The 72,089-nt window shown below is 37.7% G+C and overlaps 1 protein-coding gene across 2 annotated transcripts; it reads right to left on the bottom strand.

The window, feature by feature from the left end:
• Positions 1-13,747: 13,747 nt before the first annotated feature.
• On the bottom strand, positions 13,748-70,682 carry LTN1 (listerin E3 ubiquitin protein ligase 1; the record flags this gene model as incomplete). 2 transcript variants are annotated; one of them, XM_080696687.1, is made up of 30 exons in its annotated part: positions 13,748-13,810; positions 14,374-14,541; positions 15,849-16,043; positions 16,655-16,875; positions 17,744-17,915; positions 24,095-24,281; positions 27,356-27,430; positions 28,111-28,348; positions 29,654-29,867; positions 31,322-31,466; positions 31,669-31,804; positions 33,342-33,484; positions 34,924-35,028; positions 35,931-36,090; positions 38,671-38,857; positions 39,218-39,362; positions 40,313-40,466; positions 41,739-41,978; positions 42,659-42,848; positions 45,865-45,906; positions 46,478-47,287; positions 48,947-49,082; positions 50,974-51,164; positions 51,706-51,879; positions 56,097-56,277; positions 57,356-57,408; positions 61,938-62,168; positions 62,778-62,876; positions 63,465-63,668; positions 70,561-70,682. In XM_080696687.1, 30 exons carry the CDS (start codon positions 70,600-70,602, stop codon positions 13,748-13,750), a joined length of 5,301 nt encoding a protein of 1,766 aa, XP_080552813.1. The 2 variants fall into 2 exon arrangements, with proteins under 2 accessions (XP_080552813.1, XP_080552812.1); XM_080696686.1 differs by lacking the exon at positions 45,865-45,906 and having other exon boundaries at positions 70,561-70,602.
• Positions 70,683-72,089: the final 1,407 nt, after the last annotated feature.

Raw genomic sequence — 72,089 nt, 5'->3', positions numbered from 1 at the left:
GTGCTCTGTGAATCTTTATTGGGTATTAATGAAGGATTATAGTCAAGCCTCAGCTTCATCTTTAGGCCAGGTTTTCCTGAGCATGCCCTGAGTTTGATTTTTGCTCAATGACTAAGTGAAAGCAAATTAGGCTGTGTTATGTCTTCATTCTCACAGATCTTTAAATCCAACCAGATTAGCCTATTTCATTGATAGAGGCATTTGAATTGGAAAGAATCTCCTTATTGTTTAAGGGAATAATGTGGAGGGAGTAGCTTATGGGTGAGACCCTCTCTGGTGCTCACCAAAGATACTTGTTTCCAACCTATGGCACTTGTGTGGGTCCTGTGAAATTCTTTTTTTTTTTTTCTTTCCTTTTTTTTTTTTTTTTGTAAATGTGCTATACCATTTGAAGAGTTGACAAATGAGTGAAACTCCTTTGGCCTTAGTAAGCCAGCACTTTTTTTTTTTTGAGACTATGAATGGAACTGTTTTTCTGATTTCTTTTTCAGTTGACTCATTATTGGCCTATACAAAATCTATTGGGTTTTGTATGCTGAATTTGTATAAAATAAGTAGGAATAAATCTAAGGAGGTAAGAGACTTCTACAATGAAAATTAGAAGATGCCGAAAAAGAAACTGGAGAAGATATTAGACAGTGGAAAGAACTCCCATGTTCATAGATACATAGAATAAATATTGTCAAAATAACCATATTATCAAAAGAAATATTTATCAAAATGCCAGTGGCACATAACTTTAATGCCTGAGATAGGAGGATTGCAAGTTCAAGGCCAACCTCAACAACTTAGGGAGACCTTGTTACAAAATAAAAAATAAAAAGGGTGAAGAAGTTAGCTCAGCAATAGAGCAGCTCTGGGTTCAGTCCATAGTACCACAAAAAAATCCAATAACGAGCAAACAAGAAAAAGCCAAATGACATTCTTCACAGAAGTAGAAAAAGAGTCCTAAAATTCATATGGAAAAAGAACAACAATGACAAAAACAGAATAGCCAAAGCAATTCTGACTAATAAGTATAACGCTGGAGGCATCACAACATTGGATTTCAAATTATACTACAGAGCTACAGTAACACAAACAGCATGGTACTGGTGTAAAAACAGCCTCATATTCCAATAAGACACACAGACAAATTCACACAGTGATCACAGGTGACAGAAACGTGTCAGAGAAAAATACAGACTTTTCATTAAAAATTGGTTATCCATATATAGAAGAATGAAAGTAGATCTTTATCTCTTATTTTGCACAAAAGTAATCCCAAACTAATGGAAGTTCTACCAGGGAAAACTGAGGAATGCTAAACTGGCAAGAAATGTAAAGGCTTTGAGATTTTACCCTATTTTGCAATCTGTTTAGTTTGCCAGTTTTGCTGTTGGCAGAAGACACAAAACTCCTGAGGTAAAGAACTTGCTTACTCATGGCACGATTACCATGAGCATCAGCCTACTCTCACCAGTTTCTCTTTGTCCCAATTCCTAGGGAGTTGCAGAGATGAGCCTGGATTGATATATGTACACATGCAGTGGGTTGCAACAGTGAAAATAAATTCCTAATTTAGGAAACCTTAATCTTTCACCATGGGAGTTAGCATGTCTTCCTTTGTTGTGCATCATGCTTATTAGACTGAAAAAAAAAAGAACTGCAACTCTTTGCTCTAAAGATGTCTTCTTTTTGGAAAAAGAAACTATCTCTGTCCATCATTTCTCAAAGCCATTCATTATGCAAGCATTCTTTTTATGGGGGTGGCACTGAGGATTAAACCCAGGGGTATTCTACCTACAAGACACACCCCAGCCCTTTTTTAGTTTTTTATCTTGAAACAGGGTCTTGCTAGGTTGCCAAGAGCCTCACTACATTGCTGGGGCTGTCCTCAAAACCTGTGATCCTCCTGTTTCAGCCTCCCAAGTACTAGGATTACAGGTATGTGCCATCACATGCAGTTTACATGTATTCTTGAAAATATAGTCCAGAACAAAGGGCAGTTAGTACCTCAGTTGCAAGACATGAAGAAACAGGAAACCCATAGAAAATGGTCTTCCAACTTGTACCTTCAACCAAATGGGGGAAGAGACCAAGGACTGGTAGTAGTAATTTCATATGTAGAGAGCTTTGGGTGAATATCATAGCTGCATAGCAAGAGTTCCAGAAACAGGATCTCTGGCTTAGAGGTTATTTTCTCCCTTCTGAACCTACCACATTAGGGTAATGGTGAAGATTCTGGTAGAAGGATGGTTCTTATTGATGCAGTTCTATCTTTAAACAGATTATACCAAACCTAATCCTATGTCAGGCAGCTGGTTTTAAGTGAGTGAAGATGCTGGGTGTTGTGGCACACATCTGTAATCCTAGTTCTTAGGAGGCTGAGACAGGAGAATTACAGGTTCAAGGTCAGCCTCATCAACTCAAGAGAATAAAGAGTAAGGAAACTGAACCACTTATCGTTGTCAGAATTCAGGACGTACCATGAGACTCCTGAAGCTTGGCCCTGCCCCAGCCTTCTATGATAGATGCAAGGTATTGTTCATGTTGTATTGATCTAGTTCAGGAATCAACCAACTATAGCCCACAGGCCAAAACCAGACCACAATGTTTTTGTAAGTAATATTTTATTGGGCCACAGCCACACACTCAATTTGACTTTGGTACAATGGCAGAGTTGAGTAGTTGTCCATAAAACTCAATTTATTATCTGGCCCTTTAACAGAAAGTTTGCCAATCTCTGCTCTAGTTAATCAGAAACAGAGCAATGACTCTTAGCCAAAGCTGCACATTATAACTGCCTGGCATATTATGAAACTGATACCAGGGGCTCCATCAGATGCCACTGAATCAGAATGTCAGGGGATGAGAATTGGGAATTGGTTATCTTTCCAAAGCTCCGAGTCTAAAATTTATTCAGGGAATGAGTCACTTTTAGAAGGGGGTTGGCTGCATCCCTCACAGGTACAGTGACATCTGCAGAAATCTGAACTCTCTTGTCTCAGAGTAAGGGAGAAGACAATGCTGGAAAGGGTTGGGCTAGCCATTACATCTGCTTTGATGCTGGCTGAGTGCATCACCACAGTAGTTCAGACAGGAATCAGAGACGTGACAGATGGCACCAGTTTCTACTTCCAGGAGGGAGGGAAAACCTTTGTTAATTGGCTGAGTTCATCCTTGAATACCTACTGAAACTATTCTATTTAAGGTGCAAGTAATCATTAGCAAAGTGTGGTCTAATGGATAGCTTGAGATGCAATGACTGTCATGTGTAACATAGCACTAACACAGAGTGGGGCTGCACACCCTGCAGCAAGGAGGGCTTAGTAATTGAGATCCTAGAGACCCAAAGTGATGATGTAGAGGTCACAAAGGGCATTACTGCCATGATCTTCTCATTTGTTCGGGGAACACCAGATGCCATGGTTAGGAGGACACTCAAGCAGCCCCATAGAATGATCTGTTTGGTGAGAGATCATGACCTCCTGCCCACAGCCACATGAGTGAGACACTTTGGAAATGGATCCTGCAACCCTAGTCAACCCTTCAGATGACTGAAGATATAGCTGAAATCATAACCTCAGTTTCATGGCAGAACCTGATCAGAACCACTCTGATAGGCCATCCTCAAATTCTTGACCCACAGAAACTGTTAGACAATAATTGCTTTAAGCTGCTAGGTTTGGGTGGGGGTGATTGCCACACACTAATAGATAATAAAGGCATCAAATATGGTTCTCTTCGATGTTGAGATTTTATATACTTTTAGTGGTGCACTGTAATTATACACCGTGATGAGGTTCAAGAAAGGTTCATGAACACAGCACTGGATGTTATGAAAGTAAGATGGCTGAAAAGAGGTCAAATATTGTGCATAGGAACCAAGAGACACATGCGGTCAGGGCAATTCAAGCCCAAGTGTAGAATTATGGAAATGAGGACCCAGCAGTGGTGGTGATGATTGAAATGGGCCTAAAGCTTCCAGGATTGACACAGGCCCAGTGGCCCAACAACAGTGACTGAAAAGGGTATGACTACAGGTCAAGCTTGGCCCTCACTTAATGCTGGCTTTGCTAGAAAAAGGGGGTCATGGAGTCTCCCCCTCCCCATCTTCAAAGTAAGGCCTGGGAAACCAGGCAATGTGCAGCAGGTCAGAATCCCTGCAAGCAGGCCCAAATGGGGCGATTTGTGAAGCTGTGAGGGTGAGCCAAGGTTGCAAGGAAAACCCTAGAGATTTAGAAATGCCAGAAACATGGAGCAACCACAGGAAAGGTTGCAAGCTGCACGCCATGGATCCAGGCTGGAACAGAGTATGCTGCCAATTGGAATCCACCAGGCCACAGGAGTGGGGCTACTAAGGCTGTATGGAGTTCACCAAAGGGCACAACCACGTGCCCCAGATGTCAGGAATGGAGCTGCAGGGTTAAATGCTTGCCCTTCTGAAATTCGATCCTGGAAGCAGAGGAAAAGAAGGCATTGCTTTGCTAAAATATTTTAATATCTTCTTAAATGTTTTATAGTTCTCTTAGTATAGTGTGTGTGTGTGTATGTGTGTGTGTGTGTGTGTGTGTGTGTGAGAGAGAGAGAGAGAGAGAGAGAGAGAGAGAGAGAGAGAGAGAGAGAGAGAGAGAGAATATGAATGAGAATGAGAATATGAGAATACAGGGCTTGATCAATTATGGTTAAGCCTCAAAATTAAACAGTGACTTTAAGATGCTCAAAAAGACACTAGTTCATCCCCATCCAAACCTGAAACCTACCCTCCTTGCACTTCTTTCTGGTGCCTGGTGGGGAATGAACCCATCCCCAATCTCACATACACTAGCTGACTAAGTGCTCTCCCATCAAGCCACATCTCCAGTCTTCTACCCAGCTTTATTTTTTACACTCTTGTATACCCTCAACAAATAATTCTTTCCTTACCTCATGGTTTTCCTTAGGAAAGAACAATTACATAAAACTATTAGAATAGCACGTGGACCTAGAGAAACTGATTTTGGGTTTTTTCCCCTCTTTTTTTTTTTTTTTTCTTTTTCTTTTTTGCAGTACTGGAAATGGAACCCAAGGGCATTCTACTTCTGAGCTACACCCCCAGCCTATTTTTTAATCTTTATTTTGAAACAGGGTCTCACTGAGTTGTAAAGGGGCTACGTACCTGAGGTTGTCCTCAAACCCTGATCTTGTCTCAGCCTTCCAAATGCTGGGGTTAAAATGTGCGGCAGCTCACCCAGCTATTGAGGTTTCTTTTCTTTTGGTACTAGGGGTTGGACCCTGGGGGGATCTACCTCTGAGCTATACCTTCAGTCATATTTTACTTTTTTTTTTTTTTTTTGCTGGTCTGAGGGTGGAAACCAGAGGCATTTGACCTCCGAGCTACACCCCCTGCCCAATTTTTTATTCTTTATTTTTGAAACAGGGTCTCACTGAGTTGCGGAGGGGCCTCCCTAAGTAGCTGAGGCTGTCTGCGAACCACGATCCTCCTGTCTCAGACTCCTGAATGCTGGGATTACAAGGGTGCGCCACCACGCCTGGCTTATTCTTTATTTTGAAACAGGGTCTTACTAAGTTGCTAAGGGCCTAAATTGCTGAGACTGTCTTTGAACTTGTGATCCTTCTGTCTCAGCCTCCAAAGTACTGGGATAAAGGTAAGTATCACCATGCCCAGTTTAGAAACTGATTTTGAACTTTGGTCTAGAGTCAAGTTGAGAGCTATAATCAAAGGTTCTTCTAACCTTGAGAAGAGATTTGCTGCAGATTACTATCCTAGATTACCAAGTCTGTACCAATTAGTTGAATAATTATTAGTCTTTAAGAGGGAGCAAAATGGTTAAAGGTAGCAAAACAACTAAAACTAAGAGATAGTATTGGACCAGCTATTCATAATTCAAGAAATTATCTTGAAAGTGTAAGCAAATAGAAATTATACTACCTAAGACATTTCAGATGGCTTCCCCCTTCAGGGCACATTCAATGAAAATTCCAAACTGTAACAAGAGTTGAAGAGCAGTCTCAGACTGATTCAGAAAATAAATATTTCTAAGATATCTCTAAAATCTAATATATAGACAGAAAGGCTTGTACTTTTGCAAAATAAACTCATAAATGCCATTTTAGATCTCTAACGTGACTGAACATTTCAAACTTCTAGCCTCAGATATAAAACAATTTACCCAAAATAAGACCAAAAGTTTCTATATTCAGTAAGAATGGGAAACTATAATTATTGATATAAGGGCCATGGGAAAAACTAATGTCCTGTCTAAAAAAACAGGACAACTATCCAAAATCTCTCCAGCAGTGGCACTGCAGGAGGCATCAGCACTTAACCTATTCCCTACCCATTTTCCTAAACTCCTAGAGAAATTCTCTACTCTAGAAAGACAGAACAATTAAAATATGTCATTTTAATTCTTCCACCATAGTACATCAGATCGCTTGGATTACTAAAACCACAAGAATAGTGGAAAATTATATTTTGGGAACAATATCAAGATATAGTACTTTCTTCTCCATGACATAACCACTAATAGGAATCACCATAATAAATGGAGTTTCTAGGTAACATTTACTGCAGGATTATTTTTTCAAAGTTCTGGAAAATTTCATATATGATCAAAGTATAGCTAATCTGGACATAAACCTACACTAAGTAGGATTTTTAAAAATAGCCGAGTGAGCTATTTTCACCAGAGAATTCTTACAAACAAACCTGTCCAGTCATAGGTAAAAATATTTGAAGCTGAACTTAAGAAAACTAGACTGTTCCTAGATAAATCTTTCACTGTATATGTACATATAAGATTCAGTGTGCAGTATGCAACACAGCAGTCACTAGACATGTGTGCCTATTGAGACTTGAAATGTGGAAGTGTAGACGGCACAGTCATAGTGATGCATATCTGCATCCCCAGTACTTGGGAGACTGAGACAGGATTACAGGTTCAAGGCCAGCCTCAGCAACTTTGTGAGTTTCTGTTTCAAAATAAAAAATAAAATAGGGTTAGCCGGGTGTGGTGGCACACACTTGTAATCCCAGCATTTGGGAGGCTAAGATAGGAGGAACGTGGTTCTCAGCCTGCCTCAGCTACTTAGAGGCCCTCTGCACCCCAGTGAGATCCTGTTCAAAATAAAGAATAAAAAAAATAGGACTGGAGGTATAGCTCAGAGGTGGAATGCCCCTGGGTTCCATCCCCAGGATCACAAAAAATATAAAATAAAATAAAAATAAAACAGGGTTGGGGATGCAGCTGAGAATGCCCCTGGATTCAATACCCAGTCTGTCTGTGTCTGGCGCGCGTGCACGCACACACACAAACACACACAGAAATGTGGAAATGTGACTGAAGAACAAAATTTACAATTTTCGCCGGGTGTGGTGGCGCACGCTTGTAATCCCAGCACTTGGGAGGCGGAGACAGGATCACGTAGGCACGAAGCCAGCTGCACTGGCTTAAGAGACCCTGTTTCCAAATACAAATATTAAAAAAATAGGTCTGGGAGTGTATCCCGGAGGTAGAAGGGCTTCCAGGAACCCCAGTACCACCCCCCCCAAAAAAATTACAATTTTATTTAGCTTAAAATTTAAAGTGGATACTTGATCCAGTTATTAAAAATGTTATGTTTGGAATTACAGATCAAGTATCTGTAATGCAAATTTCATACCCATGTTAAAATGTGCTATAAATTTATAATTCATACTGGATTCCAGAAACAATGTAAATAATAAAAATGCGTAATTTTTATATTAGTTACAAGCTGAAATAATATTTTGGATATACTGAGTTAAGCACAATGTGTTAAAAATTTATTCCACCTATTTCTTCTTACATATCTAATGTGCCAACTAGCAAAACTTAAAACAAAACATGTGACTCACATTGTATGTCCCTGAATGATGCTTGATACCCAATGATGCTCTATAATCAACCAGAGGCATTTCTGTCACTTAGGGGACACTTAGCAATGTCTGGACATTTTATTTTTAGTTGTCACAGTGGGCTGCTGCATCAGTATCATGTGCAGAGATCAGGGATGATGCTGAAAAACCTACAATGCACAGGACAGTACCCAAAACAGAGAACTGTGCAGCTGAAAATGCCAATAATGCCAAGAGTAAGCAACTAAGGACACACATACATCAAAAACATACATCAAAAACAAACAAAAAAAAAAAACCCATTGCCTCACTGGAAATGGTAATCCCAGCTGTGTGGAAGGCTGAGGCAGGATTCCAAATGAGACCAGCCTGAGGAACTTAGCAAGACGTGGCTCAATGGTAGAGCACTTACCTTGCATACGTGAGGTCTTAGGTTCAGTCCTCATAACCAGAAGTGAGAGATGACTGGAGAGTCGTGTTCATAATATATGATAATAGCCCATTCGTTGGTTATTTTTTCAATTTTAGATTGCCTCTTAAGCTCATCATTTGACCTAAGAGCTGATCTTCCTTGCGTCAGAAAAGCATCTTCAGATCTTGTACCCAGTTCACCTTTAAACCTGACTAATACCCCACAGCTAACATCGTAATGGTGAAGGACTGAAAGCTTTCGCCCTAAGATCAGGAAAATGACAGAGATGTCTGTTCTCACCACTTTCTATTCAACCCAGGAAGTTCTGACAGGGAAGTCAGGCCAGAGAAAGAAATGAAAGGCATCCATATTGGAAGAGAAGTAAAACTATCGCTATTTGCAGCAGACGACGTGCTCTTACATACAGTAAGTCTAAGGAATTCATAAAAAAAGATTATTGGAATTAAAGGAGGTGGTGGGGTACAAGATCAATATGCAAAAATTAATATGATGGTATTATATAAAATATATCACTTTCTCATTTCACCACATGCTGGTATAACCCTCGGAAATCCAAAACTTTATTACCCTTAGGTGATGAAGAAGAAACCCGTGATTATCGTTCTGCAATTTGAGAAGTGTTCATGCCCAGAAGTCAGTATGAACATTTCTCTCCCAAATCCTCACAGATATTGCTTGCTTAGTGGGACATAAGCAGTGAAAAACAAAGCCAAGTAGTTATGCAATAATAACACCACCATATTTTCAGAAGCCAGGGCCTTACCAGAAGCCACATATGCTCAAGTGGCCAAACTTGTGGCTCTCTACTGGGCATGTCAAATTGAGAATGATGTTGGTATGTTTTGAAATCTGGAATGCTATGGAAACAAACTAGTTTCATAACCTCTTTAAATACCCCTAGTAAGTCTGGACACCAAATGCTACCAATTATCTGATGTTTTGGTGTTACCTGAAAAACTTCTTGGTCTTACAATGAAATCAGTAACAATAACAACATGAAAAAGCTACTAAAATTCAAAGATTTCAATAACACCCTCCTCTAATAAATCCTTTTGCAAGGAACTTATATAAAATAAAAAGACATGATCTCATCATAGATAACACAAAATCTTTGCCTCCAAGTTTGAAAAGAAAAATGAGAATAACTGGGTTGTAGGTGCCTGAAGATGAAGTCTGGCAAAGCCAGAAGAGCCTGGTTATACCAGGTAAAACAAGTTGGATATTTGTCTAATCCTTCCATAAGACAACCCATTACAGTAAGAACCAAATGGTGAAAATATTAAACAAATGAAAGAGAAGTGGTTTTTTGTAAAACAGAAGATATCCCCATTCAAGAAAGTCAAGAAGAACTGAAAAGCTGGGCATGGTGGCACAGGCCTATAATCCCAGTACTTGGAAGACAGGAGAGATCACAGGTTCATGGACAGCCTCAGCTACTTAGCGAGGCCCTGTTTTACAATAAAGAATAAATATAGGACTGAGGTGTATCTCAGAGGTAGAATGACCCTGAGTTCAATCCCTAGTACCACACACACACAAAAGAAGAAATAAAAAAGAACAAGATCAGAGAGCTACTCACATTAATTATCAAGCTATTTCTAAAAAAAAAAAAATAAATGTAGAATTGGTATAGACAAATAGGTCAGTGGAACAGAATAGAGCCCAGAAACCAAACCAAACCACACACAGGAATATGTAGTAATAGAAGAGAGTAGGCACTACAAAGTCCATGGGAAATGAGTAAAGTATTTAATAAATGTTATGAGAATGGTTATCAATATTGAAGTAGAAATTCTACCTAACAAGTCATAAAATTTATTTACGGTGGATTAGGTACACTTTGAAATTTAAAACTTTCAGGACAAAATATAATCAAATTTTCTTTTTTTTTTTTACTCTTATGGAATGAATATTTTTTTGTTTTGTTCTGGGGAGTGAACCCAGTGGCATTCTACCTCTGTGCTACAGCCCCAGTCCTATTTTTCATCATTCTTTATTTTAAAATAGTGAGAACTAAGTTGTGGAAAGCCTAAGTTGCTGAGGCTGCCCAAGAACCTGTGATCTTCCTATCTCAGCCTCCCGAGTACGGGGATTACAAGCATGTGCCACCACACGCAACTGGAGAAACATGTTTTTAAAATTTAACACAAAAAAGTTCAATTGTAAAAGAAAAGAATGGTTAATTTGATTGAACCTAATTAAAAATAAGTCCTAAAGCCGGGCATGGTGGCACATGCTTGCAATCTCAGTACTTGGGAGGCTGAGATAGGAGGATCACACAGGTTTGAAGCCATCCTCAGCAACTTAATGAGGCTCTCAGTAACTTAGTGAGACCTTGTTTCCAAATAAAACATAAAATAGGTCTGGGAGTGTAGACTAGAGGTAGAAGGCCCCTAGGTCCCATCCCAGTACCACAAATTATATATTTATATATACACACATATATAATATATAAAATAAGTCCTATTCTAGATTAAAGCAGTATGATCAGTAAAAAATTCAAGTAATGTAGAAGAAAGGCGTAGGTTATAGATAAATATATAAAATAATAACTAATAAATATTAATAAATTAGGTTCCTTGGCAGTTAAGAAAATATAAATTAAAACAAAGAGTTATGATCTCACATTCCTCCAACTGGAAAACTTGAAAATTCTGTAAGACTAAGCCCTGGTGACAAGGAAACCCAGAATTGCTTCACACTGCTGCCGGGAGCGTATAATTACACACCACGCTGAAGAGTAGTCTGACCATCTGGACACAGAGGATACATATTGTGCTACCTGAAGTTCCATTTTTAGGCATACATCCAGAATACCTACCGCATTTGCAAAAGGAAGAATGACAAAGAACGTACAATTGCAACACTGCTCAGAAAGGCAAAAATAGCTGAAATAATCAGCAGTGGATGGGCTGGTAAATAAATTGGCCAATAAGTACAACACTGAACAGCAGAACCGTAAGTGAAAAAGCAGGTTACAAAAGTTTACATACAGTATATTACAACTATATATTTTTAAACCACTATGTATTACTTATGAGTACAAATGGTAAAGTACAAAATTTTAAATAGAAGGAGTCACACCAACTTCAGAATTGCAGATTAGCTCCAGGGAGGGAAGGAGGAGAATGGTGCCAGGGAAAAGTACAAAAGAGTAATGCTTTATTTCTTTAAAAATCAGAAGTAAATATGGCAAAATAGAAAGTAAAGAGTACAAGGTCATTTATATTACTTTTCTGAATATCTGAAATATTTTGTAATTAAGAAGAATTTAATGGGCACATATGGTATAACAATCAAATAATATTCATAACACAAAAATGCATCAATAACATTAAGCCACAGAAATGCAACATATATTAGAGCATGAGATAAATAAGAATGAAAATTAATTTTAAGATTTGCAATTTATTCTGGCATTACAAAATAATATTCTAAAGGGATCTGAATCTCATGCAATTTTAAAATTTCCTTGTGCTAAAATTTTAACAGCTGCTATCCTTTTTGGTAGAATTGTCAAAGCTATTACAAATAAAACTTTAATGTGATATTCTAAATTTGTCTTACTTTGGAAAGCTTCTTCTTTAGTATATAAACAGTAACAAGCTTTACAGTTATACTTACAAGTCTTAAAAATATATTAAGACTCCTAAGTATGGAGAGTAGTTATTTAGTTATAACTACTTAATTATAGTGTCTCATCAAGAACTCGGTGCCCTAATATTCTGGTAGGAAACAACATTGTTCAATTATTCCCTTTTTTCTCTACCTGGGATTGGCTCAGAAGCCAAGGACCATCAGTACTGAAAAGGTTATAGACAAAGTTTTATTATAAAACCATTTTTAAAGGAAAAGTATATAAGTTTCACAGGAGAGTAACACAAACCTTTGGGATTACTATGTCAGAGACAGACATAGAAAGATAAGAGAATATTTTAAGAAAAGGGTTAAGAAGAGGTAGTAAAATTTTGCTATCTGTATTTCACTGACTCTTAAGAGTCTCAAGGTTAGAAAATAATAGATGCACAGAGAAAATTTTCAAGGACAAACAAAAATGGATAGGACACTGCATCTACAAATAAAATTCAAGAGATCTGTAACTCACACATAATATTTCATTCTCGATTATAATCCCCTGACCACATTCATACTATTTCAATAATAGTCATTTTACCCAGATGATGGTAAACAATAATTTTATTTAACATTGAGTTGCTGTTAGCCAATTAAACATTTGCAAAACAGATGATTAGCTGATCTCTAAACTCAGAATAATAGTCTAACTATTAGATAAGCTATTTCCCATGAAATGGAAGACTGTAATAAAATTATTTAAAGTTCCAAACTTCCACACTTTTATACGTTGGGCACAATTGTTAAATGTAGTAGCACTCTGGCAAAAGGCAGGTTTTCACCTACTTGAATACTTCAACTTCTTATACTTAATTTTACTTAGTACTAAAATCCTTAATTTTCATTTCTGAAGGTGGAAAAAAACAAATTCCCCAAATCCCTTATTTAGTGTAACTTTGGCTTGTACCAGTAGCAAAACTTGCTTACAAAATTGAAAGCCTCCTACAATATTTTTAAGTATTGTTTTTTTCCCACCAATTTAAGTGTCATTAATATTTTTTCTTCCCTCTCAATTGAAGGATAACTACCACTTTACTTCATGAATGAAATAATCATATTACTATTTTTTTAAGTTCCCACCCTCTAAAGACTCATTCAAGCTGAGGAATAAATTCACTAAAAACTTTACAATTCAAATTTCACTAATACATGGAAATAATTCTTCCACAGGTCATAGGTCATCATGAATTTAATTTTCTGAATTTTTTAACCCTTGATAAATGGAGGCACCATAAAGTTCAGGTTACATTCTTTTATATAGTATTTCAGAGCATGCTTTAAATAGCTTAAGCCATATTAAATAGCTTAATGTCATTTTATCATTAAAGTTATCTAAAAAAATCAGAATACTACTAATTTTGCTGTCTTAACTAATAAGTCAAAATATGTGTAGATGTAAATCAGCTCTCTCAATTAATTTTACCTCACATTTGGACTGTCCTAGAACACAAACCAACAAACTGATGGTTTATAAGTTATAATATAGTTGTACAATGTTTTCTCAAATTTCAGTTCTATAATTTAGGGGTTTTATATTTATTTTTAAATATACAAAGAGATTAAACCATTAATATAAATATTTTCTCTCAAATATGTAATATTCTTTTGTAAAAGAAAAAGTTCCCAAACATTTACAAAGTAATCTAAAGATAGGTAAACCTGATTTTAAGATCATCACATTAACCAAAATAATTTTCCAGAGAAGGTCCCATTTAAAAGTAACGCTGACTGGCTTCCCATCAACACTTTAAGATGGCTCCAAATCCAATGCCTTTGCTTAATTTACTTCAGGAATCACTTCCAGTGGGGGAAAAAAAATCTCAGAAAAAAGTCTCACGACAGAGTGGACAAGTAGATTTGTTGCTAGATGTAAACCATTTGTACTGAAAAACAAAGGATTTTAAATGTTAAAACAAAACTGTAGAGATACCATCTCATATACTTCTAAAGCAAACTTCAAATGATAGATTAGAGAAAGAATACTAAAATTTTTTGCCTCCCCACATCTCCACGTATTAACATAACTGAATTCTACCTCCAAAGACTACTCTATGATTCTTTCTACGGAAGCTCACACACAAAATCCACTAAACCACAAGGAAGATATTCTGTGAAGCAAGTAAATATAGGGAAATTTCCTTTTTGATATAATTTTTAAAAAACAAAAGTGTTCTGGTGCCACATGGCCCTGTTTTCAAATCCTGTAGCCTCTCTCATGGTTTAGATGTCACAAGATTATTTTTTTCATCAGTGCTGAGAGCTCTATTAGAAACATCAATTTATGAAAGTGCATCGGGGCTACTAGTCGCAATAAATGACTTTTCTGCAGGTTTTGAAATTTTTCTTTTCCAAAGCATCATATACATATATGTATATACATGTAAGTATATGTGTATATATATATTTTTTTAACATAAAATATAAGTTAATTTCTCTTTAGGCTTACCAAACAGGCTGAATGAAATTTTTTCTTGCATGTTCTACAGGCTTTCTTGGGAAGAGAATAGTTGAAACCATGAATGACTGAGAAACAGATCATACAATCTTCAACACCCTCAAAACGCTTATCAACATTATTTTTCCACAGTGCTAAGCCTTCCATAATACTTCCATTCTGTTAACAAAGAGAACAATGAAATAATCACTATACAATGAAGAACACTAGTGCTATTCAATTTCATGAACATTAAAGTTGAATTATAATTCTGGAATAAAACAATCATCTTGACTACATTTACATTTCCTTTTACGATTACTGGAATTTTTTCTGTGTGTGGCATTGAACATTGAACCCAGGGGCATTCTACTTCTAAACTATACACCCTCAGCCCTATCTTTTGCTTTTTTATTTTGAAACAGGGTCTTTCTAGGTTGCTGAGTCTCACTACATTGTTGAGGCTGTCCTCAAACATGAATACTGGTTCTTTAAAACACACTCCAAAGCTTTAGAAACAAGTGTAATTTTTCTACATTAATGATGGACCTTAAACAACTCTGTAAACCAATACTTAAAAAGTCTATGCTTTTAGCTTCTTTGATAAAATTTTTTGGAATTAAATCATAAACGATCTAAACATCAGCTTTCCTAATTATTAGGTGAAAACAATACTATCTTACTTTTTCAACTGATTTGTTCAAGCTCTATAATATTGGTGAATAAGTCGGGCGTGGTGGCGCATGCTTGTAATCCCAGCATTTGGGAGGCTGAGACTGGAGGATCGCGGTTCGGGGACAGCCTCGGCTACCTAGTGAGGCCTTCCGCAACTTAGTGAGGCCCTGTCTCAAAATAAAGAATAAAAAATAGGGCAGGGGTGTAGCTCGAAGTCAAATGATCCTGGGTTCCATCCCCAGACCCTCAAAAATAAATAAATAAATAAATAAATAAATAAATAAAAATAAATAAATATATATATATGATATATATATATATATATATATATAGGTAAATATACTCGTCTTCAAATAATTTTTCTTCACTGTAGAATGCCTGACCTAACATCAAATGTATAAATAGAACTAGAGAAGATTTATAATCTGCTTAAAGTTCAAGTCTTCTAAAGTTCCAAGACAGCTCTAACTAAAGTCAAGTTGAAATGTAAAAGCAGCTCAGAAAGCATTCATCAGTCCAGTATCTTTCAAAAGATTCTCAAATAACTTTCTTAATACCATATATTGTTCTACATCTTCTAAAATGCCAACAAAAGAAAGGCAATCCCTTCTCCAACCCCAGAACATAAATTATAAAGCCTTAAAACTTAAAGCACAGATGGCAGGTTCAAACCATTCAAGCACATATCTGTTTAGTCAAAAATTTTATATCTATTTCCATCTTAATCAGAAAAGAAGCATTTTGTGTTCAATTGCCCTTTCAAGGAGATTGAATTCTCATTTGGAAAGCCCTGTGTGTAAGCCAAGCCTTACCTGATGGGTGAGGTAAGTGCTTAACTGCAGCATCCAGTTCCGCCACTGCTGAACGGCCACTCCAACTCGTTTCCCACTTTCTACTGTTATTGAGCCGAGTGGATAATTGGAAGGCAGTTGTATTATAAGCTCGATGACTATGTCCTCAATAGTATAAGTGGCCATCACTTCTCGAGTGGTAGCTCTAGCTTTTACCTACAACACACAAGAAGGAGTATCTTTATCAAGTTATTTTCTTTCATTCAAAAAAATCTTGATAAATTGTAGCTAAAGTATTCATAAAAAGAAAAAACAGGTAAACACATTCACTCATCTGACACAATACATTTAATAAGCAGGTTTAAATGCCTTGCATGTTTTAAAGTGCAATTAAAAGTTTGTTTTAAAAGAAATACACCGCTCATAAAAAGTGTATATTGTTATATTAGGTTTTTCATAATAGTTAAATTGTTTGTTTTATTTTGTGGTACTAAGGTTTAAACCTTTGGGGGGGGGTGCCTCTGAGCTACACCCCAGACCTTATTTATTCTGAAGCAGTCTCACTAAATTACTCTGTGCTGGCCTTGAACCTGTGATTCTCCAGTTTCAACCCCCAAGCACGGCATATTACCATACCCACAGACAAATGATACCCAGCATATCAAATATAACTTCCATGTCTACAACCTCCTTCTCAACACACAAATGAGAGAATAAGGTAGACAAATTTCTGTGAATGCTGAATCTAAAGCTACAATTTTGTGATGATATTCACAATAACTGATATAATTGACGTGCAACTTTTCTAGAAACAAGACAATACTAACCGTCATGCCATTAAATAGCTGTGTACTTGTTTGCACCGAAGATATTTCTTGAAAAGAAAGAACATTGCTGACATACTTGCTTGTAAATCTGTCTACGATATTGAAAACACGCTTCTCACTGCTATTCCACCACAGCCTGACCATGGCAGGCAAGTCTTTTAATGTCATGTGATAGACTGAGCAGGCCAAGTGCGGAATATGATACGGGAGAGTTGTTGTTCCTGAGGCGAAAACAAATCCTTAGTTAGAGATATGTACTTCTTACACAGAATAACAGCCTAATATTTTTCTTAGAAAGTCATTCATTGTTACTTAACAATAGTGCTTAGCTCATTAAAAAAAAAAATACCAGAAAAACCAGAACTCTAGAGTATTAGAATTCTGCTTCCACACATTCAAAATAAACCACGAAAATGGCAAATGAGTGAAAGTCCCAAGGGACAATGAAAAATTTGCCTAGAAAGAACATTCTATATTTCACATGAAAGACAATAAAATAGAATATTTTTAAAAGGATGACAAATCAAACATTCTGTTATAAATTATGAAAAGGAGTTTGGCCTTCTTCTTTTTTTTTCCCCCAGAAACTCACTAAGCTGCTGTGCAAAAAAAAAAAAAAAAAAAAAAAAATCCTAGAATAATCACTGCAATATTCAGAAGACACAATTTATCTGAAATGTCTAAGACATTTAAAAACTTTCTATTCTTAGTAAATCATTTGTAATACTCCAGTAGAGCTACATGCCTATGTCTATTCACTCAGTATATTCTCACCGTGAACAATATATACTCATCTTTGCTTTTCTAACTTAATATTATTTCTTTACATGCCTACAAAATGTTACCACATAACAAATACTTATTTATAGTGTAAAAGAGAGCAATCTCGACACACTAAGGCTCAAATATTTATTAGCTCTCCACAATCCTATTATCCATTAGATCTATTTATCCCACTTAGAGAATTTGAAGTCTTGACTTTAACATTCTTACAACTGGGACTCGCATTTGAAGTCATTCTCCACACCCACAGGAAAAAGCTGAATACACCTCGTCTCCAGGAAAGGACACAAGCATGTTCTCACTGACCTCTGATATTCAGCTGGAGCTCCTCAGTAAAGAATGTCTTTGGGTCCTTATTTGAGACCTCACTAGCTGCCTCTCCATAGGTCGGGTTTTCTGGCATAAGCCTGAACAGGTGATAGAGTAATTTATTCAGACTCTTTGTTTTCCGAAGGTACATCGAATATAGAGCCCGAAGCTGATAAAGAGCAAAGAATGTGTATACCCAATTAAAACAAGACAATTAGTAGAAAAGAACAAGTCAAACTGTGACAGATTATGTTAGAATACAATAAATATGCATTAATTTGAACACTAAAAATTACATACGGAGTCCTACAAAATAGAAGCCACGCTCTCACTTTCCACCTGCTCCATACGTGAGGCTGCTTCCTTTCCTCATACACTCGCAGAAGGTCTCATTATCGCTTCCCTCATGATTAGATCTGTGCTTCTAACATCTTTCAAATTCTCTCTGCTAATAAGCTCAGCATGGCTTGGCGTCTCTTAGTCCAGAAGATCCATTACCATTTTCCACAAATGACTCACTCACTCTCTTCTGAAATCTTCCATACATTCCTTTCACACCAGAGTCCTGGATCTTGAAAATTCCTGAATGATACTTATCCCATTTTCATGACTAATCTCATCCTATATCAAACTCTATAGCATCCTTTTAGGATGGAAAGTACAAATTTCTAGTACAAAGTGTCCTGGGGTCTCCTCACAGTTATTTTATTGATTGGAAAATGTCATACAAAAATATAAATTTCTGATTTCTCTTTTAGAAATAGGAAGATCTGGGCACCTCTGGGCATAGTAGAGGCATCTGTGTCACACTCTTCATGTCCCACAGTAAGGTAGTCTGCAGTTTTCACATTTACTTTGTAGTTCATTGGTATTTACATGATTTCTTGCACTATATCACACATCTCATGGTATTAAAAGAATCATTTTCTGAAATACTATGATTACACAAATACAAGGATTCAGCTGTAGGATTTGGGAACTGATTTTTAAAATATGTTGACCAAATTATCTTTACAATGGAGAATTCTGGAAACACTACCTTTACTGAGTAACCAAGTTTAACACCATCAATAAAAGGACACACTAATGACAACTGCAATTTGTGCAGTAGGTACTCTTACCAGAAACAAACCAGAATCTAATCAGAAAGAAATAATCAAAAAAAATTCAAATTTTATGAAAAGCTAAAAAAAAAAAAAAAACAGCTCACCAAACACTGACAAAAAAGAAATGAAAGGTAGAAAGATCATAGATTAAAGAAATTTAAAAAGGGGGGGGCAAACAAATAGAAAGATAATCCTTAACTAAAATCTTCAATACACAAGAAAATAAAACTAAAGGATATTCCTGGGACGGGTAGGAAAATATATGAATAATATCTGTGCAACAAAACTCTATTTCTCAAGTATAATGATTATGCCTGGGTAGAATGCTTATGATTATATCATGTCCGTGTTCTTAGGTTATAGACACAAATATTTTGATAAAGCATTCTAATGTCTGCAAATTATTCTCAAAGCAGATAAAGAGAAGTAAAAATGTGAGCAAATATAGCAAGATGTTAAAATTCTGTGACTCTAGAAGGGTGCATGATTTTCATTGAATTATTCACCCACCTTCTCCGTAAGTATACATTTTTTCCAAACAAAAAGTTGGAAAAGAGAATTGGAGAAAATTAACCAGCCAGATCAATGGGCTTAAAAACAACAACATGAGGAAGAGGTCTCCAAGATGGCTGTGGCTGCAACAATAGCTGGCGGTAGCCAAATAGGACAGGTATTCCTCTGAGAAACCCCGGACATCAGATTTTGGCTTAATATCTGATCGGGACGATATAGAGAGACATTTATAGCCATGACTTCCTAACTAAAATATAAAAAAGAAGAGATGAATGAAGATGGTGGAGATGGCGGCGGAGGCCAGTATGCGGTAGAGGTAAATAAAACCAATCCAACCTGCCTTAAACTGTTGGAGAAATCTCACCCCAAAAAAGACCGCTCCTGCCCCACATGTTCAGGAATTCTGGACAACATACTATGTAAGAAAAATGCTCGGGAGGAGGGCCAAGATGGCGGTGGCGGCAGCGGCCACTATCGGGGAGAGGCAGGTAGACTCATTCTAATCCACCCTGAACTTTTGAGGACTAAAAAGTAGACTGTACCTGCCCCACATGCTCAGGAACTCTGGACAACAAACTATGTAAGAAAAATGCTTGGGGGTGTGTGTGTCAGATGAAGCCCTGCATAGTCGGGTCGGCCAGTGCCACGTGTCCAAGGAGCCAAGGCTCCTGGCCGCTGCACTCCTCTGCGCAACGCTAGGGCTGGGTGCGCTCGGAGCAGCAGAACCCACTCTCCATGAAGCTGTCGGCTCCGCTCTTGGCAGGGAGATAAAACACATTGCTTCTAAGTACTTGGGCCCCCAACTCCTGCAAAAGACACGTACCGTGTTATTTTATTAAAAATTATTAAAGAGAGAGGAAGATGGTGGCAGCTGCAGTTGCAGCTGCAGCAGCCACCATGGCTGCAGCGGTGATGCTTAGCAGCGGCCGAATAGGATATGCACAAACCTGAGAAACCCTGGACAACAGATTTTGATTTAATAGCTGATTGGGATAACACACAGAAACAGTTACAGTCATTACTTCCTATCTGAAATATAGGAGAGTGGAAAATGGCAGAATTAAGAGGCAAAACTGCAACACGGTGCCCGCCACTACAAGAAAAGTTTTAGAGGGAGGGATATCCCAGAAGAGATCAGAAAGCAGACTGCTCCTGCCACACATGCACAGGAATACTTAACAACAACATACTTGAGGAGAGATCAAGAAGGCGGCAGCGGTGGCCAGTATTCAGGAGAGGCAGACAGATCCAACCAAATCCACCTTGAATCTTTGAAAAAAATCTCTCCAAAAGTAAACTATCCCTGTTCCACATGCTCAGGAACTCTGAACAATATACTATGTAAGAAAAAGTTTTGTGGAGATGAATCAAAATGGCAATAGTGGCGGCGGCCAGTATTCAGAAGAGGCAGACAGATCCAATCCAATCCACCTTGAATTTTTGAAAATATCTCTCCAAAGGTAAACTGCTCTAGCTGCACATGTGCAGGAATTCTAGACAACGCACTATGTAAGAAACATGTCCAGGGTAAGTCGGAGGGCGCCCCATCCATATAGCTGGGCCTATTCGCTGTGCTAGGTGTCCCAGGAGACCTCAGCTCATGGTCACTGCACTCCTCTGAGCTGTGCAGAGGATCAGGGTGTGCTTGGAGCAGCAGATTTCGCTCTCCATGGTGAGGCTGTGAGCCTCCACTTTCAGTGGGGAGATAAAATCTACTGCCACTAGAAAATTGGGCTCTCAGCTTCTGCAAATGATATGTGCTGTTTTCTCCTACTAAAATATATGTGCAGGGAAATATGGGAACCTCTGTAAACGTCATGCCCACAGTAACAAGAACCAGAACCTGCCAGGCGGTGAGCCCGGGTCAGGAGCCAACAGGCCGGGCCCGGAGCATGCTGCAGGGAGAGGCCAGGCCCGGAGCCAGCTGCGGGGCAAGGCAAGGTTTGGAGCCTCAGAGGCTGGGCCCAGAGCCTGTTGTGCGGCAGGCCTGGAACTGGGATCTGCCTCACAGAAAAGGGCCAGCAGATTTCTTCAACTGTGTGGCCAGGAAGCAATAGAAGCTGCCACTGCCTCACCTAATCTCTTAGCAGATTTCCAGATCCAAGGACCACTATTTAAGAAAAAATTGGCTGTGAGTGGATCATCCTGTCAAAGTTACTCACCTTCTGGCTTTCAGGTTCTCAGTAAGTGGGAATAAGAGAAATAGAAGCTCTAATTAAAATTGTTGGTGGGATTACAAGTTGGTGCAACTACTTTGAAGAACAGTATAGAAGATCCTCAGAAGAAGGAAAACAAACTTACCATGTGATCCAGCAATACCACCTCTGGGTATCTACCAAAAAGAATGAAAACCAAAATACCAAAATAATGCAAGGACAACCATGTTCATAGCTGCACAGTTCACTATTGCCAAACTGTGGGACCAGCCAAGATGTCCTTCAACGAATGAGTGGATTTCAAAACTATGGGATATGTACACAATGGAATTTTGCCCAGCCATAAGGGAGAACAAAATTATGGCATTTACAGTGAAATGTCACAAAAAAATAAGAAATCTAATGCTTTCCTTAGTGCACAAAATATTAGGGAGAAATGGGTAACAGGAGGAACTCTAGATGAAGAAAGGACCCTATAGAGGAATAATGAAGGTGGCATATCTGAGGGGATACGAGGGAGGATAAGGGAAACTTTAATACACATGATGTACTTAAACATATCAAAGTCAATCAGGAATCCAAGCATGGATAGGAGGGAGGGGGAGGGAAGGGGCTAGAGACTGGGTAAGGGCTGATTGGGTGATGTGTGCATGTATATCTCCACAAGTTTTTTATCCCATTGAGATGTTTGAATACAATGCACCAATAAAAATTTATTTAAAAAAAAACCCAACAACATGAATATGACCCAGAAATTCCATGTTTACATATACAAGAGACATGAAAACAGGTCCACACTAAATGGAAGCTATATTCACAAGAGTCAAAAAGTGAAAACAACTTGAATATCCATCAACAGATAAAACTTAGTCATACAATGGAAAACGTTTCAGCCATAAAAATAAATGTGGTATTTTACTACAATACTGACAAGTCTTCAAAATATTGTGCTAAATGAAATGTCGGGTGCAAATGGACACATATGGGATATGTTCAGAATAGGCAAGTCCATAGAAACAGAACAGAGTTTTGTGGTTGCCCTGAGCTATGGGGCTTAAGAGGAAATGCAAAATGACTGCTAACACATATGAGTTTGCTTGGGGATGGTAAAAATGTTGTAAAATTAGACAGTGGCAATAGTTTTAAAACTTTATAATATACAAAAAGCACCAAAATGGGTGTCTTTATACTTTAAATAGTTAACTTTATAGTATGTGAAATACTTTTCACTAAAGCTATAAAATATACACATACATATACACAGCTTATTTCAAGTTCAATCTGATTTGGTAGGAGTTTTGATTTGTTTTGTTTTGAGAAGTGAAGACTTCCATGATTCACTTTAGGATTCATTTACTCTTATTTACAAAGTTATTCTGATTTATCTTTTCAAGGTCAGTTCAAGTTCCAGACTCAACAATAAATGCTGCTATACCACTCTTGGCACTCCTGGTCCCATTCTAACAATGAAAAAGATGACACACAGCCATTTTTCTAATTTCTGAATATAACATGATGAAAACAAAATTCTTATACACCAAAAGCTTCAATCTGCTGCAACTTTAAAAAAAATCAACAAGATATGAAGAAACAAACATAAAAGCCAAATAGGGGCTCTTGAAATCCATCAGGGACAAATAAAACCAGCTTAAGACATAAACTGACAAGCCTAAAGAGAAATAAAACTAATTTATTTAGTAATTAGATCAATGTTGACTCAGCGATTTGAAAAATTTCAGATATACAAATGCAAAGATGCATCGACTGATAATTGTACCACGGTATGGTTGTGAGCAACAATATAATTTAAGGATTCTGAAAAATCACATTGAAAAGGCAACACATAGTTTACTAGGCTGATTCAATAAAAATTGAGTTTTGTTTTTTTTTTTTAAAGGTCATTCTAAAATAAGTCAAAGCTAGAGATCTTTTAGACTTCTTCCTGGAGGCTGAGTAGTTTTCCTAAACATAAGACAACAAAGACATCTAGTGGCTGCTAGAATAATTTGGGCAAAATAATTATGGTAAGATATTTTCACCACTTGGAGATAATACTCTGAATTACATAAGTAATGTTTCACAAATTTTTCTCTGAACATTGAATTTTCAAGTAGATAAATTTCCATTGATGTATCAATTGAAATCTCCACAACAGTCAGAAGCTGACCCAAGAAAAACAAGATTCAATTCCAATTTTTCAAAATTACTGTGGTTGTACAAAATTAAATTATATAAATATTGCTCCCTGCAACAATAGAATTGTGACTATATCCAGTTAGGAAAAAATTGTGACCCAGGCACATTTCACAGATTCATTACTTTTACATTTAAAAAAGTGTATTTGAAGGCATGAGGAAGAATGAATTCAAGTAAACTTAACAGCAGAATATCTGAAGGTGACCAGATAATAGATTAAAATGCAAAGCATTTCCCCTTTTACTCAGAGAAGGGAAAGAAAGGTATTTAAAAGAGTAAAAAAGAACACATACATTAGGACAGAACTGTCAAAAGTTGTCATCTGGGTTTGATCACTACTATTCAAAGAAAAAAAAAAACTACTGCATATGTATTACCTGAGATGAAGCAGCTTTGAAGAAAGTAAGTATTAATTTCCAAGTGAGCAGATATCCCAGAACATAACAGAAGTCTTCACTCAGCGGCTTAATAGTAACTATCTGTCCAACAGGAATACACCCCAAAATATTTTCTAGTAAGTCCTCTTGAGTGCTAAGAAGAGACATCAGTACTGCCGGTGGTGATCTAAGAATCAATGATTAAGCACCATAATTTTCTTCAAAATTTGTCCCTTAATAAATTGACAATATTTATAAGCCTCATGCTTTTTTAAAAAATCTATTTTCAAAAATCCCTCTATGACGTTCGTTCCCCTTATGGATTCAATTTTTTTTTTTTTTTTTTTTTTTTGTGGTACTGGGGTTCCTGGAAGCCCTTCTACCTCTGGGCTACACTTCCAGACCTATTTTATACTTTTTATTTGGAAACAGGGTCTCTTAAGCCAGCGAGGCTGGCTCCAAACCAGCACGATCCTCCTGTCTCCGCCTCCCAAATGTGGGGATTACAAGCGTGCGCCACCACGCCCGGCTATTCATTCAATTTTAAGACCTAACTTCCCATGACAAATGTAGTCTCTGCAAGACTGGCTATAAAAATATAAACTCTAGCTGGGCGTGGTGGTGCATGCTTGTAATCCCAGTACTCGGGAGGCTGAGACAGGAATCCAGGTTCTCAGCCAGCCTCAGCTACTTAGTGAGGCTCTCCAACTTAGTGAGACCTTGTTTCAAAAAAGAATAAAAACTTAGGCTGGAGATATAGCTCAGAGATAGAATGCCCCTGGGTTGCATCCCTAGTAACACACACACACACACACACACACACACACACACACACACACACACACACACATATGTATGGACCTTAGATGTTAAGCACTTGAAGACAGTTTTAGAAAATATCTATTGCAACTTTGTGCTTTATAGATAAAAGTCACAGAGTCAGTGAAGCCAAATGATTAGTCCAAAAGCTAGCCTGGGGAACTCAAGATGTTTAAGTCTTACCAAACCTTTTATCATTCTGTAAAAGGCAATGAGAAGATTAAGGTTGGACTTTGTTACTACACCTTACTCTCTTATTTTACTGTACACAGATATCTACTTACACTGCAACATGAGATGTCACAGTCATCACAATATATCAATTGGGAAAACAGAGGAAGTAATTATGTACTTTTTTAAGTCATAAAGCTGTATCTTTTCAAGAAATAGAACACTCACATTAATACGTTTGATATGATAATTGTAATCTTTGAAGTTTATTTTCTTCTTTATTAATAGAGTAACAACTCTGATAGTTTCAGGTCAACCTAGAATATTCTCAAAAAGTGAAATATTTATTTATATACTTTTTTTTGGGGGGTAGGGATTAATCCTTGGGCCTCATACATATTAAGCAAGTAAATGCTCTACCACTGAGCATCATCCACAGCTCTTTCAATTTTGAGACAAGTCTTGCAATGTTGTCCAGGCTGCCTCAAACTTATGATTAATTCTCCTGCCTCAGCCATCCTGGGATTACAAATGTGCACCACCATGCCCAGCTTTATGTACATCCTTTCGAACTCTCTACAATGTTCTACCTTTGTGTTCTCCTTGTATCTCTGTGGTCTTTCTTCCCCTTTGGCTTCCTTCACCCAATACATACATACAGACCTTCTCCAAGCTCTGTCCTCATGCCTTCAAAATTCTCACCTCAGATCAAGCCTTCTCTATTCCACATCAGTGTTCACTAGATCTGACAAATACCAGCTCTGACATCTCTTCTCCACACACTGTTATGTAACTTTTGGAATGCCCTCCACCTCTGCTTGCTTCTTTCTACAATTCACATTTCACACTATTGCTAGAAACAGCTAGTGATAACCCTACCAAATAATGCTACCAAATAATCCTACCAAATAATGTCCCAAATCCTTACAACTGCCGTTAAAGTCAGCTATTAGCCTGCTCCCTTACCTACTCTTCATCTTCCACCATACCCTGCCTACAGAAATTCTTGCCCTCACAGAGTTTATATTCCAGTAAAGGAAGATGATGAAAGTAAAAAAAAAGTTAAATGGCAAGTGAGCAGCATTCCCTGAGCACACCCTCAACATTCATGCCTTAGACTTCCCCACACTGTGTGTGTGTGTGTGTGTGTGTGTGTGTGTGTGTGTGTGTGTGTGTTTTATACTAGGTATTGGTACCAGGTTCATTCTACCTCCAAGCTATACTACCCTTTCTTTCTCTATTTTTTTTTTTTTTTTTTGGTGGTGCTAGGGATTGAACCTAGGGGCATTCTATCTCCAAGCTATACCCCCAACCCTATTTTATATTTATTTAGAAAAAAGGTCTCACTTTTGGTGAGGGTCTCGCTAAACTGAGGCTAGCTCAGACCCAGTGATCCTCCTGTCTTAGCTTCCCAAGTACTGGGATTACAAGCATGCGCTACCATGCCTAGCTAATGTTTTGTAACCTGTTCTTCCTTGTCCTACACTAAAGTGTTATCTAACTTTAAAGGTCCAGTTTAGCCGGGCGTGGTGGTGCATGCTTGAAATCCCTGCGCTTGGGAGGCGGAGACAGGAGGATCGCGCTGGTTCGGAGCCAGCCGTGCTGGCTTAAGAGACCCTGTTTCCACATAAAAAAGTAAAAAAAAAAAAAAAAAAAAGGTCTGGGAGTATAGCCCGTGGGAGTGTATCCCGGAGGTAGAAGGGCTTCCAGTATAGCCCGTGGGAGTGTGTCCCGGAGGTAGAAGGGCTTCCAGGAACCCCAGTACCACCAAAAAAATAAATAATAAATAAATAAAGGTCCAGTTTAAATGTCGCTTCTTCAAAAGAAAGGTTTCCCTTCCATCTTCTGTGTGAACTCGATTTCCTTTATATCTTACAGATAACTTTAAAAGGGTTGATCTGGAGAATAAATATGTACTATAAATTTAAGCCTCTTGTGTTATTTCAGTTTTATGAACACATAAATGAGGTTGATTATGAACATCTAATATACCAAATTATTAAGAAAATAACTAGCTGGGCGTGGTTGCGCACGCTTGTAATCCCCGTGCTTGGGAGGCAGAGACAGGAGGATCGCGCAGGTTCGAAGCCAGCCTTGTGCGCTGGCTTAGGAGACCCTGTTTCCAAATAAAAATGTAAAAATAGGTCTGGGAGTGTAGCCCGGAGATAGAAGGGCTTCCAAGAACCTCAGTACCACCCCACCCCACCCCAAAAAAAAAAGAAAAGAAAAGAACTAATAAAAAGAGTTCAGAGAAAAAAGAAAATAACTCACAAAGCTGGATCTTCCTCTTCATCTCCATATGACTTTAAATTATCCTGATCATACTGTGGTAATTCAGGCATCAATCTGAAAATAAGAAAATTTTAAAATATTTCACATTAAATAATCCACTGTTTAACTATGTTTAAGGAAAGAAAGACTAACACTTATTTTGTAATGAGTCTATCTAATGAGTTTTGTGTGTGATTGAACCCAGAGGAATTCTACCTTACAGCCTGATTTTATTTCTTATTTTTGGAAACAGAGTCTTAATAGGTTGATAAGAATCTATTGCTGGGGCTATCCTCAATCCTTCAAGCCTCCTGTTTTGGCCTCCCAAGTAAAGGGATTGCACCTGGCTTAATGATTTTTTTTTTCTGAAATAACTATTTATGGTCAGAATTATCTGGAGAAAAATGAAACAACTTGGCATATAGTCAGGTCTTTTTATTTACTTATTAGTGTGTGGAGGGTGTGTGTGTATGTATGTATTACTGGGGATGAAATGCAGGGGCATTCTACCTGTAAGGTACACCCCAAGCCCTATTTTATTTTTTATTTTGAAACAGGGTCTTTGCCAGGTTACCATGTACTGACCTAGAACCTGTGATCCTCTTGCCTCAGCCTCTCAAGCCCTAGGATTAGAGGTGTGCACCTCCACAAAAGTTTTCTTTTTATTCTTAATTTTTTAATGATTCAAAGTAAAACCTAAGTATATATTCTATTTTAGACCACTATAATATTCATTCAATTAGAAGAATTCTTACTTGTAGAGCATATGATAAACAGCAATTTGCACAGGCCTAGCTCTGAAGAGGAGTAATGGGGCCAAAGTATTTAACAAAATCTGAAGATTTTCAGGTAAGTTTGCTTTTGGGCCAGCAACCAGTCTTGCAGGTAGTTTGTGGTTCAATAACTGATCCTTTGAGATATATGTTAACGTTTCACACATGGGCTTCAGCATTGAATATTTAAAGCATGTTTCAGAAATATCTTTGTTTTCCCCTGATAACACAAAGGGAAAAAACATACAAATCAAAAAACAAAATTAGCAACACAGGCTGACTAATTTACAATCAAATGTCATATAAGAAACAGAAAATGGACATAAACATTAAAGCAGTCATAATTAGAAACAAAAACTGAATACATGATTCAATTAAGCTACATTTTTTTTTATTGTGGTACTGGGGATGGAACCCAGGAACATTCTACGTCCGAGATACACACCCAGCCCTATTTTTTATTCTTTTTTATTTTTGAAACGGGGTCTCACTGAGTTGCAAAAGGGCTAAGTAGCTGAGGCTGTCTGTGAACTGTGATCCTCCGGTCTCAGCCTCCCAAATGCTGGGATTACAAGCGTGCACCACCACACCCGGCTTATATTGCATTCTTAAAAACAATGTTCAACAGAGATTTTCTATTTGTGTAACCTATTTATGTTACCTGAATAACTATCTTAATTTGCAGCTATCTTTGGATGCCTTCCCTTTTCCCGCTGTGTCTGTACTATAAGCCGCAGCATAGATGATGCTTCCAAGAAGCTAGGCTTTCTCTTCTAGTACTTTTTTTTTTCCCCCTTAGGTGTGGGGATTGAATCTATGGGGCATTCTACCTCTAAGCTAACACCTCAGCCCTTTTAATTTTTGCTTTTTTGGTGGTACTGGGAATGGAATTCAGGGACTTTATACCTCTGAGATACACTCCCAGAACTATTTTTTATATTTTATTTGTAAACAGGATCTCACTAAATTGCTGAGAGCCTCACTAAGTAGCTGAGGCTGGCTTCAAACCTGTGCAATCCTCCTGTCTAGCCTCTCAAGTGCTGGGATTGCAAGCATGAGCCACGATGCCCAGCAGCCTTTAATTTTGAAACAGGGTCTGAGTTGCTGAAGCTGGCCTTGAACCTGTGATCCTCTCTCAGTCTGCTAACTACTGAGATTACAGGTGCGGACCACCACGCCTGTCTAGGCTATTCTTTTCATTTACTAATAGAGTGGTGTTTAATTTAAACAATTTGTTTTAAACTTTTTTTCTATCCCCTCCCTCCCTTCCTGTCATTTTTCTTTCTTTTTGTAGTAGTGGCTATTGAACTCAGGGGCATTCTACTTCTGAGTTACACCAGCCCTATTTTAATTTTTTGAAACAAGGTTTGCTCATTTTCTCTGTGCTGGCTTCAAACCTGAGATTCTTCTGTCTCAGTCTCCCAAGTACTAGGACTGTATGCATGCATCAGCATGCCTCGCTTATTTTAGACTTTTCAACAAATAATTTTCAATGAATCTATTAGTTTGCCCTTTTTTCACTTGCCTGTAACAGTCACCAAAAGAGGTAAGAGCAAACTGTGGATGCCTTGGGAAAAAAATTCTTTCCATTCAGTGATTAGGTTTACAGGAAGATTGCCAATGGTATCCAGAGTTGTTGAATCAAAAAAAGCACTGAGATCACAGGCCAAATCACAGCTGACACAGGCGAACAGCTGAACGAGTGGGACAGAATACAACGCCTGATTCTCCTGTGTTGTCTGAAGAAACAACAGAAATAAAATCAGTGAGCAGACTTCTACCAGGTCACTACAAAGATAAAAAAGAGAACCCCTTCTTTCATTTTTCCAAATTAAACAATAAAAAGCAGATGAAGTGGTCTCAGGAGAAATTTATTTTTACAACAACACACCTTTTCCCCAGGAATTATAATTGTTAATGAACAATTTATTCTGAAATGCCCTTTATTTCTAAACTATGGGAGAAAGCACAAGCACAATATATTAAGTACACATTTCTAATCACCTTGGTAGCACTAAAAGTTGGACAATAAGTTATTTTATTTTAAATTATTTATTTATTGCGGTACTGGGGATGGAACCCAGGAGCATCTACCTCTGAGCTACACCCCCAGGCCTCTCTTTTATTCTTTATTTTGAAACAAGGCCTCACTGAGTTACAGAGGGCCTCACTAAGTAGCTGAGGCTGTTCGCGAACTGTGATCCTCCTGTCTCAGCCTCCCAAATGCTGGGATTACAAGCGTGCGCCACCACACCTGGCTCTCATTAAGTTATTTTAAAATAAGAAAACTAGCCGGTCAGGGAGGTTGAGACAGGAGAATTGTGGTTCACAGACAGTTAGTGAAGCCCTTTGCAACTCAGTGAGACCCTGTTTCAAAATAAAGAATAAAAAAGAGGCCTAGGGGTGTAGCTGGGAGGTAGAATGTTCCTGGGTTCCATCCCCAGTACCACAAAAAAAAAAAAAAAGAAAAAAAGAAGAGAAAACTGAGAATTACATAGTCAACCAAAAATCATAAGCCACACACCTAATAATCAGGCAATGCAGATAAAAAATCCCGTTTTAGTGTCCTGAAGCCCACAAATATTATTGCTTTGGGTCATAAAAAGAACACTAGAATTCACTTTTTAAATTTCTTTTGGAACTGAGGATTGAGCCCAGTGGCATTCTCCCTGAGCTAGCCCCCAGCCCTATTTTATGTTTTGTTTTCAAACAGTGTCTAACTAAGATGCTGAGGGTCTCTGTAAGTTGCTGCAGCTGTCCTTGAACTTGTGATCCTTCTGGCTCAGTAACCCAAGTACTGGGATTACAGTGTTGGCACACACCCTTAATTTGCTTAACTTTCATGCAGTACTCTGAAAATATTATCACAGTATGTTTTTAAAATAATTTAATTGTATCCAAAATAGATGAGAAAACAATGAAGAGATAAAACCTGAAAGGGCTGTGTTGCAAATATTAAAAGAAGCTGATGTAAAGAACATTTTAATAGCTTAGGCAAGGTGGTCACTGAATAATGGTGGTAGTCATTAATCCACTATCAGAATACTAGTTTGTGAGAATACCTACAAAGATTTTAGATGTTTTCAAAGAAACTTATTGTAGTCATTATTTAAAAAGTAAGATGAGTGGAGTTTTGATATACATGGATGCACAAAGACCAACAGAGGTGATCACACATATCTGGTTAATTTACCTCCAACCAAGCCAACATGGAACACATAATGAAGTCCCATTCACACTCTGCCAAAGGAGATGAGCAGTATTTCAGAAACAACGAAAGGAACCGGATTATTTCGATATTTATACCCAGTACCTCAGGACTTGCTTCTGATAGGTTACTGTGATTAAAGATAGAAACAACAAAAAAATCAAAAAGCATTAAAGAATTATGTATTCAATTATAAAACACTCCAATTAAATTCTATAAATGACTGACTTAAATATTTTCCATCTATTACTTTACAAAATTCTTAGCAATAAGATACACGATCTAGGTCCACATTGTACATAGGGGTAAAACACAGATAAAGTATCACTTACCAACTGAAAAGAAAAATATCTTCATGCTCTTTCTTCCAGGATATTATGATCTTTAATATACCATGCAACAGCTCTCCATCATCTATACTTCTGGTTTGCAGACAAGAATTTAAAATGGCAAGATGTCCAAAACCTCCTAAAGTAAACATAAAATTAAAAAACACTGCTCCTATAAGAAAAGTCACCTTTGAAAAGCAACTGTTTCTCGAGAAATGCCCAAGTTAAGAGCTCTAAAAAGAGTTTATATGAATCAACAAATAAGCATACTAAAGTCACAGGGCAGAGACCCTACATCCATACCCAGCACCTAGCACAGAATGGGGAATTAGGATAAAGGAACTGTGAATAAATGATAATGGACTTCAAACTAACCCCTCGTGTTTTTTTTTTTTTTAATACAGGTGTCATTTGTACTCACCTTTCAAATAAAAAAAAAAAAACCCAGAAAGCACAGCTATATAAGTTAAATAAGAATGGAAAATAGAACATACTATTCCGTAATTCATATATTCACTCAAAAAAGCATCTATAATTCCAATGGTTCAGCTCTTACAGAGTCCACAGTCTTTACGATCCCTACCATTCCTCAAATACAGTTCCCCCGCCCCCAGTACTAGGGTTTGAATCTAGGGGCACTTTACCATTAAGCTACATCCCCAGCCCTTTTTACTTTGAGACAGGGCCTCATTAAGTTGCCCAGGCAGATCTTGAACTTGTGATCCTCCTGCTTCAGCTTCCAAGTAGCTGGCATTGCAGACATGTGCCACCATGCCCCGACCACCTTAGTTTTGTGTACAGGGAATTCCCTTCCCCACTTATATGGCATGTAAAACTATTTATTATTCAACACCCAGCTGAAATGTTTCGCTCTTTTAGATCACCACTAACACCCTGAAAGCACACAAAAACACTCCTTCTTCTCTGCCATTTCCATTATAGTACTTGTCTTGCTACATCAGTTACAGTATAATTTCATTTATGTCGATCTTTGCTGCAATATAAAGAGCCATACAGGAGGTGTCCATGTGTATTAAATTAATAAACAGACGAACTAATAAAGTTCAAGAGTTCAAAAAACTTTAAAATACTACAAAAGCAATTCCTTCTTTTGCCCCTACCTGTTCAGTCATCAGCTGACCGGGGAGAAATGAGGCATAGATTTAAAAGGCTATAGACGGAAAAGAAATGATCAGAGGGTGTTTGCTAGTGTAAATCCTTCCTTAGGGCCAGAGCACTGCTGTACTACAAAATGGCAAAAGCCGCTCTTCCAGGCATACTCATCCTAATCACTGTCAATTGGTATAACAAAGTATAATACAGTTGGAACAAATCAGCTATAATTCAATTTATCTCTACTATGTTTGGTTATACATATTAAGAAATACTTCGCTAGGCATGGTGGTACCTACCTAAAATTCCAGGTATCTGTAGGCTGAGGCAGGAGGATCTCAAGTCCAATGCTAGCCTGGGCAACTAGGCAAGACCCAGTTTCAAAACATAATGAAAAAAGGGCTGCAGATGTAGCTCAGTGCCCCTGAGTTCAATCCCCAGTGTGGAAGGAAAGAAGAAAGGAGGAAAGGAGGGAAGGAAGGAGGAGGGAAGGGGAGGAGGCTGGCTTCTTTTATGTCCAGCAATGATTAAAATAATGAAATATTTATTATCAGGCAACTAACCATCAGTTCTGCAAAGATCTTCCTTAGTCCAACCCAAAAGAGCAGGTATACATTGAGAACTAAATTCTTTCTTTTCTTCTTTTGACAAAAAAGGACATAGACTCTGAATAGTATGCAAACTGCCTTCTGTGAGTGGAAAGAAACTGTTTAAAGAAAAAATATAAATTACATTTATTCTGCATGTGCAGTTACTTCATAAAATTGCTTAGACTATTCCACTATATAAAATGCTTATACAGAAAAAATAAAAGAAACTTTAAGTTGACAGTTGCTGGTCCCTTTCACATTTTTCCAAATTTTTCTTTCAGAAACTGCCTAGCTACTCTTAAGCACTTTTTAGTTCAAATATATATGACATTTAGGACATTTTATCAAAATTTTCAAAAATTGTTGCTGAAATTAATATTGCATTAAAATTATACATCTTTACAACTATTTTTACAATTTATCTTTTATGTTTGTATGTATGTATTGGTGATACCAGGGATTGAACCCAGGGGCAAACTACAAACTATACCCTCAGCCCTTTTTATTTTTTTTATTTTGAAACTTTTTTTAAATTTTATTTTGAAATTTTTTTTTTAATTTTATTTTGAAATATTTTTCTTTATTTGATAAACTGCTGAGGCTGTTCAAACTTGCAGTCTTCCTGTCTCAGCCTCCCAAGTACTGGGATTATAGGTATATGCCACCACACCCAGCTAAAATTTATCTTTTCATTTTATTTTGGGATCTTTTATTAAAGTTAATTAAAATTTTTGTTAAATTTACTTTTAGGTATTTGTAATTTTGCTGTCATTATAAAGAGAAGCTCTTTATTCCCATACCATTTATTTATTTGGTACTGGGGGAAAAAAGCCCAAGAGCATTCTACTTCCAAGATATACCCCTAGCCCTATTTTATTCTTTTTTTTTTTTTCTTTTTTTGGGTGGTACTGGGGGTGGAACCCAGAGGCTTTCTACCTCCAGGCTATACTCCCAGACCTATTTTATATTTTATTTGGAAACAGGGTCTCACTAAGTTGCTGAGAGCCTCACTGAGTAGCTGAGGCTGGCTTCGAAACTGTGTGATCCTCCTGTCTCAGCCTCCCAAGCGCGGGGATTACAAGCGTGCGCCACCACGCCCAGCTCTCTATTTTATTCTTTATTTTGAAACAGGGTCTCACTACATTCCAAAGGGCCTCACAAGTCGCTGAGGCTGGCTTCACACCTGCAATCCTTCTGTCTCAGCCTCCCAAGAACTGAGATTACAAGCATGCACTACCATGCCTGACTTGGATAAGATTTAAAAAATCAAAATTTACCTTAGAATTCTACTGTATCATATGTATGATTTTTAAATTCTTCTTGGTAAATCAGTAAATTCAAAAATACTTATTGGTAAATATCATTAATTTAAATGCTGAGCTTCCTTGGCACAATCAACCCCACAGTCAAGTAGTTCTATGTCTCTACTTTCTTTAAATGACTCATTTCCTATACCTTGTTTTCTTGATTCAGTAGATAGTTCATTAATTGGTCTTGCATTTAATGTGAGCATTTATAAAAAATTGCAAAGTAAAAGCACTTTAAATAAGAATACCTTTCTTTTCTTTTATAATGTGGCTTTACATCATCTGATAAAATGCTTCGCAAAAGGATCAACTTAGCAATAATAAGAGACCAGAGTGCACCATTTTCTCTAGACCTAAAAAAAGAAAATATATATAATCAATTTTGAAAACATTCTTAGTAAAAATTTTAAACATTGGCTACCTGGAATCCCTTTACAAAATAATTAAATAACTTTGTTAGGGTATCCATTTACCTAAAACTTTGCACCCAAGTAACTACCACTAATCACCCAAGGATCAGAAGTTCAGAATTTAATACTCGCTCACACCTGGAACTGGGCTCTCATTCCAAGGCAATCCCAAAGTCCCTAAAGCCCAGTAGGAGAGATGACTTTAAAGATTAGGCTTGGAGCCCAGAGGCTAGTGCTGGCAAAAGGATACCTCCCATAGAAAGCTAGGGTGGGCTGGTTTAGGATGAAGAAACATTGAGTACTAATACCCACTAAGAAAGATTGTTTCAACTATGTGCATTGGGACTAGAGAGAAGTTTGGATCCTCTGGCTGTAAAGCATGCTCAGAATACTTTAGGCAACTGATAAACTCAAAGTTATTTCAAATAGCCAAACACCTAACTGTCACAATGACCACATGGACTGTGTTCATTCTGTACCTTCTCCTTCTAAGAAAGAGGATTTGTGGCTACAACATTAAAACACACCTATACAACATGTAAATATTAAATCTGAAAGCAGTGGGAGGATGGGTCAAAGATAAATTAAATATTTCCACTGGCTTCTATTTCTCTCATCACCATCTGCCTCCAAATGTATTTATGAATTTACTAAGACAAGCAAAGTCCAATACCTCCCCTAGAAGATTAAGTGTTTAGTATCCATAAAGTGTTTATCATTAGTGGGGACTATTTAGATCAACCCTCTGAAACGTCAGCATGAAGTAGGCTTATATCCTACTAAAGGCAAAACCATACACTAATAAAGTAATCATTTTTAAAAAAGAAACTGAAAGCGATTCTTACCTATCAAATAGGAGCTGCAAAAGGCCAGAAGTATTACCAAGTACACGTAAGTTATCATATGTGATATTCATCTTTTGAAGCATTTCCCGAAATCCCGTTATAAAAGTAGGTGGATTGTCTAGTTCCTCACACCACTGCAGTGAATACAACAGTTCTGCAACTAATGAAATGGGGAGCACCAAATTATCAAGTGTACACAATGCCCAAACCCTTGAATTATTTTCACTCCTTTGCCCCATTTTCTAATTCTGCTGTGCCCACTCATCTCAAAATATCTATCAGCTGATTTTCAAATCTGTTTTGAGATGTTCAAGGACAATGAAAACTTAGAAACCGTTGTCTGATGGAAAATACCACAATGTACAATGGCATGTGCTTGTAGTCCCTGCTACTTGTGAAACTGAGGCAGAGGATTATGAGTTTGAGGCTATCCTGGGCAACTTAATGACATCCTCACATCAAGACAAAGAAACAAAAATTACCACTCCTCTCCCTAATCTCACTTGGTCCTTTTTCGATTAATTAAGAATACGGTAGAAAACTAAGTTACCGGTGACACCGAAAGAAGCTAGCTATTATTTTTGGCACAACTGGCAAGAAGTTGTATAAAAGTAAAACAACTAAGGAACTCAAGACCTGAGGTAAGAACTTCAATGTGGAGAAAGAAAGAAAGAAAGAAAGAAAGAAAGAAAGAAAGAAAGAAAGAAAGAAAGAAAGAAAGAAAGAAAGAAAGGAAGGAAGGAAGAAAGAAGAGGAGAGGAAGGAAGAGAAGCAGCAGCATGGGCCTCAGTAACAGACTGGACTGGATGCAAATCTGTGTCTACCTTGACCTAAACATACATAGTTTTCAATTAGGACACTACCAACTGTCTATTACAAAACAAGTTAGGTTTCTAATATATAAAGAGTTAAGAGCCAGGCTTGGTGGCGCACGCTTGTAATCCCAGCATTCAGGAGGCTGAGACAGGAGGATTGTGGTTCACTGACAGTCTCAGCTACTTAGTGAGGCCCTCTGCAACTCAGTAAGACCTTGTTTCAAAAGAAAGAATAAAAGAAAATAGGGCTGGGGGTGTAGCTCAAAGGTAGAATGCCCCTGGGTTTGTTCTATCCCTAGTACTGCAAAAAAATAAAGAGTCACAACTAGACGGGCATAGTGGCACACACTTGTAATCCCAGTATTTGGGAGGCTGAGACAGGAGGATCACAGGTTCGTGGCCAGCCTTAGCTACTTAGTGAAACCCTCTGCAACTTAGTGAGACCGTTTTAAAGTAAAGAATAAAACAAAGGCTGGGGGTGTAACTTGGAGGTAGAATGTTCCTGGGTTTAACCCCCAATACTACACTACAATAAATAGATTAGATAGATAGACAGAAGACGGACAGTCACAACTCCCTTTTTATATAAACTCATGTATGCAATGTGGAGTCAGAAGTCTTGAGATCTAGTTTAAAAGCTGATCCTACTCCACAAGCTAAGTAACAGATCAAGTCAACAAAATAACAAAAGTATTTGACTGACAAAGTTGACCAGACAGAAGACTATGTAAAAAATATTTCCAGTCTGTCATTAGTAACAAAATAAAAATGAATTGTTAATGTAATTTCCAGTTTTGTGTTTGAACAGATTCTCTCTGATCACATAAAGTACAGGCTTACTCTTTGCACTTAACTAAATATGGAGCTGACTGACCTAAACAGGAATTTCAGCTTTCTTTCACAGAGCATACATTCTCTCTTAATAGTAACTGTGATGCAGCTGAGAGATCACAACAACACTGACACTGGATTTGCCAAATCATCTACCTTTAATACTATCTTGTACAAGTCATGCCATTACCTACAATTCTAAGACATGTTCTAGAATGGGGAAATTTGCTGAGATACTAAATCCTCTTGGGATTCAACATTTGAGTCTCCCCTTATCAGGAAAATAATTTGAGTGTGATGAGTTAAAAAGCAGAGATTCAAAAATCAAAGGAAACTCAGAATCCTTAATAAAACACCAAAACTTCACACCCATTGTCTTTAGGGTATGTACCATAGAATCTCCTAATACTGATGCCGCCTTGAGTAACTGATCTTATACCAAATTCTCCCATATGGTTAATAATATTATAGCAAGATTTCAGTTTGTTTCCATCCATTTGCAATTTAACATTTATCACTTAAATAACCTCAAGTTTCCTACACTAAAATACTTAATAGGAAGCTAATAATTCTTTGGGGATTTTTTTGTTTTTGTTTTTTGTTTCTTTGCAGGTCTGGGGATGGAACCCAGGGACATTTGGCTTCCAAGCTACACCCCTGCCCCCCCCCTTTTTTTTTAAATTCTTTATTTTGAAACCAGGCCTAAGTAGCTGAGGCTGTCCAAGAATGGCGATCCTCCGGTCTCAGCCTCCCAAATGCTGAGATTACAAGCGTGCAACACCACGCCCAGCAGGAAGCTAATAATTCTTGAATTAAAGATTTGAATTGTAGTAAATAATTTTTTGGGGGGTGGTGGTATTGGGGTTCCTGGAAGCCCTTCTACCTCCGGGCTATACTCCCAGACCTATTTTTATATTTTTATTTGGAAACAGGGTCTCTTAAGCCAGCGCAGCTGCCTTCGAACCTGCGCGATCCTCCTGTCTCCGCCTCCCAAGTGCGGGGATTACAAGCATGCGCCACCACGCCCGACGTGAATAAACTTTTTAAAATTACATTTATTTGTATATTATCTATGAATCCTCATTTATACTTACTTATTTCCTCAATCACTTTATTTTCTAGGACTGTTTTCTTTTTCAGGCCAACTAAGATCATTTTGCTCAATAGTGCTGCAGTACATAAATGGCTAGGAAGTGTCTTTGTGTCTTGTTCCTTAAAGTCTGTTTTGAAACATTCATAATTGAAACTCAACCTTCCCTCTAAAAGAGGTCTGTGTAACCACTGTAAAGAAAATACATAAAATTATATACAAAATCATTATGTGCCAAATTATTTGCTTGTTATCTATAAGATTCAGAGAAGAAACAAAACAAAGTTATTAGAATATGAAGTTTATTAATAAAGCCTCAAAAATGTAAAAGTTTGGTTCTTATTACAGGAAATTATCAACATGTGTATTTCTTTAAGACTCCTAAGGACAGAACCAAGACTTATTCACCTTTGTACCTAGCTACCAACAATGTTAAAGGCAAAGCAAGTAACACATCTATTTTTTCTTCCACAGAATAAAAATCAAAATATCCAAGCCTGCATGAAATTCAAACTTCAAAATAGGTTATGCACTTTCAATCTCAGACACACCTGATTAGGAAGAGACTGCCTCATCTTTTCCCACTCACTGTTGTCTGGCGTCACACTTCTAATATAAGCTCCCAGAAGATAAATATCTTCACTCTCTACAAGTGTAGTTAACAAATCATCCACAGCAGACAAGAGGACCTGCAGACTGAAGATATATAAAGAACTTAACTGTTGTAGTTACACTGTGACTAGTTTGACCACTCAGGTACACATTAAATACCCAACGACAGAAAGCAGCATACCTAGACAAAAAAGGCTAAAATAAAAAGAGGTAAGTGACACTCACTTGCCCTAGAGGTACACCGAGCTGAACATGGAATTTAATCCAACAGTTATGATTGGAAATTGAGTGCTCTTCTATCTCAGAATGAAGGGGACCTGACCAATTTCAGGTAATATATTTCTGAAATAAGCTATCGTATTCCATAAAAAGATCACAATTATTTGACCCAACCCAAAAAGCCTCTAGATACATACTGTTTTCACTTGTGACATATGGATTTAAGTATAATTTGTAATTCATCCCGACTGTAGTAGCTACTTATCTCAAAAAAATAAAAACCAATATATAGCGATAACCATGAGAGGTTGAGAGTTGACAATCCATACCAACCTTCAACACAGGATAGAGCTGCCATCACTAAAAATTAATAGTGCAATAGATAAAACAAATCATTCTTAATTGAAGAATTAACTGACAGTTAATTTATTTAATTTTTTCTGGGGGGATACTGGGGATTAAGCCCATAAACATTCTACCTCCAAGTTATACCCCACCCCACTTTTATTTCTTATTTGGAAACAGGGTCTCACTAAGTTGCAGAGGGCCTTGCTAAGTTGCTGAGGCTGGCTTCGACTCTGTGATGTTCCTGCCTCAGCCTCCCAAGTACTAGGATTATAAGTGTGCACCACCTTACCTGGCTGAGAGTTTAAACAGGTAACATTAAAACAATGTTTTTGGAAAAATCTGTTTGGATCTTAGAGTCCTGTCAATTTCAAAGTCATCTTTTATGGGTACTCACATAAATCATGGAACCTTATTTAAGGACAATGATTAAGTATAAAAGAAACAAAACTGAGCACAAAAAAGGTTACCTTGTGTTATCCAAAGATGAAGACTGAACTTGGTCCTTCAGCCACTGAGCAGACAACCGTAGAAAGGTACTCTGTTCACAGATACTGCCAGTTTGATGGACCAATACGTTTATACCAGAGAGCCAAGTATTTTTCAATTTATAGATCAGAAAATCTAAAATTAAAATGTCCAGCAGAAATTTATAATCTATAATTTATAACCTAATTCTTTTTTTTTTCCTTTATGGTATTGGGGATTGAGCCCAGAGGCACTCTACCTCCGAGCTACACCCCCAGCAATATTCTTTATTCTGAAATAAGGTTTCACTACATTGCAAAAGGCCTGCATAAGGTGCTGAGGCTTGCTGCAAACCCATAATCCTCCTGTGTCAGTCTCTCAAGTACTGGGATTACAGACGTGCGCCACTACGTCCAGCTCACCAAGTTAATTCTAACCAGTACAAATGTCTGAAAGAACTCATTACAGATCTGAAATAGTTAAAATAGCATGAAAAGACCCCACAAAACTAAAATTCAATTGCCAGAAAGAAACTGTTATACACATGCAATACTACATAAGGTGGCTTGTCATATAAGTGTAAAATTGCAAAATTTTAAAAGTTAGCTTTTTCTTGCTCTGAACTTCTTTACCAAGTAAGCTGTACTTTCAGAGATACAATAATTTAAATATTATCTTTTCCAAATAGAAAAGTTCAAATTAAAGAAAGGGTTGGAGAGAAGGGCTCTTAATAGTAATTTTTATATTTCCTTCATAAATAAACCCAAGTTAACACATATAGAAAAAACACAGTTCTTAGAAAACAATCTCAATTTCATTTTGCTATATACCAATATTGAACTCTTTTTACTACGATAAAGTAATGAGATATTATTATCCTATTTTTTTTTTTTTTTTTTTTTTTGGTGGTACTGGGGTTCCTGGAAACCCTTTTACCTCTGGGCTACACTCCCAGTACCTATTTTTATACTTTTTTTAATGTGGAAACAGGGTCTCTTAAGCCAGCACGCTGGCTTCGAACCTACATAATCCTCCTGTCTCCGACTCCCAAGCGCGGAGATTACAAGCATGCGCCACCACGCCCGGCTTATTATCCATTTTTTATGAGTGAGAAAACTGAGGCATCAAGAAATTTTTATGCAACTTGCCAGAGCTTGTAAATGAAGGGGCAAAGATTTTAAATCATCTATTATGGCCCCTTCCAAAACTGTTTCCTTGATATCAAATAAATGTGTTAGACATAACACCTATCTGCATCTTTAATTAGAGTTCTAAAACTGAAAGTATATATGACAGTAGCTATTTACTCAAGGTGCTTTAAACTTTAAGACACATAATGATTCAATTAATAAAGCCTGGGCACTTACACTCACTATGAAGGTCAGAGCCGGAGATTCCCAACAAAACATTTGAGCAGTAGGCTATTACCTGGCAAATGTGTTTTTTCTTTGCTCTGAGCACATAACTGAAAGAGAGTTAATAATAAATCTTCAGATGATGGCATTAGCAAACATCCCTTCGCTGAGCTGAAATAGTTATAGGCCACATCACAGATAAAAGACACTGATGAGTCACTATTTTCAGCTTCTGAAAATTCCTTGGTTTTCGATAAAGTTTCATGAAGTTTAACAATAATTCTTTCAGCATATACTTCTCCAATCAGGTAATCTACAGGGGAAAAGTCCAAACAAAAAATTAAAATATTAAGTAGGTTTTTATTTTTTGCAGTACTAGAATTGAACCTAGGAGCATTCTACCTCCAAGATACACCCCAAGACAGTTTTTATTCTTTATTTTGAAACAGGGTCTCAGTAAGTTGTAAAGGGCCTCACTAAGTAGCTGAAGCTGGCTGCGAACCTGCGATCCTCCTGTCTCAGCCTCCCAAGGGCTGGGATTACAAGCGTGCGCCACCAAGCCCGACCAACAGTGTATTTTAAAGTACCTTACTTTGAGTTACTCACCATTAGGTCATTCTATGTGTTTTTTAAAATATGTTTATGTATTACAAAAGAAACATATTAACAAATTATTCTATCCTCTGACACATAAAAGAGCTAAAGTAAAAAAGCAGTTTTATATGAAGTAAAAATCAGCAATAGTCCACAAAATTAAGAGTGAGAAGTTATGTTACATTTAAAACCCTTTGGATCCAAAACTAAAAATATTAAATAGCTTTCAAGTCCCACTACAAAGATTAATAATATTTAGGGTGCCTGCAAGAATAAGATAAAGAGTAAATCTCATTATCCTCAAACCATTAATATGCAACCCTAGCAGCATGAAATCTCCTCAGAAGGTTTCAAAGATTATTAACCCCTGCTAGAAAACAAAAGCCATACTTTCCCTACCATTTTTGATGTGTTTCGATAATGCCAAGCTTAGTAAAGTCCACTGTTCAGAGAAGTAAGATTCTGAAGAGACTGTTGATTCTGAGTCCTTATTACAAAGACAATCTGCCAAGGTAACCAACTCCTCTCCAAGAATACTTCCTTTTAGCCAAGGAGTCACTAGAGCATGTTTATCTGAACTAGAACATGCCTAAAAGCATAAAATTAGAGCAAGGATTAGAAGCAAGATCAAAAGGTACATCTGTTCAAATTATAACCTGAATCATATTTCCTCCCCTTCTTGGCAATGGCCCCAAGTCTACGCTCCCCTTCTTCTCCTGAAGCTCTCGGAAGATGATGTCGTCCCTGTACCCCACCTAAGGCTGGCTACTGTTCACTTCCACGCTTTGCTATGTTATCCTCCCAACTGTAAATACTCTCCTCTTCCTTACTTAACAAAATCCCCTCCATTATTTGAAAATCAGTACAAATCCCACTGGCTTTATGAAGTCTTTCCCCAACCACTAGCCCACACTGATCAATCACTGCTTTACTCTGAATTTCTAAAGCACTTACTGGATTGTATTATTATTTAAATGTTTCATCTGTGTATGTTTCCTCTTTCCAATGAGTTTGTAAGTTCCTTGAGAGCAGAGACTGTCTTAAACTCCTTTGATATCTGCTATCAACACTGCAGATATGTTCAATGAATAATGAATGGGTGAACTTTGAAGACAGTTTATAAACACTTTATCAATATTACATTTTTGTTCATTAATTTTGCTAAAATTAAAGAACAATCAATGTGTAATAGTGGCAAATTATTTCAACATGAACAATTGGACTTATTTCTCCAAATTCTCTAAAAGAGTTACTGGGGCTAGATATCTGACAGCAACTTTTTTATTTTCATTGGGTGGTGAAGTAAGGAGAGAAAAAGAAAAGCTTGTAAATCCACCCCCAAAAGCATGCTGATCCATGTTCCCAGAGCTTCTTTTGCTTTATGGGCAGAGAAGAAAGGAATTTGCAACTTGGTTCATTTCAAAGCAATCTGGAAAAAAAAAAAATCCAAGTGCGGATTGGGTAGTGCCTGATAAACTACTTATTCTTCTATTTAAAAAAAAAACTATAGGTAATTAGAGCTTATATTTTAGTCCAAGCTTTACTATTAATCTAATGTTATGACCTTGGACAAATCTCTTAACCAATGTGGGCCTGCTGCCCAATGTAAAAACTAAAAAGATTAACTTACAGAAACTTCAAGAATCCTTTCTGGTTCCAAAATTCAGGTTTGTTTTTTATTTTTAAATAAACTGACTTTATGACTTTACTTATAAAGTAGGTTCCATAAAACAAGAAAAACTATGCAAAGTTTGGATGGTTATCATACTGGCTTTCCTAATGTAGTTTACCAAGTAAAACCAATCTATTCTACAGAGCCCTAGGAGAGAAAATAGACTTCTGAATAAAATGTCTTTCGAGTTAGCAAGATATAAGTCCAACTTCATAATGCATTAACACAGCTAGTGAAGGAATCTGTGTAGTTATAAGGAGAGAGGAGGTTGGTAAGTCACAGAATCAAAAGAGGCAAATACTAGCCAGAAACTTCTAAACACACCCAGAAAGAAGATACTCTTCTAAACAAATATAAGTGCCTGAACTACCTGGCAGATACATTCTTAAGTTTGAAATGGATTTATTAGCCTACTCCTATGAAATTATTGACTCCCCTTCTTCTGATTCTAGGTTTTTCAAGTAACTTTCTGATAATTTGGCATTTCATGTAGCCTGGCCACAGGAGAGAAGACATTGAAAACTAATGTAAATGATGTACCCCAAAATTTTATTTCTTAATGTATAAACTACTGGGTAAAATGGAAAATTATTATTTAATGAGTATACAGTATCAGTTTTACAAGATTAAAAAGTCTTGGGGATTAGTCGTATAACAGTGTGAATCACTCTTCAACTACACATTTAGAAATGTGACTGGGGTATATAACTCAATAGTAGAGCACTTGCTCAACGTGTGCAAGGCCCTGGGTCCAATTTCCAGTATCACAGGGGAAAAGAAAGAAAGAAATGGTTAGGATGATACATTTTATATTATATAAAGTACAATTCTATTTTATTTTATTTTTGTGGTACTAAGGATGGAATCCAGGTGCTTTCTACCTCTGGGTTACACTCCCAGACCTAATTTTATATTTTATTAGAAACAAGGTCTCACTCAGTTGCTGAGAGCCTCACTAAGTAGCTGAGGCTGGCTTCAAACCTGTGCGATCCTCCTGATTCAGCCTCCCAAGCGCTGGGATTACAAGCGTGCGCCACCACGCCTGGCTATAAAGTACAATTTTAAAAATAGAAGAAGTACAAACTAAAGCATTAGCCATACAAAATAGAGAAGTAATCAAAAAACACTTTAAACTGGAAGAATTTGGGGTAGCTAAACGTTAATTCTATCATTTACATCCTTATTAGAAACAAATATTCTAGCCACCATTCTTAAATTTTCTAAGTTGTGGTTTTTGATTTTCTCTAATTTGTATATTATTTTTGTTATTATTTTGGTAGCTAGAGATTAAACTCAGTATTCTGCCTGAGCTATACCCCTAGTCCTCCCCTACCTTTTTTTTTTTTTTAACAATCTTGCTAAATTGCTGAGAGTTTTGCTGAGGCTGGCCTCAAACTTGTGACCCTCCTGTCTCAGCCTCCCTGGAACTACAGGCACACTCCACAGTGTCCAGTTTGCTTTTATTTTATCACTAATTTTCTTATTTGGTCAAGTTGTGTATAATACAAAAGCTGTACTATTTCAATTTGCCTGCATAGTATTCCATAGTAAGGAAAGCTTAATTTTCTCAAGTGTTCTAACATAGCTAAAACCACTCAATTCACTTTTACAGAAGAAAAAGTAACTAAGAGCAGAAACCTGCAGCTTTAATTAAGAGATAATAAAATGATTAATTCTCTTTGTATTACTTGCTAGAAAAGAAACAATGAATTTTCCAAAGCCTGATTATACCAAGAAGAAACATAACAGCATAGAATGCAAAAATAAGTACCTCTGATTATGCAAAGAAAATTACAATAATACGGAAGTTCTTGACTGACAACTTGACTGGCTATATTCAGTGTCTATATAACTGTGGTTTTAATTCTTATATACCCAGAAATAAAAAATAAATAAATAAACAAAAACAAAACAAAACAAAACCCCAAGATACCTTTTCAATAACCTGAAGAAGAGAATTCCATTTCAGGTCCTCCTGAAAGAAGAAACAGAAACAATCTGCTAGAATGAAGAGTAAAACATCTGCAACATAAGTGAAGTATCAGTGTCACCAATACGAAACCAAAACATTTCTACCTGGTCCAACTTTAAAAATTATGAACTGAAAGAAATCATCCTTTTATGTCCAACTTGTGTCACCTTGATATTGCTGAATATTTACCCGTAAGTCTCAGATACTTCCCAAATCACAATAAAAATACTGCCTGCCTTTAACAATATTACTAAAATAACTTAAAGCCTGGTGTGGTGGTACACACCGGTAACCCCGGTATACAGGAGGCTGAGACAGTTCGAATCACAGGTTCAAGGATAGCTTCAACAATTTAATGAGGCACACAGCATCTTAGTGAGACCCTATTTCCAAAAAAAATAAAATAGGGCTAGGAGGGTAGCTAGGAGGTGGAACACCCCCAGGTTCTATCCCCAGCACTATAAAATAAAATAAATAAGGCTAAGGGTGTGGCTCAGTGGTAGAATGCCCTTGGTTTCAACCCCCATTACCACTAAGTAAATAAATATTTCAAAGGATATCCAACCATTAATACCTTGGTTAAATCATCCAAGACATTTTTTCTTTCCACATCACTGTCACAGCAACGAAGGGCACTATACAAAATGTCCACCAGGAAACCAGCATCCTTCCTTTGATCTTCATTTAGCCAACCTATTAGTTTACGATACAGAAACTGCACTGCAGGATTTCTTTGTGCAAGTCTGGTTATTTCAAGAGGTTTTGCTTTAACAATGCTTTCTTTGTCATCACCAAGGACCATTTTAAATACTTGATTGGAAGAGAAGGAGTCAAGTAGAGTAGAAAGAAATCTTAGATGTTGCTCGGACTTTTGTTCATTGACATAATTGATACTCATCTCTGCAAGTTTACAGACTAAGTCTTCTAAGGGCTTTTTCCTTAGAGGAGACACAAGATCCAAAGAATTCTGAGTGAGAAGAGATTCAGTCACTAATTCAGAGTTTCCGTCATTCTCTCCTTCTGGGGATGCACACTTCCCATTCTCCTTCGTACCTTCCGGTGTCTCATCAGCAAACCTAACCTTACCATTTTTTTTTTTATTTGACTTCAAAGAACTCTTTGGCTTCTGGAGGACCTGTAATAGGTTAGATACACCCAAAACAGATTTAACATCAGCCTCTGGCTCATTGATTTTCTTGACACAGACCTCTGAAAGTTTCTCCCAGAAATTCAGCAGTACATTCTCCAAGTTGTGAGCCATTTGATCATCTTTTTCCATGTCTGCTTTGGATTCCCAAGAACTTAGAGTGTCTGCTAAATGATTAAATAGTTGCCCATGTTGCAATCCTGGGTCTTCAAGAACTTTATCAATAAAAGGGATCAACTGAAAGAGAAAATAAAAAATACAAAACTTCAGCTTTCAAAATAAAATTTAAGCACAGTATTTGTATAACATTATAAAATTTCACATTTAAAAACTGAAAACTAAGCCAGGTGTGGTGGCCAGACATGGTGACACACACTTGTAATTTGAGTACTTGGTAGGCTGAGACAGGAGGATCACAGGTTCATGGCCAGACTCAGCTACTTAGTGAGGGCCCTCCACAACTTCGTGAAACCCTGTTTCAAAATAATAAAAAATAGGGCTGGAGGTATAGCTCAGAGATAGAATGGCCCTAGGTTCAATCTCCACTATAGCAGAAAGAAAGAAAGGAAGAAAGGAAGAAAGGAAGAAAGAAAGAAAGAAAGAAAGAAAGAAAGAAAGAAAGAAAGAAAGAAGGAAAATCCTATAAACTGAATTTTTCCCCAGAACTTTTAAAAAAAATTAACTGGAAGATTATTTTCCAATCATACAAATAACAATGATCTCACCATGTCCCGCCTGAGTTGATTCTCTATTATATAACTGAACGTAATTCCAAGTCCAATTTTCTTTGCATCTTTGCAATTTGTTCAAATCATTTGCTTCTCCGCCTTAATTATAGGCACTTTTTTTTTTTTTGTACTGGGGATAGAACCCAGGGGCATTCTACCCCTGAGCTACACCCCCAGCACTATTTCTTATTCTTTATTTTGAAACAGGGTCTCACTAAGTTGCAGAGGGCCTCACTATGTAGTTGGGGCTGTCAGCGAACCACAACTGTCCTGTCTCAGACTCCTAAATGCTGGGATTACAAGCATGCGCCACCACACCTAGCTATTACAGGCACCTCTAAGATAGACTACAAGGCCAATATAAAAGACCCTTAGGGACCCAAAAATTCTTTTTCTTAAATTAGGAAGAAGAGAAAAAAAATTAACTGAGAAATTAACAAGATCAGAGTTTCTATAATTCCATTGACTTCTTATCATAGGGAGCCTCTTATCACTGATCTAAAAGCCAATACTGATTGTTCACACACAAAAAAAGAAATTTGAATACCTTAGAATTGCTGTATAATATAAACTTAATACAAAAGATCACAAATAGCATCTTTTAAATTCTGTTTTGCACTTTGTGTCTCCAAAACATTCAGGGTTTTGAGCCAGGCATGGTGGAACACGCTTTTAATCCCTGCGCTTGGGAGGCTGAGACAGGAGGATCACATAGGTTCGAAGCCAGCCTCAGCTACTTAGTGAGGCTCTCAGCAACTTAGTGAGACCCCGTTTCCAAATAAAATATAAAATAGGTTGGGAGTGTAGCCCGGAGGTAGAAAGCCCCTGGGTTCCACCCCCAGTACCACAAAAATAAATAAATACATACATATAAACATACATACATACATACATACATACATACATACATACGTCAGGGTTTTGAAATCCTAGACTGGATATATTAATCAGCTTGGTGCATAATCCTCAGGCATTATGATAGTATACTAGCAACTGAGAGTATAAAATTTTTATTCATCTGGTCAGAATACACAATATTCCATTTCTAAATTATAAAAATGACATCTTAGCATAAAGGTTACCTACTAAAAATGGCAACAAAACACAATGAGCGTGCTTCCTTAGAGTCCCTGTACAAAGGCACTGGTGATTTTCACATTCTAAGTACCTGGTCATTGACGAGCATCTGTTCAATCTCTTCCTCACCTAAGTTTTGTTGCATTATAAAACGTAAGCATTCAAAGAAAGCAGATATTACTGCTGAGTACTCTGAAAGGCTGGTTTTGGTTTTCTCTGCTGACAGCCTAAGAAATAATAAAAAACACTATGTTTTACTCTTTCACTCTTTCATGAATAAGAACATAAGAACTCAAAAATCACCAAAAAACATACTGGAAAGGCATCACACAAGATTTTTTTTTTTTTTTTTTGGGTGGTACTGGGGTTCCTGAAAGCCCTTCTACCTCTGGGCTACACTCCCAGACCTATTTTCTGTATTTTTGAAACAGGGTCTCTTAAACCAGCGCGGCTGGCCTCGATCCTCCTGCCTCTGCCTCCCAAGCGCAGGAATTACAAGCGTGCGCCACCACACCCGGCACACAAGATTATTTTTTTTTAATTTTTTATTTTTTGGTGGTACTGGGGTTCCTGGAAGCCCTTCTATCTCCGGACTACACTCCCAGACCTATTTTTACATTTTTATTTGGAAACAGGGTCTCCTAAGCCAGCGCGCGCGCGGCTGGCTTCAAACCTGCGCGATCCTCCTGTCTCTGCCTCCCAAGCACGGGGATTACAAGCGTGAGCCACCACGCCCGGCCACAAGATTATTTTTAAAAAACAAAACACTTAAACTAAAAATTAAGAAGCAAAACAAATGTGGCCAATGAGAATAAACTTGAAGAAATATAAAATTATAGAAAAAACATTTTCAAATATGTTTTAGCCAAAGTTGAGACATTTTCTGCTTATGAATCAATCCACCTGCAAATGTAAAAGAAAAAACTTAAAGACTGAAAATGAATAGTTTTAATCATTAACAAAACTATCTTCTGTTCAGTAAAAAAAAAAAAAAAAAAAAAAAAAATTAGTGTTAAAAAAATAAGTGTTAGCCAGGCGTAGTGGCGCACGCTTGTAATCTCAGCATTTGGAAGGCTGAGACTAGAGGATTGCAGTTCATGAACAGCCTCAGCTACTTAGTGAGGCCCTCTGCAACTTAGTGAGACCCTGTTTCAAAATAAAGAATAAAAAATAGGGTTGGGGGTGTAGCTCGGAGGTCAAATGCCCCTGGGTTCCATCCCCAGACCCACAAAAAGAAAAAAAAAATTAAGTGTTAAACTACTATCACATTTAACTTTAGAGAACTTTTTAAAAACTTTACTGGAGCAGTTTCTATATTTGGGCATTTGTATTTATCAATACTAAAAATGTATGGCTCATATGGAAAATGGTCTATTTCCATCTAGAGGCTTTACAATATTTATCTAGCTTTCTGCTAGATACAGATAGATGTATTCTGCTAGATAAAAACCACAGAAGCTAGTCAGGCATTGTGGCGCATGCTTGTAATCCCAGCACTTGGGAGGCTGAGATAGGAAGACCACAGTTTGCAGACAGCTTCAGCTACTGAGTGAGGCTCTCTGCAACTTAGAGAAACCCCTGTTTCAAAATAAAGAATACAAAATAGGGCAGGGGATAGAGCTCAGAGGTCGAATGGCCCTGGGTTCCATCATTAAACCCTCAAAAAAAGAAAAAAAATAGGGCTGGGGGTGTCTCTTGGAGGTAGAATGCCCCTGGGTTCCTCACCCAGTACCACACACACACAAAGATTTGAGAGTGCTCAGAGTGTGGCTAAGTGACACAGTATTTGTTAGAATGTGTGAAGTGCTAGGTGTGATCCCAAGCACTGTAAAACAAAACAAAATTTAATACCAAGCTGGGTGCAGTTTCAGGTGCCTAAAGTCTCAGTTTTGCAGGAGGCTAAGGCAAGAGGATCCCTTGCACTTAGACGTTCAAAGCCACCCTGACCAACCACATCTCAAAAAGGAAAAAAAAAAATTTCAACTGGATTTCTCAGAAAACTTTAACAATGCTTCACAACAGCAAAATTATTTGGAGAAATTCAAATAAGAAGGAAAACAATGAGAATAAACAAGAAAATATCTTTGGCTTTAAAAGTACAGAATTTAAATTCCTTACCCTGCAATTAGAGAGGTGAGAAAATTTTTGAAAAAATCCAACTTTGGATCTGTAATGGACTGAGGGAGCTTGCTGATAAATGGCAGAAGATAAGGGTATATGACAGTAGCGAGGCCCCGACCACCTTCACGAACCACCATCGACAGCTTGGGAAACACACTTTTTTTGGCATTTACATGAAGCCAACAGTCCTAACGAAAGAAAATATAATAATAATTAGAGATCATAAAACATACTTTTTTTCAATTAAGAGAGATAAACATAGATACTCTTAAAAGTAAAAATCAAATATTTTACCTAAAGAGCTAAAATTTCTTACTACCTTTAAAACTAAAATTCTGAATTTATTATATGCAGTAATCATGTATTTTGAATCCTTTTATGACAATATTGAGGAAAAATAGTTACTTAACTTGAATGATTACAATAAAGTTTCTTTCTTAAAAAGATAAGCTATATAAGATTAAGATATGCTGACTACATTGGAATATAACATTTAAATAATAATAATGGCCAAACATTAATAAAATAAAAACTGCCATTTTTATAGACAGTTTCAGATTTATACTCAACATTAATTATTTATTTCCAAGAAGGTATTATTCCAGTAAGTTTGGGATATAATAATCCAATCATCTCTCTTTCTCTTTCTCATACAGTACCAAAGGATTCTAGAATTCAACTAGAAAGACAAGCACCCCCCAGTGTACCCCAAGTGCCGCTCTCACACACCTCAATAGTTGTCAGTGTATAGAGCACAGCTTCCCAGAGAGCTGGGCAGACACCAGGGTCACTGTCATCGATGTTAAGGAGAACAGACGGGCTCACTCTGGAAGCTTCATCTTTCATCAGCTGCGGAAGGCGCTGACACAAAGCAGAAACTAACTCAAAATAAGCTGACCGAATCTAAATGAAGAAAAGGAAAGCTGAATTAAATTAAAACCTGGTAAAGTGTGAAAAGATTTACTCCAGTTAATGGCAGATAAGGTAATTTACATAAACCCTCCCACTAATAAAACTAAAAGAGTGATAAAAATACTTTTAGATATTTTCTTAAAAGTATCAAATGACTAAAAACACATTAGGAATTACCAAGGCAAAAGTGAAGGCTGAAATAATTAACTGAACACCTTCATGGTTGGCACAAACACAATCCTTCTTAGTAACAGAACTCTTCATTTGTGGCCTCCAATATGAACAAACAAAAATGAAGAAAGCAAGAGCCACAGTCAGCAGAAACAAAGGAAAGGAGAGACAGCAAGACTTTAAATCTCAGAATTATCTGTCACAAACTGCATAACAATGCTTATTATAAAAAGATGAGTTTCTTAAGAATTGTAGGAAAAAGCATCCTAAAAAAGGCATTAGCACATCTGAAGATCACCAAGCATAATTCCAAAATTAAACATAAATTCATTAAAATGTATGGCTCAATTCACAGGTTAAGGGCAGTGCCAGGTGACTGTGTTCTCCCTACGCTGGTGTGTGGAACCTTAACTCGGAGCAATGGTATCAGGAGGTGGGGTCTTTGGGAGGTGACTGGGTCTTGAGGGCTCCACACTCACAGATGGTATTGGTGACCTTACACAAAGGCTCCAAGGAGCAAGTTTGTCCTTTATTTCTCTTCTACCAACTGAAAGCACAGCAAGGTGTGGCATCTGTGAAGGAGACAAAGTCCCCACCACACACTGAATCTGCTAGCAACCTGATGATGGAATTTCCAGCCTCCAGAACCAAGAAATTTCTATATTTATAAATTACTCAATCTAAAGTATTTTGTTACAGCAAAATGAGTAATTAAAATAAGCAGATGGGACACAAAAAGAATCAGTGAACTGGAAGATAAAGCAAAAGAAATTATCTACAAAGTAGCATAGAAAGACAAAAAAGATAAAGTGGGGCACAGTGGCACATGTCTACAATATTTGTCTCAGTCCTTGGGAGGCTGAGATAAGTATTGCAGGTTCAACTTAGTGAGACTGTTTCAAAAGAAAAAATGAAATAGGATTTGGAATCTAGCTCAGAGATAGAATGCCCAAGTTCAACTCCCAATACCACAAAGAAAAAAAGAAAAAAGAAAAAAGAAAAAAAAAAGATAGAAAAACATCAAAAACAGCATCAGACACAGAGGATAGAGTAGATATAAGAAATATTTAATCAAAATCTCAAAGAAAAGGAAGAGAATTATTAGGGAAAGGAAGTATCTGGAAACAATAGACGAGAGTTTTACAGAGACAACTAAATGCCCCAATCTACAGTTTTAAGAAGCTCAATAACCTTAAAAAATCTACATCAAATTTCAAGTAGGATATATAAGCGAAAATATAAACCAAGAAATATCCTAGCACAAATGCCAAGAGACAAAGAGTTATTTTTAAAAATAGCCAGAGGAAGCCAGGCATTGTGGTAAACACTTGTATTTCCAGCATTCGGGAGGCTGAGACCTGAGGATCACGGTTCGCAGTCAGCCTCAACTACTTAGCGAGGCCCTTCACAACTTGGTGTTTCAAAAATAAAAAGAATAAAAAATAGGGCTGGAAGTGTCTCTCAAGGGTACAATGGCCCTGGGTTCCTCCCCCAGTACCACACAACGTGTGTGTATGTGTGTGTGTGTGTACAGAGAGCCTGGCATAGGTGGCACACACTTGTAATCCTAGTATTTGGAAAGCTAGTATTTGGAAATCCTAGTATTTGGCTTCCTGAGGCCAACCTCAGCAAGTTAGCAAGACCTTGTTTCAAAATAAAAAACAAAAAGTATAAAAGGTATAGATCAGAGGTAGAATGTCCCTGGATTCAATTCCCAGTACTACACACATTTAAAAAGTAGCCAGAGGAAAAAGACAAACTACCTTCCAAGGAAGGACAGTAAGACTTCCTAGCTGACTTCAACAGTGACAACTTCCTGCCAACATGTAACACTATACCTGGTAAACATATCTTCCAAGACTGAGAATGGAAAAAAAAAAAAAACTTCTGATACAAAGCAATAAATATGTAGGCAAATCTAAATGAAGATTTAGAGTTTAAGATGTTTTGTGAATATTAAAAATACAAACCAGGTGTGGTGGCACACACTTGTAATTCCAGTACTGGGGAGGCTGAAATTGGAGGATTACAGGTTCACAGCCAGCCTCAGCAACATGAGGCCCTCCACAACTTAGACTCTGTTTCAAAATAAAAAAATGAAACAGGGCTGGGGGTATAGCTCAGAGGTAGAACTCCCTTGGGTTCAATCTCTAGTATCAATCAATCAATAAATAAATAACAAAAAATAAAAATATGATATCTTTAATCCTACAAAATATTATCTCTAAATACTTAATGTAAAGTGTTACCTTAAGCAGTAAAAAGATGACATTAACATTTAAAAAGACAAATTTTTTAAAGGTTGTCTCCATTTTAAAACAAGGTTCAAAAGTCATATATTCATATACGCAGAAACAACCAAGAATATTCTAGCACTTATTCATGACAGAAATACTCAGCAAACTAACAAGTAAAAAGGAAATCCTTGAACCTTAAAAAAATTGACATCAAACAACTTAGTGCTGAGGTTAAGAACAAGAGAAAAATGCCTATCACTACTTCTATACAACATTGTACTAGAGGACCTAGTCAATTCAAAGAAACAAATAGAAAAACAAAAAATACATATTGAAAAGGAACTCAAATGACTAAAATTGCAGCAATATAATTAGCTAAGAAAATAAACACTCATAAAGATCCAAAGACAAATTATTAGAACAGGAGCCTGGAAGAGTTACTGTTGGATACAAAATTAGCATTCCTCATACCATCAATATAAACAATGGAAAATGCAACTAAAAAGAAAGTCCATTTCACAAAAGCAAAGAAAACAAAAAGGGCAAATAGACTGTAGAGAATACTAAAATATTATTCTAGGATACAAAGGACTAAAATCTTGAAAATGCATTTTTCCAGCTGAGGTCAAACTAGGTGATGGTTGGCCTTCTTACTTCAGCTTTCATACTATAAAAAGTATATCACAACTAATTACCACATTTTCCAAAACTCCTGTGCTGTTGGTGGTGATTTTCAAGTTTTAAACGGCCTCCAAGTACAATGCTGAAGTGTTGTCTACTGGGTCTACGTGCAAGACTGTCAGGTGTCTCAGAGAAAATGTACTAGATAAGCTTCATTTGGGCATGAATTCCAGTACTGCTTGCTACTTATGCATGCTGTGTTAATGAATCAATAATATATGTGTTGTGTCTTACATAAGGTATCTTTTAAAAGAAACATACAAAAGAAGGTTATGTACTGATCAACTGAAAAAAAGAAAAGTAACCAGAGGCTCACAGGAACCAAACCGTGTATTTCCCCTTGAAGCAACTGTTCACTATTTACTAATTCAGTGTTTAGGCTGACATTATAGAACTAACTATATGAATGATAAGAATGGACAAGTTAGACAAAACACATACATTAAAAAATTATCAGCCAGCATAACTGGAGAAGAGAAAGAGAGATAGGAACAAAAAAGAAAAAAAATATGTAGCACATTAAATGAGAAAGAGCCCTGCATACACCGATAACTTTAGGGTGTCATGAACAAAAAACTACGGTAATTCAATTCTGAAACTGAGGCCCAAACTAAATTTAAGAAGTTAAACCAGAGGGTAAGGTGGAGCTAAGTGATAGAATGTGTGCTTCATATGAATAAGTCCCTAGGTTCAATCCCCAGCACCAAAAAAAAAAAAAAGTTATAGTAGAAAACACATTCTAGCCAGGCATGGTGGCGCATACTTGTAATCCCCGCGCTTGGGAGGCAGAGACAGGAAGATCGCGCGGGTTCGAAACCGGCCGCGCGCGGTGGCTTAGGAGACCCTGTTTCCAAATTTAAAAAAAGTAAAAATAGGTCTGGGAGTGTAGCCCGGAGGTAGAAGGGCTTCCAGGAACCCCTGTACCACCAAAAAAAAAAAAAAAAAAAAGAAGGAAAGAAAGAAAGAAAGAAAGAAAAAACATTCTAATGAGATAATTCAGTCCTGAATAACCCACCACAATGACAGGCTTGCAGAATTCTAAATATAAACAATATGCATAAAGAATAAACACAATCTAATATGAAAACTAGAAAAATATCTTTAAAAAAGTTAAGATACCTGAGGTATGCTGTGTTTTCCATACTTCCAAAACTTATTCTGTGATAAAAGAGACTTAAATTTCTCCTCCAGAGAATCAAGCTCAGTATCAGGTAAGAGGCAAAGCAATTTCTTTAATGCCAATAAGGAACAAGTTACAACTCGATAGAATTTAGCTTCTCTTTCTTCCTCTGGGACAGTTCTTTATTTGAAAAGAAAAGACGGCACTTTTATTTTAAATGTTTTATCATTAAATCTCTACCGAAATTGCTTTATTTCTATATTCTACTCCTCCTGTGCCAACCCCTTCAAAATATATGCACACATACAGAAGTACTTTACTACTAATGTAAGGTGAAAGCAGATGAACACCTGCACCTAAACTAAGTGAGCAAGCACACTGCTCTCAGTAGCATGTACTAGGAGGATCCCAGCATGCATATCACAACTTTTCACAGATTCTTAAAAGTTTGATTAGAACCTAACAGAAAAATAAAACAGCAAAAAAAAGTGTGGTAGATGCCTATAATCCCAGTTATTCAGTAGGCTGAGACAGGAGGATCACAAGTTTGAAGCCAGCTTCAGCAACATAGGGAGAATCTGTCTCAAAATAAAACAAAAAAAGGCTGGGATTGCAGCTCATTTGCCTAGCATGAAGGCAGCCCTGGGTTCAATTCCCATACCGCAAAGTCTCGGGCTGCAATCCTCATACTCCCATTTTACTACTCTCTTTCTTCTTCTTTGTGATAATGGGGATTATACTCAGGGGCGGTTCTACCATGGAGTTATACTCAAGCTCTTTATATTTGATGTTCAAACAGCAGCTCTCTAGTTACTATGCTCTGGCCTCAAACCTTCAATACTTCTGTCAGTCCCCCAAGTACTGGGACTACAGGCATGGGGTACCACCTCTGGCTTTTTACTAATCTTTCAATGGAAGATTCTATTATTTTGTTACTTATTTTCTTCGGCTATTTTCAACCAAACTTCAAAATAGTTCCTCCAACTGTCAAAAGATAAATTGGTAAAAAAAAAAAAAAAAGAAAAGAAAGAAACTGGAAATATCTAATAGAATTAAGTATGTAGCTCCCAGATAATTCATGTTTAAAAAACAAGACAATCTGCAAGTAAGCACTTAACATGGCATCTGATATACAGCATTAAGTATTTTTATCTTTGCATTTTGAATTCTTTTTTGGAAATGTCACAGTGAAGTGACCTCTGGTTATCTAGGAGTGAAATAAATTCTTAACTAGTTACATAGAAGCAATACAACTCACTGTGGGTCACTGAGTGTATCAGGTGTTTCTTTTAGAAGATGATCCTGCAGCACCTAAAGATAAAGAAAAATACCAAAGTCTTCAGATTTTATTGAACTGTCAGTGGTAAACAGAGTGTAGCTAAGTAAAATCCAGTGTTTAAAAATCCCACAAATCTCATAAACCTAACAGCAAATTCAAGTGGCAAAACTAAAAAGTTTGAGCAGACGTGGTGGAACATACTTATAATCGTAATACTTGGGAAGCTGAGACAGGAGGATACACAGGTTCAAGGCCAGCCTAAAAAAATTCGATTCATCAACCTAGCAAGATCCTGTTTCAAAAATAAAAATAAAAAATAGGGTAGGAGTTGGAGCTTGGAGGTAGAATGCCATGGGTTCAATCCCCAGTAACACATACGCACAGGAAAAAAAAAAAAACTAAAAGGTTTGAATTTTACTCACTGTTCTTTTCCTGTACAATACAGCACTCTCCCCCTCACCTTCAGTTCCCATCCAGAGAAATTTTCCACTAAGTACTTTTGCTCTCCTCCTTTACTTCTCTTGCACACAGCAGTTCAGGACTAATCAATTAGAAAATAATGTCTGAGAGTCTCCCTGACTACAGTGACCATTATACACAGTACTCTGCTCTAGTAAAGTTTAAGGTCTAAGGTTTCATTCATTCATTCATTCATTCATTCATTCATTCATTCATTCATTTATTGTGTGGTACTGAACTAAGAGTGTTCTACCTCTGAACTATACCTCAGTCCTATTTTATGTTTTGTTTTGTTTTTTTTATCTTGGGGGGTGGATCCCGGGGTCATTCTACTTCTGCGCTAAACCTCCAACCCTATTTTTTATTCTTTATTTTGAAACAGGGTCTCAGTGAGTTGCACAGGGCCTAAGTAGCCGAGGCTGTCCGCAAACCGCGATCCTCCTATCCCAGCCTCCCGAATGCTGGGATTACAAGAGTGTGACACTATGACCATCCTTTTATGTTTTATTTTGAAATAAGATCTCACTAAGTTTTGAAGGGCCTAAGTTGCTGAGGCTAGTTTCAAACCTGTGACCCTCCAGTCTCAACATCTAAGTATTGGATTACAGTTGTGTGCCACCACATCCAGCTAGGTTTAAGGTTTTAAAATATTGAGTAAGTCTGCCTAATTCTAGAGTGCAATACTGTCCAACTTTATCAGAAGTAACAATAGCTAACAACTGTTAAGCTCTTAAGCACATTTTGTGCATAAAATAAATTAATCCTCATAACAACTCCATGAAGTACAAGTTAATTTCTGCTTTACAGATAAGGAAATAAAAGCATGGAAAGTTGCCCAACGTCACGCACCGAAATAATGATAGAACCCAAGGGTATGACACAGGGGCTATAGACAGTATCATATACTGTTTTAAAATGCTGGCATGTTGATCTTCATTTTCCTAATAAACTGGTTTCGAACTTGAGAAAATTCAAACCCAACAGCTATAACTATAACAGACAACTAAAGGGAAAATAAAATGGAGAAAATAACCCATGTATTCATTAGTCAGTTATGTATCCATAACAAAGCCAAAAGCAAAAGCTTTTAAAAGGCATATAAAGTACTAAAAAGTATTTGTCTCAAAAATTACTTTCTAAAGTTCTTTGTCTACAAATTCATGACAGATCCTTTCATAATCTTGTTCCCTTGGTATTTGAAATCAACCAATGGATGGGTCAAAGAAATCTTTTTGAGAATATAATTAAAGATACATATCCTCTCCCGAGAAAAGCAAGCATGGTACACCTGAGAAATGAAAATCCAACTGGAAAACTAGAATCAAGTAATTTGTGTGTGTGTGGGGAGGTGTTGGTTAAAGAGATAAGCAGAGCCCTGTATGCTGAGAAAAGACATCTGAACTTGATGTGTAATGGAAAGTCACAGGAAAGGTGACTAACAGAGAGAAAGGTAAGGAGAAAGGGGACGGAGGGAAGTGTGTAGGCTGGTTATACAGTGTGCTGTGGAAACAGAGTAGTACTAAGTAAGAGAATACATTTTTTTTTTTTTTTGCATTATTGGGGATGGAACCCAGGGGCATTCTACCTCTGAGCGACACCCCCAGCCCTATTTTTTATTATTTGTTTTGAAACAGGGTCTCACTGAATTGCAAAGGGCCTCACTAAGTACCTGAGGCTGGCTTCAAACCTGCACAATCCTCCTGTCTCAGCCTCCCGAATGCTGGGATTACAAGCGCGCACCACCACGCCCGGCTGAATGAATACTTTTAATCCTTGATTTCTCCCTCTTTCCTCATTCATCTACTTTTATTTCTTAATATAATTTCAACAAACTCGGTTATCTGTTTTTCCCAGTCCACATTTTCAGAATGGCAAACGAGGAAGAAAGAAAATATTATTAGACGAAGAATCAATGAAAGCCACAAAAAGTTATGACTGATATCAGTCTGCCAAAAGTGTTGGTCATGAGTGGGAAAAACTTTGATACCTGTTAATGGGAATACAAATACTTGGTTTATTCAAAGGCAATTTATTGCCGGGCGTGGTGGTGCACGCTTGTAATCCCCACACTTGGGAGACTGAGACAGGAGGATCACGCAGGTTCAAAGCCAGCCTCAGCTACTCACTGAGGCTCTCAGCAACTTAGTGAGACCCTGTTTCCAAATAAAGTATAAAATAGGTCTGGGAGTATAGCCTGGAGGTAGAAAGCCCTTGGATTCCACCCCTAGTACCACCAAAAAAATAAATAAATAAAATAAAATAAAATCAGACTGGGGTGTAGCTCGGAGGTAGAACACCCCTGGGTCCTATCCCCAGTACCACCAAAGGCAATTTATTACCAGGCATGTTAGCATATGCCTGCAATCCTGCTATCCTCCTGTCTCAGCTTCCAGAGTACTGGGATTACAGGTATGCACCACCATGTCAGGCAAAAATGTGGTATTATGGAAAGGTTTTGTTGAAAATCCAAAACAGACAATTTTGTTAAATACCACTTCGAAAAGGCAATCGTGGGGCTTGGGATGTCGCCTAGTGATAAGAGCATTTGTTTACTATGTGTAAGGCACTGGCTACAATACCCAGCACAAGTTGAGAGAGGAAAAAAGGCCAATCTTTTGTTAATATTTCACTTACTCATTTCCCTATTGTGATTATAGGACATATATTTTATTTATTTTTTGTCCCTACTTCCTGGCTTATAACTCACTCCCCAACACAGATCACAGTAGTTTCTCTGTAGTAGTTTCCAAGGTGAACCATGGAAACTCTAATCTTCCCCCTGCCTTTCACTCTTGGTGCTGGCCACAGAAAGCTTCTGACCTCCCCCTTTCTGACCTAGGAGCCTCCTCATTGCAGAAGAGTTCTGGCCTATATCTTCGAGAGATAAAGACCTAGAACACTAACACAGACGGGCCCTGCTGGGTTCCCCGCCTGTCCATTAGCATTCCACCATGCCCTTCTTGTTCCATCACCTTTTGGCATGACTGCCCATGCTTCAATAGGCGTATGAAATGGAAATCTCCATAAAAACTAAAATGGACAGGGTTCAGGAGCTTCTGGGGAGGAACATGTGGAGACAAGCAAGGACACACCCACATGGCAGTGTGGCACACCCCAACTCTATAGGGAAAGAAGTGCCTTGCGTGGGGCCCTTCCAGACCTTGCCCATGCGTCTCTCTTCACCTGGCTGCATATTTGTAGCCTTTAAAATATCCTTTATAGTAAGTGAGTAAATGTAAGTATAGTATTTTCCTGAGTTCTGTGAGCCACTCTAGTAAATTAATCAAACATAAAAAGCTGGGCATGGTGGCACATGCTTGTAATTCCAGCACTTAGGAGGCTGAGCTGAGACAGGAGGATCACAGGTTTGTGGCCAGGCTCAGGAACTTAAAGAGGCCCTCTGCCACTTTAGCAAGGCCTTGTTTCTTTTTTTTTTTTTTTTTTTTTGATGGTACTGGGGTGGAACCCAGAGGCTTTCTACCTCTGGGCTACACTCCCAGACTTATTTTATATTTTATTTGGAAACAGGGTCTCATTCAGTTGCTGAGAGCCTCACTAAGTAGCTGAGGCTGGCTTTGAACCTGTGCGATCCTCCTTTCTCAGCCTCCCAAGTGCGGGGATTACAAGCGTGTGCCACCACACCGGGCAGTAAGGCCTTGTTTCAAAATAAAGAATAAAAAATTGGGCTGAGGGTACAGCTTGGAGGTAGACTGCACCTGGGTTCAATTCTCAGTACTGCCAAAAAAAAGGGGGGGGTGTAGGAGCCCAGATTTGTAGCTCTCAAGCCACAAGTTTCAAAGGTGTGGGCCTGCAGATGGGTCTGAAATGAGGGCAGACCTGGGAACTGAGTGCTCAGTTGTGGTGTCCAAAACTATCTCTGGCTAGTGTAAGAACTGAATTATATTAGAAATGGAGCTGGTGGGGAGAAACTCCCACACCCTCTCAAGTCACAAGTCTTCTGTGCTGTAATGTGAGAGTAGAAGACAAAACTTTTTACTGACACACCTGCATTGGCAGGTAAAAGAGCAGTCATTATAACAAGCCTTATTTCACTAAAATACTTAAGAAAATATTTTTTATAAAAATGGTTGCAAGAACTTACACTTGTAATTTCATCCTTACAAAATGCTATGGCTTCAGGTTGCTTGCTCGGAGGGAAGGCTGCTTCAAAGGCATCTTTCGCTGCAAATGCGGCTGGTGCGTATGTATCACACTGAGCCATTAGCCAATACCCCATTAAACTTTTTAAATAAGGAGCCAGGTGTTTCTTTACTTTAAGGATAAGTTTCTCAAAAGCTTGCTGTGTGGCTTCTCGAACACGGCGGTCATGATCCTGTTGAAAATATAAATGTGGTTTAAAACTAAATACAGACATTATAGATATGCTACAACAACCCATTACTAAGAATTCATCTGTATACAGCACTAAATTAATATCAAATTTTGAAGGGCTGACGGTATAGCTCATTAGTAGAATGCATACTTTGTATGAACAAGGCTCTGAGCTTAACCGCCAGCACACATATACAAAAAATCATTTTTGCAACATTAAGAATTTCTGGGCTTTTAAAATCAGAAATTATGTAAAATAACTATTTACATTTTCCTTTTCCCCAATGAGATTAAGATTATAGTCAAGATATAAAACTGGGCACTGAATAATTAATCTGTTTTCATTTTTCTGTAGCAGATATACAAGGCAATAAAATAATCACCAAAATTTATTATGACTACAAACATCTGGGTAATTCTCTAGTAATAATCTAACTTCTAAAAATACATCATACACTCTTTACAACCCAACACAATCCAATCTGCCTAACAATGCTGACATAAAATTTCACAACCTTTACCAAGAATGAATCACTTAAATTTGACAGTGCCCATGATTTCAATCATAAAATATACAACAGAAGCAAACTAATAAAGCTAGAATACTTACAAGTGAAATCTTACAAAAAATTCTTGGCCAATATGGAAGAACTCCTTTTACAATTTCTGTGTCTCTCTCTGTACACATGGTTCCAAATTCCTGCATGGCCTAAAAATAAATTATTAATTTCATTAAGGAGTGCCAGCTATAATATTGGCTATTGACTATATTTATTCTGTTCTGGAAGCTTTGTCTACTTCATGCCATGCAATAATATTTCCATTTGTTACATACAGAATTAATATAAAGAGTTTCATAGTCTACTATGGTAGAAGTTATGTAACTGTTTTATTAAAAAAATTAAACATAAACAAAAATGAAAACCATTTAAAATTATAGTATCAAGCTGAGCACTGTGGCATGTGTCTAGGGTTCCAGCTATGGAGCAGGCTGAGGCAGGAAAATCAATTAAGCTCAACAATTCCAGATGAGCCTAGGCAACAGAGTGAGAACATGTTTCAAAAAATAAAAATTCCATTCCCTAATGGAAAAACAGTACAATTAAATTTCCAAAGTGGTTCGAAAAGGCTCCGATCAACCATACTTATAACCCAAATATGTGTCAACTAAAGTTTATGAGTCAGAAAAAAGATTATAAAAGAACTAGTTAGATGAAATGGCTGATTTCTTTACACTGAGTATGTTGATGACATTTGTTTTAGCAGAAAGATATTTTGATCATTTTAAGAAACTTGCTTTTAATTTTGTTGTGACGTCTTTCTTAGAAAGCTTCCGAAGCACCATTCGAAAATCAGAATCCACAAGACTATCTATTTCTTCAGCTCCTTGTATAGCAGGAACATAGCCTAGGTCACTCTGAAATGTTCCAAAACCAATAAATCCAGGAACTGTTCCTTGTTCTTTGGCAAGGAGTTCTGCTGCTCGACCACTGTTCGAAGGCTGAAAAAAAAGAGAAGAAAATCAGGCTAAGAAGATTTCAAATTTTAATTTTGTAATCCCCTGACAACTCTCATCAAACTTTTGAGTATTTTTTCCGTAGCCTAAGATTTAATCTTCTGAAATGTTCCCCAAAGATGAATATTTCTGTCAAGAACCTATTGAAGCCGGGTGTGGTGGCACATGCTTATCATCCCAGTACTTGGGAGGCTGAGGCAGGAGGATCGCAGGTTCGAAGCCAGCCCCAGAAGCTTAGTGAGGCTCTCAGCAACTTGGTGAGACCCTGTTTCCAAAAAATATATAAGAAATAGGTCTGAAGGTATAGCCCGGAGGTAGAAGGCCCCTAGGTTCTATCTCCAGCACCAAAAAAAAAAAAAAAAACCCTATTGGTAAGCTGGGTGTGGTGGTTTATGCTTATAATCCAGTACTTGAGAGGCTGAGACAGGAGGATTGCAGGTTCTTGGCCAGACTTAGCTACTTAGTGAGGCCTTTTGCAACTTAGTAAGACTCTCCTTGTTTCAAAATTAAAAATAGGGCTGGGGATATAGCTCGGAGGTAGAATGTCCCTTGGTTCAATCCCCAGTATAAAAAGCAAAACAAAATAAAACAAAAACAACAAAACACCTATTGATAATACTACTAGGAGATATTTCCTAGTTCCCTAAACATCACAGCAATGTTTTTGAAAATGTGGATACATTTCATTAGTGGCTCATAATATAAACATAATGGGCCATGAAAGAGCTTTAAAGAAATAAAATAAAAAATTTAAAACTAGAACAAAGAGCCAGGTGTGATGGCGCATGCTTGTAATCACAGTATTTGGGAGGCTCAGACAAGAAGATCACGGTTCACGGACAGCCTCAGCTACTACTTAATGAGGCCCTTTGCAACTCACTGAGACCCTGTTTCAAAATAAAGAATACAAAACAGGGCTGGGGGTTTAGCTCGGAGATAGAATGGCCCTAGAGTCCAACCCCAGTACAGCAAAAAATAAATAAATAAAATAAAATAAAACTAGAACACAACACATATGGTAAGATTTTCATAAATACTATTTTGTGAAATTTTTTTCTACTTTCATATAAATAGTACTTATAACATATATTGTGTAATGGTAAAAAAAATTAATGAATGAATCTATTCTTTTCATTCATCCATTCATTCAACAAATATTAAGCAATCACCATGGGATAGATCTAATAATAGCTGCTTCTAAACAGAGTTCCTCAAGAGCTGACACATTCATTTCCAAATACCTAAAGACTAGACTGACCTCTCTCAGCTAAAATTACATTATTATCAATACAAAAATCAATACAATGGTCAAGATATAAGATACTCTTTTTGTTTTGAAAAACAGTGGTTTGAATGACAAAAAATAGTTTTCTCTGAGTACTAAAAGACAATTGTTAATTGTTAATTAGAAAATATGCAAACTACTGGAATAAATTTATTTATTGTCATCTAAAGGGAAAATGCCCCAGTTCAACTATCAAGATGAAAATCATCTACATTCCATCTATTTCTTATTTCTCTACTAGGATGTTTGCAAAGGTTATCCAAATGTGTGAAACAAATTGTTCATATGTAGCAAAATTATGTTTGTGAAACTCATTTTGGTTTTTTGTTTGTTAGTTTGTTTGTAGTACTGGGGTTGGAACCCAGGGGCTTTTCTACCTCCAGGCTATACTCCCAGACCTATGTTATACTTTATTTGGAAACAGGATCTCACTAAGTTGCAGAGGGGCTCACTAAGTAGCTGAGGCTGTCTGCGAATTGCATTCCTCTAGTCTCAGCCCCCCAAATGCTGGGATTACAAGCGTGCGCCACCACACCCGGCTGACATAATTTTATTCTTCTTTATGGCCGAGTACAATTCCATTGTGTGTATATACCACATTTTCCTTGACCACTCATCTGATGACACCAAGGTTAGTTCCATAATTTGGCTATTGTGAACTGTGTCATGTTTACAAATGAGATTACAGGTAGAAGCCTAATAACCTAAGGTCATATTTAGTTTTTAGAAGCTTCTCAATATTGACATAAGAATAAAGAACTACAAAGAAAGTTATTGAATTATAATACAATTCTGAAAACTAAATATGATAACATTAGGATATCAGAATTTTATCTGTAATCTCAATTGTGAAGAGTTTTATTATGAAACAATAAAAAACTAAGTACTCCTAGAGGAATCAAAGACTCATTCCAAACTAACTTGAAATAAGATAGTGATTACTAGAGACAGAAGAAAAGGCTTCCAGTTTCCAATAGTAACATTATTTCAAATGTACTTATCATATCTTTTATTTTTGTCTACTTTGGATTTAAAATGGTTACTATTATGGTCTTTGCAGGTTAGATGCTTATTCCTATAGTTTAATAAAAATTAGGACCTGTGATTCTATTTCTTACAAATAATTTTTTGTATACTATGACTTCTTCTGTCTATATTCTTTTGTGCTGGCTTCTATAGGTATAAAATGTAGCAATCCTATAGGTTATAAACCAAACTAAAACAGACAAGATCTTTCCATTTGTCTTCAACTTTTTCCAGTCTTATTTCCTGCCACTCTTTCCTTACCTTGCCCTTCCCAACCCTCCTTTCCTCCCTATTCTGTTGCTCTCATTCTTCTTCCAGTCCCAAAATGAATTCAAGGTTCCTTTCATAATTCAATCTTTATATATTTTTTTCTGTCCATTAAAAACACTTCATTCCACCGGGCATGGTGGCACACACTTGTAATCCCAGCATTTGGGAGGCTGAGACCTGAGGATCACAGTTCGCAGACAGCCTCAGCTACTCAGTGAGGCCCTTGCAACTCCGTGAGACCCTGTTTCTAAATAAAGAATTAAAAAATAGGGCTGGGGGTGTAGGCTGAAGGTAGAATACCCCTGGGTTTCATCACCAGTACCACAAAAAAATAAAAAAATAAAAACCCTTCCTTCCTTTTCAACACCTAAAAAACTTCTACTCATCCTTCAAAATGCATTTGCAACACTTGTATCCCTCAGATAAATCATCATTCTTTTCTCATCTCCCACTCTTTCTGCTCATACCTATATTTTATACATAATATTTTTATTGTTTCTATCATCAAATAGCTCAAGAACAGCAGACATTTTTATCTCATTTTAGAATATATGACATCTAGTACCCAGTTTTCTTTTCTTTTTTTCTTGGTGGTGCTGGGGTTCCTGGAAGCCCTTCTACCTCTGGGCTACACCCCCAGACCTATTTTTATATTTTTATTTGGAAACAGGGTCTCTTAAGCCAGTGAGGCTGGCTTTGGAACCTGCACGATCCTCCTGTCTCCACCTCCCAAGTGGGCGGGGGAGGAGGGTTTTTATAAGCCTGCGCTGCCAAGCCCGGCTAGTACTCAGTTTTCTGTTAAATGACTGCCACTCTAAAGCTCAAATCTCAACTGTGCAATTTCCTTCCTACATGAGGTTAGGCAAGCTAATTTTGCTAAACCTCAGTTCCACCATCTTTAAAATGAGATAAGAGAGACTAACTCATTGCTTGGGTCACTTTCAATATAAAACATAAATTTAAGAAGGGCATGGTGGCGCACGCTTGTAATCCCCATGCTTGGAAGGCAGAGACAGGAGGATCATACAGGTTCGAAGCCAGCCACAATGGCTTAAGAGACCCTGTTTCCAAATTTTTTTTTAAAAAGTATAAAATAAGTCTGCGAGTGTAGCCCAGAGGTAGAAGAGTTTCCAGGAATCCCAGTACCACCAAAATAAATAAATAAATAAAATATAAATTTATAAGCCACACGGTAATTACGGATTCTATCAAGAATGTCAAAAGATAAAGCCATTGGTGAAAGTCTGTTGTATTCAGTCTCAGACTACCACTCTACAGTATTTATTAGCCATTTGAAAAAGATAACTTTAAAACGGACAGATAGCACCTAAACCAAGCAATTAAGCAAATACCAGATATACACAAGAATCATGTGCCCCTTATGCTCAGCACTGAAAAAGACCCATTATCTATGAAGCATTCCCATAAAAAAAAACTGCTTAAGCTGAATCTGATCACAAGGAAACAATAAAATAACTTTAAGTTAAGCAAAACATATGCCCAGACTCTTACAAGTTATGTCATAAAAGACTCTCAGCAGCTGGGGATGGTGGTGCACACCTGTAATCCCAGTGCTTGGGAGGTTGAGACAGGAGGATTGCAGGTTTGGAGCCAGCCTCAATAACTTAGTGAGACCCTGTTTCAAAGAAAAAAAATAAAATATGGCTGGGGGTGTAGCTTGGAGGTAGAACGTTACTGATTTCAATCCCCAGCACCAAAAAAATAAGACACCTCACCAAAGGCGGTTAGGGGGGAGCTCTGGGAAACTGTCTAGACAGAAGGAACTTAATTATAAATAAATGGAATGAGTTATCCTTAACTGGATCTCAGATGTTTTTCAAATAATATATCTTTAAAAAAAAAGATTACAGATTATTAATTAGTGAATGTACAGAAATGTGAATATAAGGCTTCATATCTTACAGTATTACACAAAGTTAAAATTTTCTGCATACATTGTAATTGTTTATGATTATGTATAATAATGGCACTGTTCTTAGAAGAAACCGGCTGAAGTATTTAGGAGTTAAGGGTCCCAGTTTCTGCAACCAAATTTCTTAAGGTTCAACAAAATCTGAATGCTGTGGCCCACAAATATAATCCCAGTACTTGGGAGACTAAAACAGGGAGGATCACAGGTTCAAAGCCAGTCTCAGCAAGTGAATGAGACTCTCCACAACTTAGGAAGATGCTGTTTCAAAACAAACAAACAAACAAAAAAGCTAGGGGTGTAGCTTGCGGATAGAATGCACTGTGTTCACTCCCCAGTACCAAAATAATAATAATAATAATAATAATAATAATAATAAATAATGTTCAATAAAATATTATTGGAAGAGAGAATGAAAATGTGATCTGGGCATGGAAGTGCACATGGAGGCACACACATGTAATCCCAATACTTGGGAGGCTGATACAGGAGGATCACAGGTCCAAGGATAGTCTCAGCAAGCAGCAATATTCTCAACAACCTTGGAAGACCCTGCTTCAAAACAAAAAATAAAAAGGGCAGGGGAAATAGCTGGAAGGTAGAATGTCCCCAGAGGGTTCAATCCCCAGTACCACCCACACAAAAAAAGAAAAGAAAGCAAATGTGACCAAATATTAACATCGGGAGAATCCAGGTAAAGAACGTATGGACAGCCATTCTAATATTCTTGTAACTTTTGCTCATATTATGAACTTTTAAAAAAATAAAACGTTGAGAAATTTTTGAATACAAGATAAAACATTTAGTGAGAATGCAAGTACTTAGCACAGCCCTTAACAAGGTAAGCTAATGTAACTATTATTACCTTGCAAAACAAATTAAGTGACAGATCTAAGAAAATGCTATACTGAGCCAGGGGTGGTGGCACATGCTTGTAATCCTAGTATTTGGGAGGCTGAGACAGGAGGATCACACAGGTTGGAGTCACTTAGTGAGGCTCTCAGTAACTTAGTGAGACCCTGTTTCCAAATAAAATATAAAATAGGTCGAGGCTGTAGCCCGGAGGTAGAAGGCCCCTGGGTTCCATCCCCAGTACCACGAAAGAAAGAAAGAAAGAAAGAAAGAAAGAAAGAAAGAAAGAAAGAAAGAAAGAAAGAAAGAAAGAAAGAAAGAAAGAAAGAAAGAAAGAAAGAAAGAAAGAAGCTGTACAGTAATTACTAGAATTAACTGAATCCGAAACAGGAAAAAAGTCATTCCCATAAAACTGGAGTACAACAAATCCAGCGTTATAAAAAATGCCATTGAAACACCTGTCAGGGTAAGAGCAGCAGATTAAAAAGATATGCCTTCAGCGATCGTAGTGCGCACGCTTGTAATCCCAGTGCTTGGGAGGCTGAGACAGGAAGATCGCACAGGTTCGAAGCCAGCCTCAGCTATTTAGTGAAGTTCTGGGCAACTTTGTGAGACCCTGTTTCCAAATAAAGTATAAAATAGGTCTGGGAGTATAGCCCGGAGGTAGAAAAGCTCCTGGGTTCCAACCCCAGTACCACCAAAAAAAAAAAAAAAAAAAAAAAAAAAATTAAAACAATCTGCCTTCAAAATACTTCCATCTTAGTGAAGCAAGTCAGTAAATTACATAGTATGTTAGAAGTCATAAATACTATGGAATCAAGTTAAGTAGAAAAGGAGAACAGTAAGCGGGGAACCGCTACAATATTAAACGGTAGCCCTCACTGAAATGTCTCGAGCAAATCTGAACTAGAAGAACTTTGGGGGCAGGCGGGCCGGGCAAGGCCAAGGCATCTGAGGTCAGTGTGACTGGATGCAGTGAGCGAGGAAGAGGGAGATGAAGATGAGGCCGGAGACAGAAAGGAAACGGGAAGAGACGAGAAGCCGACAGACACAAGCCTGCTTAGGGCACTGGCCCCCACCCCGAGGGATGCAGGGAGCCAGTAGAGATTTCTGAGTAAAGAAAGGGTGTGATCGGAGCTATATTACACAACAAGCTCGAATCCACTCCCTCCGGCTCAACGCCTCCCGCTCCCAGGCCCTACACCCCCGGCCCGCTACCCGTCCAGGTAACCTTCCACCGGCAGCTGACCCCTAACCCTCCCTAATGAAGACCGTGGGTGTGCGCGGCGGTGGCCACGGCTCGGGCCTGGCGCATCGTTCTCTCACAACTCCCCAATCTGCTCAGGGATGAGCCATCCCGCCCTCGGGGACGCACACACCACGGAGAGGTCACACACCACACGGAAACACACGCCTGCCGACGGCCACCCTGCAGAAGCCGCCGCGCTGCGCCCGCGGGAGCCAGGGGCCTCGAGCCGTCCACCCCGCCGTCGGCCAGGCCGCCCTGCGCTCACCCTCAAGTTCCCCTTGGTCCGCTGCTTGTTCTTCCCGCCCATGGTAGCGGTCTCCGCTGCACGAAGTCTGCAGCGCCGAGGTGGACACGGCCGGACCACAACTTCCGGTCCCTCGCCGGAAGGGGGCTCCAGATAACAACTTCCTTCGGCCCTCCCCTTCCGCCGCCCACCCGCCCTTCTGCAGGCCCACTTCCGCTTCTGCCTCCCGCTGTCCGTGACGTCATAATTAAGGCCACGTCTTCCTTAATGACGTCACGGGTGGCCTATAGGAAGCCAAGCTTTAGGTCCAGACGTCAAATCCTGTCTTCCTTGCTCTCAAGAGGCTAGAGATGTTCCTTGCTTAGCAGTTAGGAAATCGATCTGAGATGTAGTTTCACACAAGGGTAGCAATAGAATGATATGGTAATGGCTGCGTAAGGTAGGAAAGTGCTAGATTCACCTGGACTTTTTTTTTTTTTTTTAGAGAAACAGACGCCTCAAGTCCTCCTCGAAATTATAAGTCAGATTTGAATTTTTTAGTTTTATTATTACTATTATTTATTTATTTATTTATTTATTTTTGGTGGTAGTACTGGGGATAGAACCCTTCTACCTCCGGGCTACATTCCCAGACCTATTTTATATTTTATTTGGAAACAGGGTCTCTTAAGCCAGCGAGGCTGGCATCAAACCTCCGCCATTCTCCTGTCTCTACCTCCCAAGCGCGGAGATTACAAGATTCACATCTTTGTAAAAATCTGACTACTGCCCTGGACAATATTCTGTCTAAATTACCCCCTTCTTTCTGTATCAAAAGTGGCCAAGCATGGTGGCACACCTGTAATCTCAGTACTTGGGAGGCTGAGACAGAAGGATCACAGGTCGAGGCAAGCCTCAGTAATTTAGCAAGGCCCTCTTTCTAATTATAAAATAGGGCTGGGGGTGTAACTCAGAAGTAGAATGCCCCTGGGTTCAACCTCCAGTACCAAAAAAATAAAAGTATTTGCAGCTTTTAGAAAAGAGGCTAAACAGCCAGGCGTGGTGGCACAGGCTTGTAATCCCTGTACTTGGGAGGCTGAGACAGGAGGATCACACAGGTTCGAGGCCAGCCTCAGCTACTTAGTGAGGCTCTCAGCAATTTAGTGAGACCCTGTATCCAAATAAATTATAAAATAGGTCTGGGATTATAGCCCCGAGGTAGAAGGCCCAAGGGTTCCATCCCTAGTACCACAGAGAGAGAGAGAGAGAGAGAGAGAGAGAGAGAGAGAGAGAGAGAGGTGTTAATATTGCAGTCTTTATTAAAATATGAGTTGTAAACCAGGCTGTGGTGGCAGATGCTTGAAATCCCGGTTATTGGGAGACTGAGTCAGGAAGATACAAGTTCAAGGCCAGCCTCGGCAACTTTGTGAGGCACTCCTCAACTTAGAGACCCTGTTTCAAAATAAAAAGTAAAATAGGTCTGGGGATGTAGCTCAGAGTTAAAATGTGCCTGCATTCAATCTTCAGTATCACCAAAAAAAAAAAAAAAAAACAATTGTACAGATCACATA

This window comes from Muscardinus avellanarius (assembly GCF_963383645.1).
Source record: "Muscardinus avellanarius genome assembly, chromosome: 5".
Lineage (NCBI taxonomy): Eukaryota > Metazoa > Chordata > Mammalia > Rodentia > Gliridae > Muscardinus > Muscardinus avellanarius.
Note: the sequence above shows the minus strand (reverse complement) of the source record. Positions and strands in the feature narration are given on the sequence as shown.